Below are 64403 nucleotides of genomic sequence, written 5' to 3'. Positions count from 1 at the left end.
AGCTGTTAGATGTTCTGGGTTGGGGTGAAGACAATTGTTCTGCAAAAAGAAGTCCTTCTGGTAGGGTATTTTCCAGAATTCGCCTTGAGACAGGGCTAGAAGTAGAGAAAATTATGACCTTCTGGGCCAGAAGGCAATGATTGCAATGACCATTGTTTTCTCTGGCAGCAAATTCAGCCACAGATAAATCCAAGTTCTGAAGATATTTCAGGGTCCAATTTATAAATTGCCCTAAATCTAGCCTCCGGATCTGTCTGGCCGACATAAGGCGACCTTTCAAATTTGAGTGGTCTGAAAGCTTTTTTTCCTTAGGGAAATAATAAAATGTGCCGTCTGCTCCACAAGGGGTCCGACAGCGGTATGTGGGACCCCATCAGACCCCTCGTTTTTGTGATCTCATCACTGAGACTCCCACTGATAGCGAGTAAGGCCCTAACATGAAATCATGTGACAACCTTAGATAAACAAAGCCATATACGCTTATGGTACCATTGGATCCTTCATCTGGGCTGAATCTTCACGGGGGAGGTCTGTTTCAGGACGACTTTGTCTATCAGGACATCAATCTTAGGGCTGTTATGTAAACTTTTGTCTCCTCCCTGTCAAATATCAGTCAATTTTTAAACTCCTTAGGTAGCTGAAAACGTCTCTCAGGGTCTTTCCACTCCAGCACTAGTTCTGTGAGATTATCGATAATTGGAAAAACTCCACTCTTCTTTTTTTGCATCCTAAGTCTCCAATTAAATCATCTTGGATAGATTTTCCCTACACCACATCCTCAATTTCTTACGTATCGTGCAACGCTTTTATTAGAGGTTCTACTCCTCTGAAGGAAAGGGATATTTGGTACCGATTTTTTATTTTTTTGGGGGATGTTCTACAACATTCAGTATTGGGGGGGGGGGGGAAATGGGGAGAGTACAGAAGATGAGGGGTACAATCTTCATGGTTCAATAAAAGAGGGGTACAATCTTTAGACCCTACATTCCAAAATTTTACACAGCTCACCTTCTGCAGCAAAATCCAGATTTGAATCAGAATTTTTAGGAGGGGTCCCAATCCTGATGATGTCTGAACCTCTTGCCTTGTTAGAGCCCTAACATGAGCCATGAAGGAAGATCTTTCTTCCCTCAGGATTTTTTGACAGACAGTCTATGCACTTTGCTTTTTTTATAGTTATCTGGAAGTTTAGCACTGCAAGAATAGCATTTTTCAGCTTTAGACTTTTCCCTTTCTCCACGATATTTCTAGCAAAAACTAAGAGAGCATACTTAGAATCGCACAGAGATTATAGTGTGATTATCTGTGTTGTTACTCACAATACACAGAACATGAAAGGGTCCGAAGTCTGCCTCATCTGCCATGGTGAGGGAGACCACTGCCGATCTCCCGGACACCTCCCTCCGAGCAGTACGGACATGACCCGCTTTTATTTCACCTGTCCTGTCTTCGGCCGCGTACAAGTGTACAACTTGCGGTCGTATGTGGTCCACCAATGTCACTTCTGGCGCGTCTGAGGCACATCACATGCTGGAAGATGCCAACGTCTGGGAGTCCCGGCTTCCATGGGTGCCACAGGATCGTAAGGCAGTTGAGTGGACCTGATCCCCAGACCCCACGAACCCCAGAAAAGTTGGAACGGGGCCGCCTTAATCGAGGGATGGACCGACGAATAGCACAGCGAATGGTACGAATCCAGGCGTACCCCCCCCCCCCTCCCAACTGGAGGGAGAGAGGATGCCTCTCACCCTCTGCCCCGTAGGGATAGTAAGACAATACTGGGAGGTCAGGGGAGGGGCCTTTTAACCTCATGCTCTTCCTGTCCCTACAGGTGAAAGGGACAACTTCCGGACAGGTTCTAAATAGAGATGAGCAAGCACTAAAATGTTCGGGTACTCGTTATTCGAGACAAACTTTTCCCGATGCTCGAGTGCTCGTCTCGAATAACGAGCCCCATTGAAGTCAATGGGAGACTCGAGCATTTTTCAAGGGGACCAAGGCTCTGCACAGGGAAGCTTGGCCAAACACCTGGGAAACTCAGAAAAGGATGGAAACACCACGGAAATGGACAGGAAACAGCAGGGGCACCATGCATGGATGCCTCTGAGGCTGCTTAATCGCACCATTATGCCAGAATTATGGGCAACAGCATGGCCATGACAGAGTGATCGAATGAGGCTAGATAGCATCTAAAACATCCAATAATTGACCCTGACACTATAGGGGACGGCATGCAGAGGCAGCGGCAGCAGTGGCAGGCTAGAGAGTCTCATGGCGACATACCCTAAATGGACTCAGGTTTCACCAAAGGAGGTGAAATGATTTCCTATGTGAACAAAAGGTTGACGGTATATTTAGTCGATAACACAGCATGGTGGCGACATAGTGACCAAGTTCCATAACGTATCTGGTGAAACACCTGAAAAATGAGCCTGACATAGCTCTTTTAATAAGGGGACGACATGTGGAGGCAGCCATGGAGACGACTTCCATGATTAAGAGCGACAGTATGGGGCATTCATATTGCGCTGCTATGATTGCAACTTCAGGACTCCAGCATGGCGGCGACAGATGGGCCGAGTTCCACTATGTATCTGGTGAAACACCTGAAAATTCTGCCTGACACAGCTCGTTTGATAAGGGGATGATGTGCTGCATATCCTCTCGTGCTCCAGCGTCTGGGGTATAGAGAGTTGAAATGAGACATTGGTGGACGCTGTGGAGGATCGTGGAGGCAAAATGGACAGGAAACAGCAGGGGCAGCATGCATGGATGCCTCTGAGGCTGCCTAATCTTGGGATGGAGCTGGCGGTCCACTGCCAGGCGAGCTTTCGCCTGTCCAAGCCCCTGTCTCTCGGCTCCTCCCCACCCAAAATGGGCCTGGGGGCCAGAAGCGTTTACTTTGAAAAAATTATAATTTTCAAATCAGGCCGGGTCGTTTGAATATTTCACCTAGGAATAATGGAATAGCATAGTGGTTCTATTTTTAATTGTTTTTACGGAAATGGTTCCATGATTAAGAGCGACAGTATGGGGCATCCATATGGCGCTGCTATGATTGCAACTTCAGGTCTCCAGCATGGCGGCGACAGATGGGCCGAGTTCCACTATGTATCTGGTGAAACACCTGAAAATTCTGCCTGACACAGCTCGTTTGATAAGGGGACGATGTATGGAGGCAGTGAACTAGTAGTAGATTAAAGGTGCTGCAGTTAAAACTATTTTAGTTGGATCTTGAGATGGAGCTGGCGCTCCGCTGCCAGGCGAGCTTTCGCCAATCCAAGCCCCTGTCTCTAGGCTACTCCCCAAACAGCACTTCTAAGAACCTTTTGTATAAGATCAAGTGTAGTAGCGTTCTTATAAGTTTAGGATATGGAGGGTGAGGGGAATGTAAACAGATGCGCAAGAAGCGCTGAAATAATATTGGTAAATGATAAAAGTTTGCCAGTATATTTTGTGGATTACACAGCAGGGTGGCGACAAAGTTAACAAGTTTGATGTGGAATCCATGAAAACAACCCAAAATTCTGCCCGACACAGCTCGTTTGATAAGAGGACGATGTATGGAGGCAGTGAACTAGTAGTAGATTAAAGGTGCTGCAGTTAAAACTATGTTAGTTGGATCTTGAGATGGAGCTGGCGCTCCGCTGCCAGGCGAGCTTTCGCCAATCCAAGCCCCTGTCTCTAGGCTACTCCCCAAACAGCACTTCTAAGAAGCTTTTGTATAAGATCAAGTGTAGTAGCGTTCTTATAAGTTTGGGATATGGCGGGTGAGGGGAATGTAAACAGATGCGCAAGAAGCACTGAAATAATATCGGTAAATGATAAAAGTTTGCCAGTATATTTTGTGGCTTACACAGCAGGGTGGCGACAAAGTTAACAAGTTTGATGTGGAATCCATGAAAACAACCCAAAATTCTGCCTGACACAGTTCGTTTGATAAGGAGACAATGTATGGAGGCAGCTATATAAACGACTTTTGGAGGCAGCTATGGCGATGACGTGTGGAGGTAGCAATGGAGACAACGTGTGGAGCCAGCTAAAAAGACGACATGTGGAGGCTGCTATGGAGACAATTTAATTTGGATAGTGCCTGTATGTGGCAGTCCAAAAAAGTTTTCAAACCAGAGGAGCAGGTAGGTGGTCCTCCAGAAAAATTGAATAAATTGAGTGCCTGTATGTGGCAGTCCAAAAAAGTTTTCAAACCAGAGTAGCAGGTAGGTGGTCCTCCAGAAAAATTAAATAGATTGAGTGCCTGTATGTGGCACTCCCAAAAATTGCTTAAAACATAGGACCGGGTAGGTGGCCCTCCAGAAAAATTAAATACATAGAGTACTATAGCTAGAGCCAGTTGGCCCTGGCAAAAAATAGCCAGTTTCCTATGCTTTAGTGTACAAAGAGGAGGAGAAGGAGGACAATGAGGAGGAGGAGTGCATACATTATTCAGGTTGAGCTTCTTTCACCTGGTGGAGAATGAAAATCCGGAGAAATCCAGGCTTTATTCATTTTGATAAGCATCAGCCTGTCAGCGCTGTCAGTCGACAGGCGTGTACGCTTATCGGTGATGATGCCACCAGCTGCACTGAAAACCCGCTCGGACAACACGCTAGTGGCAGGGCAGGCAAGAACCTCCAAGGCGTACAGCGTCAGTTCGTGCCACATGTCCAGCTTTGAAACCCAGTAGTTGTAGGGAGCTGTGTGATCATTTAGGACGATGGTATGGTCAGCTACGTACTCCCTCACCATCTTTCTGTAAAGATCAGCCCTACTCTGCCGAGACTGGGGACAGGTGACAGTGTCTTGCTGGGGTGACATAAAACTGGCAAAGGCCTTGTAAAGCTTACCCCTGCCAGTGCTGGAAAAGCTGCCTGCTCGCCTACTCTCCCTCGCTACTTGTCCTGAAGAAGTACGCCCTCTTCCGCTAGCGCTGTCAGAAGGAAAATACTGTTTCAGCTTGTGCACCAGGGCCTGCTGGTACTCATGCATTCTCACACTCCTTTCCTCTCCAGGGATGAGAGTGGAAAGATTTTGCTTGCACCGTGGGTCCAGGAGAGTGAATACCCAGTTATCAATTCTTTGAACGCGAGGGTCACGGGATAGGCAGCCTAGCATGAAATCTGCCATATGTGCCAGAGTCCCATTGCGCAAGAATTCACTCCCCTCACTGGCCTGACTGCCCATTTCCTCCTCCTCCAACTCCTCTTCTTCTGCCCATACACGCTGAACAGTGAAGGACTGAACAATGGTCCCCTCTTCTGTCTCGCCAACATTCTCCTCCTCTTCCTCCTCATCCTCCTCCACCTCCTCCGATATGCGCTGAGAAACAGACCTAAGGGTGCTTTGGCTATCAACAAGGGAATCTTCTTCCCCCGTCTCTTGTGACGAGCGCAAAGCTTCCGACTTCATGCTGACCAGAGAGTTTTTCAACAGGCCAAGCAGCGGAATGGTGAGGCTGATGATGGCGGCATCGCCACTGACCATCTGTGTTGACTCCTCAAAGTTACTCAGCACCTGACAGATATCAGACATCCACGTCCACTCCTCATTGTAGACTTGAGGAAGCTGACTGACCTGACTACCAGTTCTGGTGGAAGTTGACATCTGGCAGTCTACAATCGCTCTGCGCTGCTGGTAAACCCTGGATAACATGGTGTGAGACACTGAAGGGGTTAACTGTGGATGGGCGGTATGTTTCCCCTAGGTTTTTCTATTATGCAAGGCCTTAGTGCTGAGGTTGGGTGTCCAGCACCTTGGACACAGGTGGTGGGAACAGCCCAATTAGCCTCATAAGGCCGTTCAGCAGAGCTGAAGTTGTTGTCTCTCTGGACGGAGGCTGGAGAGCACGCAGCCTTGACCTCTGTGCCTGGAGCAGCAAAAGTGTTTTTGTTAGTGGTGAGTCAGAGAACCATTGTTTAGTTAGCACCCTGACGGGTAGGATATTATTTTGTTTTTGATGCCTGAATGTAAAGGCTGTTTTATTTTTCCTGCTGAAATAAACACAGGCTAGACCTGTTTTGGACTGTACTTTGGTGTCACTGTGGTGAACTGCATCACAGCACCCTGCTACCACGGTCTCTACTGGGCCAAATCCTCCACATATGGTGCTTCGGATTGCAGGCAGTTCAAAAGACATACACCTGAAAGGCTTGCTACATCCTGCAACATTGCATGGCCTGGGTGAAAACAGTAGGCAAATTGCAGGATACAGCCAAGATGGAGGACTTTATTAAATACCTGCAAGAGGAGTCCCAGGCTAATCGGCAGCTGCAGCAAGCCATGCTCCAGCAGCAGGAGGAGAGGTCCCGCCAGCAGCAGGAAGAGTCCCGAGCCATGTTCCAGCTGATGATGGAGAAGTTTTCTGGCATTATGGCAGCACCGCAAGCGACGACTACTGAGGGGTCCCATACTGGTCTGCAAGGGTACCCGGTTGTCCAGCGTTCCGCACGGGCTGCAGTACAAAAGGCCTTACAAAAAATGGCGACGACCGACGACGTGGAGGTGTATCTCACTGTGTTCGAGCAAGTAGCTGAGCGAGAGAAGTTACCGGCTGAGCAGTGGGCAGATGTCCTGGCACCGTTCCTGACCGGCGAGTCGCAGAAGGCTTACTACGACCTGAGTGAAACGGAGGCCCGTAAGTACCCCCAGCTAAAGGCGGAGATTCTGGCTCGTCTTGGGGTCACCGTTCAAGTTCGCTCCAGCCGGGTCCACCAGTGGGCTTACTCAGAAAAATTACCCCCACGCTCCCAAATGCATGATCTGATCCATCTTGTCCGGAAGTGGCTACAACCAGAGGACTGCACCCCAGCACAGATGGAAGAGAGAGTGGTCCTCGACAAGTTCACCCGTTCTCTGCCCTCTCGGCTCCAGCGGTGGGTTGGACAGGCCGGTCCCACAAAAGCTGAGGAGCTCGTGTCCCTAGTAGAGAGGTATCGGGCTACGGAGGACCTTCTACTTACCTCTCCCACACGAAGCAGTGCCAGTGACAGGGTCACCAAACCAGCTGGTAAGACTGCTACTGCGGGGAGGGGAGACATGTCAGGTTGGGAGGGGGTTCATTGGGGGGCGTGGATACCCAGAAACCCAGTGAGGCTCGTGACAGAGGTCATGGCCGTATCCAGTGCTGGCGGTGCCATAAAATGGGCCATATTGCTGCCAACTGTCCACTGTCAGTGGAGCCAATGGACTGCAACCAGACCCGGCGAGTGTCACTGTTTGCCCGGCCGGTTCTGGCGGCCGAGTCAGTCACGGATGCAGAACCCCAAGTGTGCATGGTCACAATCGGTGGTCACACAGTGGAAGCCTTGCTAGACTTAGGTAGTCTGGTCACCCAGGTGCGGGGAACTTTCGTTGATCCTGGACTATACAGTGGGCGGAGAGTGGGAGTGTTGTGTATACATGGGGACACTCGCGAATATCCCACTGCTGTCATCAACCTACATACCCCTTGTGGTACTATTGCCCATGAAGTGGGGGTGGTGGGGACCCTGTTTCATGAGGCTATTATCGGCAGAGACTTACCAGTGTTTTGGGTCCTCTGGAGACGAAGACCCACCTCAGGTGCTGTTGCAGATAATGGACATCAGGTATGTCCGGCCTTGGCCCCTGAACCCTTTGAGGCCGATGTACCCACACCAGCAGTAGGGGTGACCCCATGTGATGAATTATCTCCCCTAGAGGTCCTAGCTGGTGAGGTCGAGGGCCACGAGGAGGTGGCCGACATGCCGGACTTTGAGATTTCCCGTGAAAATTTTGGGGCTGCACAGCTACAGTACCCTACCTTGTTTAAAGCACGGGAGAATGTTAACCCCTTCCCGACATTTGACGTAATAATACTGCATGGCGGGAGGTGCGTTCCCGCAAAATGCAGTATTATTACGTCATGCTTCTGGCGCCGGCTCCTGAACGGAGCCGGCGCCAGAAGCTGCGGGTGTCGGCTATATATTATAGCCGACACCTGCCTCTAACACCCGCGATCGGAGATTTCTCCGATCGCGGGTGTTAACCCCTAACACGCCGCGGTCGCGCTGACCGCGGCGTGTCAGAGGCATTTAAATGCAAGCTGAAGGGAATCGGACCCCCCCGCGGCGCTTACCGGGGGGGTCCGCTGCTCCGATCGCAGCCCCGGGACTGCCGGTGCCCGGGGCTGCGAGATCTTCATCCGGAAGCCGGGTCCTGCCTTCTGGCAGGACCCGGCTGTAAGACACTGGGCATGCGCAGCATGCTCAGTGTCTTACATTACACAGTGCAATACATCTGTATTGCACTGTGTAACCTGTAAAATAGCTTGAACAAGTGATCAGAAGATCACTTGTTCAAGCTTAGATGTCATTACCTGTAAAAAAAAGTTAAAACAATAAATAAAGGTTTTTAAAAATAAAAATAAATAATAAAAGAAAGTGAAAGTCCCCCCAAACACCACATTTCCCTTTACACAAGTAATAAAGTATAAAATACACTAAATCACAAAAAAACCCCACTTATTTGGTATCGCCTCGTCCGTAACAATCTGTACAATAAATCCTAATCATAATTGGACCCGCTCGGTGAACGTGGTAAAAAAAAAACCCCAAAAACTTGCCAAAAATTAAAACTTTTTATCAAATTGCTTTACAAAAAATGTTCTAAAAAGTGATCCGAAAAAGTTACAAGCGCCAAAATGATACCACTGAAAAGAACAACTTGTCACGCAAAAAATAAGCTCACAACCAGCTCTGTCAACCAAAAAATACTATAGTTATGCCGCTATAAAGATGGCAATACTAAAACAAATTCAATTTTTTCTATTCTAGTTTTCCTTCAATAAAATTGGACAAATATAAATAAAACTATATAAATGAGGTATCACCGTAATCGTAGTGATCCGTAGAATAAAGATAATATATTATTGTTATGCTACAGCGAACCCCCCCCTCAAAAATGCTAAAAATCCAAAACAAGAATTGATGATTTTATTTTCCTCCACACGAAAAAAGTTAATAAAATTGCTTCAATAAGCTAAACACCCTCTAAAATAAAGTTTTTTTTACAGTGCATCGCGTCTCGCAAAAAATAAGCCCTTATTTGTCTAAATTGCTTAAAAAATAAAGATTGTATAGCCTATTCCCAACGCGCGTTGTAATAGAACGGTGCGGCGGGTAGTGACTTGCCAACACGGTTCAGACACAGTGATCGGGGCAAGATGGCAGCTGATCCTAACAGCCATCCATCCTGCCCCATGGACCAGAAGGGTTATGTCCCCCCCACACACCCCCAGTTTATTATCGCTGCTATTGGCTCATCAATTCAGACGAGCCAATAGCAGCGAATTTACTTATGACGTCAGTAATACCGGTCACCATGTCTGTAGACACGGTGATCGGGGCAGAGTGGCGGCTGTTCCTGACAGCCACCAATTGTGCCTTGTGGTTCAGAGGGGTTTTGTTTCCCCCCTCTGTCCATGTTTGCCGCTATTGGCTGGTCGATTTGGTCCAGCTAAAAGCAGCAATATTCGTCACAATGGGCATCGCTAGGGTGAATAAGAGCAACACTTGGCGATAATTTCCCTACTAAAACGAAGATATGGTACAAAAGCGCTGGCCGTGTACATTGTACAGATTACGCTGTACAACTCTTACGAGCTGTTCCAATGTGCAGGTCCTGCCGTATCATTTCTCCGTTTTCAAGAGGAAGATATTAGGAAACTAATATTGGGACAAGAAGGACGGGGCCCCTGTACCTCTGGTTTAGATGTTCCTGTATTTTGCCAGGACAGCATTTTCCCGGTGAATTCTGCTGCTTCTAATGGTAAGACTCAATGAAGAGTCTGTTCCAAAAGAGGAGTTAGGATGGACACTATATACTAAGGATGGACACTATATACTACTAAGAGACCTGCGACAACTCCAAGTGTGACAAAAGTTTAGATGGTCCCCTGGTCTATTCTACCTCCTTATACGCAACACATTCAAAATTCACGCCCAACCTGTTGTGAATTCAGTAAAATGAATAATTGTAACAACTGGTAAGTCACGTTGCTCCCTATACCCCTCCACATTATTTCATAAGGGGCGCCACATAACGGGCACTGAACGTTCCAGAAATAATTGCAATTTCCATCTTGGACTCCATCGCACATCGTATTTGGAAACCACCTGTATGTTCAAATGCTCATTTCACCACGTGTATTACACTACACCACATATTACACCTTGCTAAATTCCCCAAGGGGTGTACATTCAACAATTAGGGTCACTTTTCGGGTTTTCCTCTGTTTTGGTACCACTACGGCTCTCCAAATGTATCCTGACACATGTGAAGGATTTCTTACAAATTTGGCCTCTAAAAGACAAACACCCCTCTTTTCCTCTACTGTGCGCCCATAAAGCATTTTATATGCACATGTGGGGTACTTCTACACTCGGGAGAAATAGTTTTACACCTTTTTCGGGGTTATTTAATATATTATCCCTTGTGGCTTACATAAATTAGGGGTAAAGTGACATTTATAGGAAAATTTTCACCTTTTTAATGTTTAGGGCCTAATTGGATCATTCACCTGTAGGGGCAAATACATATATTGCACATTGCAAAATTCTCTAAGGGGTGTGTGTTCAAAAATTAGGATCACTTTTTGGATTCTTATCTGTTTTATACCACTAGGGCTCTCCAAATGCATGTCAAACATTTCTGTCAAATTTGGCTTCTAAAAGGCAAACCTCCCCCTTTCCTTTTACTGTGCGCCCATACAACATTTTATATACACATGTGGGGTACTTCTACACTCAAGAGAAATAGGTTTACACATTTTGGGGGGTTATTACATTTTTTTTATCCCTTGTGGCTACAAAAAATTAGGGGTACAATGACCTTTATAAGAAAATGTTCACCTTTGTCCTATTTAAGCCCTAATTAAATCAAACACCTATATGGACAAATACTCATATTACACCTTACTAAATTCTCTAAGGGGTGTGCTTTCCAAAATGGTGTCACTTGTTGGGGTTCCGCTCTGTTTTGGTACCACTACGGCTCTCTAAATGCATCCTGACACAAGTAAAGGATGTTTGTCAAATTTGGCTTCTAAAAGGCCAACGCCCCTCTTTCCCTTCTGAGCTTCACTGCGTACCCATACAATATTTTATTTGCATGTGTGGGGCAATTTTATACTCGGGAGAAATGCTAGTACACATTTTTTGGGGTTGTTTCATCTTTAATGCCTTATGGGATACAAAAATTAGCCGTAAAAGTGACTTTTTTGGGAAAATGTCCATCTTTTTCCTTTTAGGGCCCTAATTAAATCAAACACCTATATGGACAAATACACATATTACACCTTGCTAAATTCTCCAAAGGGTGCACTTTCCAAAATAGTGACACTTGTTGGGGTTCCCCTCTGTTTTGGTACCACTAGGGCTCTCCAAATGCATCCTGACACATGTAATGGATGATTGTCAAATCTGGCTTCTAAAAGGCCAAAGCTCCTCCTTCCCTTCTGAGCCCCACTGTGTACCCATACAACACTTTATATGCAAAAGTGGTGCAGTTCTGTGCTTAGGAGAAATAGTTTTACACATTTATGGGAGTTGTTTCATCTTTTATCCCTTGTGGCTTACAAAAATTTGGGGTAAAAGTGACTTTTTTGAGAACATTTTCACCTTTTTTCCCTTTTGGGGCCTAATTGAATCAAACACCTGTTTGGGCAAATACACAAATTACACCTTGCTAAACTCTCCAAGGGGTGTACTTTCCAGAATGGTGTCTCTTGTTGGGGCTTTCCTCTGTTTTGGTACCATTATGGCTCTCCAAATGCATCCTGACACATGAAAACTTTTTCAGCCATATTTGCCCTGCAAAAACGAAACAACGCTCTTTCCATTCCAAGTGCCCCCCTGTGCCCGTACAGAAGGGTACAGTGACAAAATGGGTATTGGCATGCTCAGGAGGAATTTCCTTAAACATGGTAAAATGCATTTTCCTTTTTAACCCATTGTGAAGGTGCAAATTTTAGTGTTCAATGAATCTATTGTAAGATAAAATTACATTTCTGTAATTTCACTTTCATTTATCTTTCACCCTCATGAAACGCTCAAAGGGTTAACAAAATTCCCAAAGGTTGTTTTGAATATTTTGAGGGGTGTAGTTTCTAAAATGGTGTCATTTGTGGGGGTTTTCTATCATGTAGGCCTTATAAAGTCACTTCTAACTAAACTGACCCTCCAAAAGTAGGTTTTGATGATTTTCGTGAAAATCAGAAAAATTGCACCTAAAGTTATAAGCCTCCTAACATCCTAAAAAAAAGGAAAAGATGTTTGAAAAATGATGCCAAGTTAAAGCAGACATATGGAAAATGTTAGTTATCAAGTTATTTTAGTGATATGACTAACTTTCCAAAAAGTAGAAAATTTTGAATTTTGAAAACATAGTTTTTTTCAAAATTTTTGGCAAATTTCCATTTATTTCATAAATAAATACCAAACATATTGATAAAATTTCTTGACCAACATGAAGTACAATGTGTCACGAAAAAACAATCTCAAAATCAACTGGATATGTTAAAGTGTTCCAAAGTTATAACCACTTAAATAGACACATGTCAGATTTTAAAAAATGGGCCGTGTCAGGAAGGTGAAAAGTGGCTTCAGCGTTAAGGGGTTAAGGTGATAAATGGGGTACTCCAAATACCAGGGGCTGACAAAATATACCCCCCGAACGGTGATTGTTGGGGAACTGTTGTACAGGGTCGACCAGATACGGGGTGAGGAGGTTGAGCAACTGGTAGTGCCCCAATCTCACCGTAGGCTGGTGCTAGAGTTGGCACACAAACATGTGCTGGGAGGGCACTTAGGTGCTGAGAAGACCCGAGAGAGGATCCTGCAGCGATTTTTCTGGCCCGGGGTGTGGGAGGAGGTAAACCGGTATTGTAGCTCCTGCCCTGAGTGTCAACTTACTGCCCCGGTCTCCCACTTCAGGAGTCCTTTGGTCCCGCTACCAATCATAGAGGTGCCATTTGAACCGATTGCAATGGATCTGGTTGGCCCCATAGTCAAATCCTCAAGGGGGCACCAATACATCCTAGTTATCCTGGACTACGCTACGCGGTATCCCGAGGTGATTCCATTAAGGAACACCTCCTCCAAAAATATTGCTAGGGAGCTGTTCCAGGTGTTCTCACGCACAGGCCTCCCCAAGGAAATCTTGACTGACCAGGGTACCCCATTCATGTCTAGGGTAATGAAGGAGATGTGTAAGTTACTGCAGGTAAAACAGCTCCGCACCTCTGTGTATCATCCTCAGACAGATGGCCTGGTCGAGAGGTTTAACCGGTTAAGGACCGGGCCCTTTCCTGTTTTTTCATGTCCATTTTTCATTCCCCACCTTCAAAAATCTATAACTTTTTTATTTTTACACGTAAAGAGCTGTGTGACGGCTTGTTTTCTGCGTAACAAATTGCACTTTATAATGATGGTATTAAATATTCCATGCCATGTACTCGGAAGCGGGAAAAAAATTCCAAATGCAATGAAAATGGTGAAAAAACGCATTTGCGCCATTTTCTTGTGGGCTTGGATATTACGTCTTTCACTGAGCGCCCCAAATGACATGTCTACTTTATTCTTTGGGTCGGTACGATTAAGGGGATACCAAATTTGTATAGGTTTTATAATGTTTTCATACATTTACAAAAATTAAAACCTCCTGTACAAAAATAATTTTTTTTATTTTGCCAACTTCTGGCGCTAATAACTTTTTTATACTTTGGTGTACGGAGCTGTGGGTGGTGTCATTTTTTTGCGAAATTTGATAATATTTTCAATGATATCATTTTTAGGACTGTACGACCTTTTGATCACTTTTTATAGATTTTTTTAGTTTTTCCAAATGGCAAAAAAGTGCCATTTTCGACTTTGGGCGCTATTTTCCGTTACGGGGTTAAACGCATTGAAAAACCGTTATCATATTTTGATAGATCGGGCATTTTCGGACGCGTTGATACCTGATGTGTTTATGATTTTTACTGTTTATTTATATTTATGTCAGTTCTAGGGAAAGGGGGGTGATTTGAAATTTTAGGTTTTTTTATTATAATTTTTTTTTTTTAAACTTTTTTTTATTTTTATTTATACTATTTTTCAGACTCCCTAGGGTACTTTAACCCTAGGTTGTCTGATCGATCCTATCATATACTGCCATACTACAGTATGGCAGTATATGGGGATTTTCTTCCTCATTCATTACAATGTGCTATCAGCACATTGTAATGAAGGGGTTAAAACGAAATAGCCTCGGGTCTTCGGAAGACCCGAGGCTACCATGGAGACGGATCGCCGCCCCCCGATGACGTCACGGGGATCGGCGATCCCAGGTAAGATGGCGGTGCCCATGCGCCGCTATCTGTTTGAGGCTGCCGGCAGCTTTGCCGGCAGCCCACGCTGCAAAAACACCCGCGATCGGTGCTAGCACCGATCGCGGATGTTACCGGTAAGCCTTTGCTGCAATATGCAGCAAAGACTTACCGGCTATGGAGAGGGCTCAGCCCGTGAGCCCTCTCCATGCAGCGCGACCGCCGCCGGTTAATAAGACCTTGAAGGGGATGCTAAAGAGGGTGGTCAGCAAAGATGGGAAGGACTGGGATTGTTTGTTGCCCTATTTGATATTTGCCATACGTGAAGTTCCACAGTCCTCCACGGGTTTCTCACCCTTTGAGCTGTTATATGGCCGTTCCCCACGTGGGCTTTTGGATGTAGCCAAGGAGACCTGGGAACAGGAGAGGACCCCCCACCGTAGTGTGATAGAACACGTCTCCCTTATGCAGGACCGCATAGAGGCGGTAATGCCCCTTGTAAAGGAGCACATGACAAGGGCACAAGAGGCCCAGTTTAGGGTCTACAATAGGTCAACCAGACTCAGGACCTTTAACCCAGACGACAGAGTGCTAGTTCTGGTGCCCACCGTTGAGAGCAAGTTCTTGGCAAAATGGCAAGGATCATATGAGGTCATGGAGAAAGTGGGGGAGGTAACCTACATAGTATCTCAGCCGGGGAGGAGGAAACCCGAACAGATATACCACGTGAACCTCCTAAAGCCATGGAGGGAAAGAGAGTCCCTGATGGCCATGGGAGTAGAAAAAGCGTCTGTCCCCAAGAAGGGGACACCGGAGGTAGGTGTACCCGATGCCAAGGTGCCTGAAGTACGGATCTCGGAGTCCCTCTCCAGGGCCCAGATTCAGGAAGCGAAGGAGTTTGTGCTCCGAAATGTGGATGTGTTCTCTAAGTTACCGGGACGTACTTCAGTCATCAAGCATGACATCATAACCGAACCCCACATTCGGGTACACCAAAAACCCTACCGGGTCCCCGAAGCACGCCGGCTTGCCATATCCGAAGAAGTCAGGCAGATGTTAGACCTGGGGGTTATCGAGGAGTCTAAAAGTGACTGGTCGAGTCCTATTGTGTTGATTCCCAAACCTGATGGTTCCCTACGGTTCTGCAATGATTTTAGGAAGTTGAACGAGGTGTCCAAATTTGATTCTTATCCCATGCCCAGGGTTGACGAGTTGATAGAACGACTTGGACAGGCTAGGTTCTTCTCCACCCTTGACCTGACGAAAGGGTATTGGCAGGTGCCCCTTACAGACAAGGCCAAAGAGAAGACCGCTTTTGTTACTCCTGACGGGCTTTTTCAGTATGTGGTACTCCCCTTTGGGCTACATGGGGCTCCCGCCACATTCCAGAGGTTAATGGATCTCGTGCTAAAACCTCACCGGAGATATGCCTCGGCCTACCTGGATGACATCATAGTTTATAGTACCGATTGGGAGAGTCACCTGGCCAAGGTGCAAGCAGTGGTAGACTCCCTGAGGGCAGCAGGGTTGACAGCGAACCCCCAAAAATGTGCACTGGGTCTGGAAGAGGCCTGTTACCTGGGGTACCGTATTGGGCGAGGTGTCATCAAACCCCAAGTAAATAAAGTAGAGGCGATCCAGCAGTGGCCACGACCTATGAGCAAGAAGCAAGTGAGGGCTTTCCTAGGCATAGTGGGTTATTATCGCCGATTTATCCCCGATTTTGCTACCATAGCGGCACCCCTGACTGACCTAACCAAGGGTAGCAGGGCGGTGATGGTAAAGTGGAGTGAAGAGGCTGAGGGGGCATTTCAGCGACTTAAGACGGTTTTGTGCGAGGGACCGGTACTGATCACCCCTAACTTCACCAAAACCTTTATTGTGCAGACTGACGCTTCTGACGTGGGGTTAGGGGCTGTCCTGTCCCAAGTAGTGGAGGGTGAGGAACATCCCGTGACATTCCTGAGCCGCAAGCTCACACCCCCTGAGAAGAACTATAGTATAGTTGAGAGGGAGTGCTTGGCGATAAAATGGGCTCTGGAATCCCTGAGGTATTACTTAAGAGGGCGACAGTTTACACTAGTGACCGATCACTCTCCCCTCACCTGGATGAGTCAGGCCAAAGAGAGGAACGCCAGGGTCACAAGGTGGTTCCTAATGTTGCAGAATTTCAAATTCACGGTGGAACATCGAGCAGGAAAGCTGCATGGGAATGCTGATGCCCTGTCTCGTACCCACTGTCTGATGGCCAAAAGTGTTCGCCCCCACAGGGTCAAACAGAGGGGGAGGGTATGTGAGACACTGAAGGGGTTAACTGTGGATGGGCGGTATGTTTCCCCTAGGTTTTGCTATTATGCAAGGCCTTAGTGCTGAGGTTGGGTGTCCAGCACCTTGGACACAGGTGGTGGGAACAGCCCAATTAGCCTCATAAGGCCGTTCAGCAGAGCTGAAGTTGTTGTCTCTCTGGAAGGAGGCTGGAGAGCACGCAGCCTTGACCTCTGTGCCTGGAGCAGCAAAAGTGTTTTTGTTAGTGGTGAGTCAGAGAACCATTGTTTAGTTAGCACCCTGACGGGTAGGATATTATTTTGTTTTTGATGCCTGAATGTAAAGGCTGTTTTATTTTTCCTGCTGAAATAAACACAGGCTAGACCTGTTTTGGACTGTACTTTGGTGTCACTGTCGTGAACTGCATCACAGCACCCCGCTACCACGGTTTCTACTGGGCCAAATCCTCCACAATGGTTAATGTTGAATTCCACCTCGTGGGCACGTCGCACAACAGTCGGTGAGCGGGCAGTTGGAGGCGGCGCTGCGCTGCCCTGAGAGTGACAGCATCTGTGCTGGACTTCCTGAAATACGCACAGATGCGGCGCACCTTCGTGAGCAAATCAGACTTGGGGTATGTCTTGAGGAAACGCTGAACTATGAGATTTAACACATGGGCCAGGCATGGCACATGTGTCAGTCTGCCGAGTTGCAGAGCCGCCACCAGGTTACGGCCGTTGTCACACACAACCATGCCTGGCTTCAGGTTCAGCGGTGCCAGCCACAGATCAGTCTGCGCCGTGATGCCCTGTAATAGCTCTTGGGCGGTGTGCCTTTTATCGCCTAGGCTCAGCAGTTTGAGCACCGCCTGCTGTCGCTTAGCGATGGCACTGCTGCTGTGCCTAGAGCTACCGACTGATGGCGCCATGCCCACGGATGGTAATTCGGAAGAGGAGGAGGTGGAGGAGGGGTGGGAGGAGGAGGAGGCATAGTAGGCCTTTGAGACCTGGACCGAGGTAGGCCCCGCAATCCTCGGCGTCGGCAGTATATGAGCAGCCCCAGGGTCAGACACGGTCCAAGCCTCCACCAAGTTAACCCAATGTGCCGTCAGCGATATATAGTGGCCCTGCCCGGCAGCACTTGTCCACGTGTCCGTGGTCAGGTGGACCTTGTCAGAAATGGCGTTGGTCAGGGCACGGATGATGTTCTCTGACACGTGCTTGTGCAGGGCTGGGACGGCACATCGGGAAAAGTAGTGGCCGAATACCGAGGGGCGGCCGCTGCCATGAGGTTTCGAAAGGCCTCGGTCTCTACCAGCCTATAGGGCAGCATCTCCAGGCTAAGCAACTTGGAGATGTGGACGTTGAGGGCTTGGGCGTGTGGGTGGGTTGCGCTATACTTCCTTTTGCGCTCCAGCGTCTGGGGTATGGAGAGCTGAACGCTGGTGGATGCTGTGGAGGATCGTGGAGGCGAAGATGGGGTTTTCGCACGGGAGGTGTTTGGGCCGTGGTCCTGGGCAGGGGGCTGACTAGCAGATGACACAGGGGAAGGAGCAGTGGTGTGCCCGGCCGGAGGTGAACGGGCTTGGTGCCATTGAGTGGGGTGTTTAGCATTCATATGCCTGCGCATACTGGTAGTAGTTAAGCTAGTAGTGGTGGAACCCCTGCTGATCCTGGTTTGGCAAAGGTTGCACACCACAGTCCGTCGGTCATCTGGTGTTTCTTTAAAGAACCTCCAGACTTCTGAAAATCTAGCCCTCGCCACGGGAGCTTGACTACGGGCAACATTTGGCGCTGATGCACCAGCTCTGGCCCTGCCTCTCCGTCTGGCCCCACCACTGCCTCTTCCAACCTGTTCTGCTATAGGACTCGCCTCCGTCTCAGAAGCACTGTGTTCACCCGGCCTATCAACCCAGCTTGGGTCTGTCACCTCATCATCCTCCGATCCCTCAGTCTGCTCCCCCCTCGGACTTCCTGCCCTGACAACAACTTCACCACTGTCTGACAGCCGTGTCTCCTCATCGTCCGACACCTCTTTACACACTTCTTCCACTACGTCAATAATGTCATCATCACCCACAGACTGCGACTGGTGGAAAACCTGGGCATTGGAAAATTGCTCAGCAGCAACCGGACAAGTGGTTTGTGACTGTGGGAAGGGTCCAGAAAACAGTTCCTCAGAGTATGCCGGTTCAAATGCCAAATTTTGCTGGGAGGGGGCAGACTGGGGGGAAGGAGGCTGAGGTGGAGGAGCTGGAGGAGTGCTGATTTAGGTGACATGGGTGGACTGCGTGGAAGACTGACTGGTGGACAAATGGCTAGAAGCATTGTCCGCAATCCACGACATCACCTCTTCGCAGTGTTCTGGCCTCAACAGTGCTCTACCACGAGTCCCAGTAACTTGAGACATGATGAACCTAGGGAGTGTAGCTCTGCGGCGTTCCCCTGCTCCCTCATCAGCAGGTGGTGTCTCACCCCGCCCAGGACCACGGCCTCTGACACCTGCAGTAGTTGGACGCCCAGGTCCACGCCCTCTACCCCTAGCCCTCGGGTTAAACATTTTCCAAATTAAAGTGTAAACTTTTAATTTTTATTTTTTTGTGTTTATTTTTTTTTATTTTTATTTTTTTTTAACAAAACGATGCTATCCTATTGCTATGGCTAGTTTCTAACCTACACTGACAGCACACAACTGGATTTTGTGCTGTGCCTGATGACTTTGAGCTATAAAATGAAATAAAGGTAAAAAAAAAAATAAATCAGCAGCCTAATTCTAATCAAACCCCTAATAAATTGTCCCACTTCGGTGTTTGAGGTGGATATGCGTGTCACTAAGAGCTAAACACAACGGTCGCAGGTCTCCCAGCAAATTCCTCACAATATGGTACTAGCTGCACTACTAATGCCAGCAAGCCCAGCCACAAGCAAACAAAAAAAAGGAAAATATAACGCTATTGTAGGCCTAAATAAGCCGTTGGGGTTCTCCTATGGCTATTTTGTAGCCTACAGTGAAAGCACACTGCTTTGCAAGATGAGTTTGAGCTATAAAATGAAATAAAGGTAAAAAAAAAACACTTTGGTGTTTGAGGTGGATATGTGTGTCACTAAGAGCTAAACACAACGGTCCCCCTGCAAATTCCTCACAATATGGTACTAGCTGCACTACTAGTGCCAGCAAGCCCAGCCACAAGCAAAAAAAAAAAAAAAAGTATAACGTTATTGTAGCCCTAAGAAGGGCTGTTGGGTTCTTGTAGAATCACTCCTGCCTAACAGTAAGCTAATATAACACCCTAACGCTAACGCTGACCAGCAGCAGCTCTCTCCCTAGCGGCATCCAGACAGAGAATGACGCGAGCAGCGCGGGCAGGGGCTAGTCTATTCCAGGGTCACCTGATCTGGCCAGCCAACCACTGCTATCGACGTGTAAGGGTACCACGTCATGCTGGGTGGAGTGCAGAGTCTCCTGGCTTGTGATTGGCTCTGTTTCTGTCCGCCAAAAAGCAAAACGGCAGGAGATGTAATTTTCTCGAGCGGGCGAAGTATTCGTCCGAGCAACGAGCAGTTTCGAGTACGCTAATGCTCGAACAAGCATCAAGCTCGGACGAGTATGTTCGCTCATCTCTAGTTCTAAACGGACTACTGATCAGTGAAAAAACTGACGTGTGAAAAAAACCCTTAAAAAGAATGTTTCAGAAAGGCATCAGTGACAAATCACTTAGACTTTTCCACTCCAGCTCCACATGCTCCATCTAGAGAAATCAGAGATATATGTGTTTATGCATGCCACTATCTAAGGCATGGATTCTGTGGAGGTGATGACTAAGATCCCCTAGCCCTTTTTTTTATTATTTTGGGAGATTACAATGCTGCTTTCGACCACATGTTGGATATACTGCACCCACAAGTCATGTATGAAAGGACACTTTCCCTTTGGGGTAGTCTGTCTCATCATCTCACGGAGGTCTGGAGGTGTTGGTATCCCAGCTTACACTAGTACTCGTGCCACTTCCCTGCCTCTGATTTCCCTTTTCATTGATTGATCTAGCATTTGCGAGCTGCAACGTTCTCCATCAGATTTCAGGACCTGCTTACCACACATCCCTCCTGGTTACTAATCAGCCTGTTGGGCAGCCCAGTGGTACATGGCAATGAACCCAGAGTATAAAGTTAAAACTTGGGAATGCCCCTTTAATGAAAATAGCCATCTTATTCTATTTCCATAACTCAGAAAAGAAAATCTACCATCATAATGAAGAATGATAAACCAGAGCGCTTACTCCGTGACTGTAGTAATCTTCTTATATTTGTTATTCATGGTCTCCTTCCTTCTAAAAAAAAATATTCTAATGAAAAAAAAGAGCTCTGGAGATTATTACACTGTGTCACCCCCAGCACTTCCCTCTGCTTTCTGCAATAAAAGGGCAGCAAAGGATGTTTCAGCACACACTGTGAGGGGGGAAGTGCTCCTGCACGGTGTAACAGTCTGTAAGGCTCCGTGCTGAAGCTGCACAAGCTGCTACGCTGTGCATGAGCACTTCCCCCTCCCACTATGTACTGCTGCTGTGTGGGGAAAATGTTGCGGGAGCAGGAAACAGGGTAACTAGCGGAGCCTTCCAGAGCCCTTCTGGATAATTAGCATAATTTAAAAAGTTGATTTTAACTGGTTCGCGACTGCCCGCCGTGTATTCACAGCGTTGATAGCACATTGTAATGCAGTGATTTTCAACCTGTGTGCCGCGGCACACTAGTGTGCCGCGACACAAGGTTGAGTGTGCCGCGGGGGAAAGTTGCCCGAACTAGGCTGCCCCTGTGTCGAGCTGCCGCCGCGCCCCCGTATTTCTGCCCCATACTTACCTCCAAGTCCCACGTCGGCGATCCGCCCGTCTTCTGTAGCTCCTGTACCGCGCGGCCCATGTCACGTGACTGACGCGACCTGACGTCAGGTCGCGTAAGTCACGTGACCAGAGGCGCGCGGTGCAGGAGCTACAGAAGGTGAGCGGATCGCCATTAGGAGTGAAGGTACGTGGAAGAAGACATCAAGGGTAAGTATATAGGGTTATTATTTGTATAAGGAAGGTAGCTAGGGTTTTTTTTTTAATTAGTAAAGGTAGGCTAGGGCTTTTTATTTGTTAAGGGGGGCCTCTAGGGCCTTTTAATTAGTAAAGGGGGCCTCTAGGGCCTTTTAATTAGTAAAGGGGGCCTCTAGGACCTTTTAATTAGTAAAGGGGGGCTCTAGGGCCTTTTAATTAGTAAAGGGGGGCTCTAGGGCCTTTTAATTAGTAAAGGGGGGCCTCTAGGGCCTTTTAATTAGTAAAGGGGGGCCTCTAGGGCCTTTTAATTAGTAAAGGGGGGCTCTAGGACCTTTTAAATAGTAAAGGGGGGCCTCTAGGGCCTATTAATTTGTAAAGGGAGGCCGCTACGGGCTCTTAATTTGTAATGGGAGACCGCTAGGGCCTTTTTATTAGTAAAGGGAGGCCGCCAGGGGCTTTTTATTAGTAAAGGGAGGCAGCCAGGGCCTTTTTATTAGTAAAGGGAGGCAGCTAGGGGCTTTTTATTAGTAAAGGGAGGCAGCCAGGGGCTTTTTATTAGTAAAGGGAGGCAGCCAGGGCCTTTTTATTAGTAAAGGGAGGCCGCTAGGGCCTTTTTATTAGTAAAGGGAGGCAGCTAGGGCCTTTTTATTAGTAAAGGGAGGCAGCTAGGGCCTTTTTATTAGTAAAGGGAGGCAGCCAGGGGCTTTTTATTAGTAAAGGGAGGCCGCCAGGGCCTTTTTATTAGTAAAGGGAGGCAGCTAGGGCCTTTTTATTAGTAAAGGGAGGCAGCTAGGGCCTTTTTATTAGTAAAGGGAGGCAGCCAGGGGCTTTTTATTAGTAAAGGGAGGCCGCCAGGGGCTTTTTATTAGTAAAGGGAGGCCGCCAGGGGCTTTTTATTAGTAAAGGGAGGCAGCCAGGGGCTTTTTATTAGTAAAGGGAGGCAGCTAGGGCCTTTTAATTAGTAAAGGGAGGCAGCCAGGGGCTTTTTATTAGTAAAGGGAGGCAGCCAGGGCCTTTTTATTAGTAAATGGAGGCCGCTAGGGCCTTTTTATTAGTAAAGGGAGGCAGCTAGGGCCTTTTTATTAGTAAAGGGAGGCAGCCAGGGGCTTTTTATTAGTAAAGGGAGGCAGCTAGGGCCTTTTTATTAGTAAAGGGAGGCAGCCAGGGGCTTTTTATTAGTAAAGGGAGGCAGCCAGGGGCTTTTTATTAGTAAATGGAGGCCGCCAGGGGCTTTTTATTAGTAAAGGGAGGCAGCCAGGGGCTTTTTATTAGTAAAGGGAGGCAGCCAGGGGCTTTTTATTAGTAAAGGGGGGCTGCTAGGGGTTTTTTATTAGTAAAGGGAGGCCTTTTATGACTGTTTTAGTGTCATTTTGTGCTATTTTGGTTGGTGGTGTGCCCCAGGATTTTCTAAGTATAAAAAGTGTGCCGCGGCTCAAAAAAGGTTGAAAATCACTGTTGTAATGAATGAGGAGGAAAATCCCCATATACTGCCATACTGTAGTATGGCAGTATATGATAGGATAGATCAGACAACCTAGGGTTAAAGTACCTTAGGGAGTCTGAAAAATAGTAAAAATAAAAATAAAAAAAAGTTTAAAAAAAAAAATTATAATAAAAATACCTACAATTTCAAATCAACCCCCTTTCCCTAGAACTGACATAAATATAAATAAACAGTAAAAATCATAAACACTTTAGGTATCGACACGTCCGAAAATGCCCGATCTATCAAAATATGATAATGGTTTTTCGATGCGCTTAACCCCGTAATGGAAAATAGCGCCCAAAGTCGAAAATGGCACTTTTTTGCCGTTTTGAAAAAATATAAAAAAAAACTATAAAAAGTGATCAAAAGGTCGTACAGTCCTAAAAATTATATAATTGAAAATATTATCAAATTTCGCAAAAAATGACACCACCCACAGCTCCGTACACCAAAGTATAAAAAAGTTATTAGCGCCAGAATTTGGCAAAATCAAAAAAAATAATTTTTGTACAGGTTTTAATTTTTGTGAATGTATGAAAACATTATAAAACCTATACAAATTTGGTATCCCCTTAATCGTACCGACCCAAAGAATAAAGTAGACATGTCATTTGGGGCACTCAGTGAAAGACGTAATATCCAAGCCCACAAGAAAATGACGCAAATGCGTTTTTTCACCATTTTCACTGCATTTTTTTCCCCGTACAGTACATGGCATGGAATATTTAATACCATCACTATGAAGTGCAATCTGTTACGCAGAAAACAAGCCGTCACACAGCTCTTTACGTGTAAAAATAAAAAAGTTATAGATTTTTGAAGGTGGGGAGTGAAAAATGGACATGAAAAAACAGGAAAGGGCCCGGTCCTTAACCGGTTAAAGGGAAGGTTGCCATGGATAACAAATATAATCAGTGTTTCTGGTTTATCATGCTTGAATTTGATAGTAGATTTTGTTAAAATATTTGTCGATGTAAGTGGACACCCAGGCTACATGATACACACTATTACTTAAGAAACAACTATTTTATTTATTATCCTTTTCCTGCTGGGAATGTTTACTTTTTCTGGAGTTTGTGTGATTTGCCCACACCACCTCTCCAGTATTTGTCTTATACCTTTTCCTTTATGACCTTTTTCCTATGCCATATGTCCCCATATGGTGCTCAAACACAACACATCCGTGCAGATAGTTTACTTGATCTGTGAAGGTGGAGGTGGCGAAATAGCAGAAGTCTTTTCACACAATATCCCAACTGGGTGCTTAGCAGAGCTTTGGTGTGCTGTCTGCTCCAATCCTGCACCATATATGTGTCCTATGTATTAACTTCACCAATAACTTTTCTATTGGTGTCCACTATATTGGCATCAAAATCAATTTTGACAATAACAACCTAACGGTTTCCTCCTATTACAAGTCGCTGTAAGATGAACAAGTTACTTTAATTACTATTCCTACAGTATAATTACATTTGCACAAACAAAAGAGATGTGACATAAAACTGTAAATTAATACATAAAAACACAAATTCATATAAACAAATAATAAAACGACAACGAAAACCAAAACAAATAAAAAATCTAAAGCACTAGCAATATACTGGGCTAATGATAATAATTCTACACCTGCTCAGTAGCCCAGTATAATCCTCCCAATTGGGCTACCGTAAGGCTGGGTTCACAATACATATTGTGTCCTACGTTGTAAGGACACGTCAGGAGGATTCCAAGGTGCCCTCACCATGTATGAAATACTGAAAAGTACCAAGAAAATGCCCACACAATGTAGCAAAATCATACAATACCCAAAAATTGGTCCTTACAAAGGTAGATACGTGAAGGCACAGGCAGAGATAGGGGGAGGGAAACAGATCTTGGGCTACATATACAAAGAAATGAAGACATTACAGAGCAACAACATTGTAAGATGATACAATAAAAGTGAGGTCCTTACTCACAATCTATGAGGATGAAGGGGAGACACTGCCACCTATATTTACAATATATGGGGGCATTAAAGGGGTTGGCAACAATAGCTCATGTTTTTTGCAATGTGTATATACCGGCAAGTATGGGGGACAGGATATTACGGTAGGTAATTTTCCAATATACATCTATTAAAAATTCTGCAGAGCTTTCTTGATATGTAAAGTGAAGCCTCCTGTCTTTTACCTCATCAGCCAGAGATTCATGAAAATGGCCAACGATGAGGGTCATGTGATTTTATCTGTCCATGAGCAATTGCCCTGCCACGACCATATGATAGTATTAATGAATATAAGATCAAGATCCTGGCAGGGCGATTGTTCATGGACAGATAGAGATCACATGACCCTCTATCTGCGGCCATTTTATGGACAGGAATATCTGGATGATGAGGTAAAAGACAGGAGGCTTTACATATCAAGAAAACGCAGAACTTTTTATAGACGTATATTGGTAAATTACCTACATACACACACATTGCAAACAACATGAGGTAAAGTGGTCAACCCCTTTAACCCTGCAGAGTAGCTTATTTCATGGTATCAAGTGGAGAAATCTAACTGTGATATGCCTGCTTGAAGAGATGGGTTTTTAGGGCAAATCTGAAGTTTTGGTAGTTTGGTATTATAGTTCAGGTAGGCCATTCCAGAGAATTGGTTTTGCCCAGGAGAAGTCCTGGAGATGTGAATAAAAAGAAGCGGATAATCATAGGTCACTGGCAGATCTTAGGATGAGGAAGGAGAGCTAGGGAGGTGCAGAACTGTGGATGAGGAGGATTAGTTTATTCAGAGGAAGACTGACAATGACTGACATACTGGAGGCATCTTCATTGAAAGACATGACTGTCTGCCACATTAGGAATAGATTGTAGAGGACAAACTTTAGTAAGTGGAACAGAGTAGAATGTTACAGTAGTGGAGAGATAAATGAATAAGAGTAACAATTAGTCTTAGAGGTTCCTACTTTCATACCTATGGACCTTAGGCCACGTTAATTGCGATACGTTGTAATGACACGTCAGAAGGATTTTTGATGTGTCCATACAACATATGGCACAAACGTACACCACTGTATGCCAATACGGTGGATACGTCCCCCAGGGGCCCCCCACCTGCCCCTGAATGCTGGGGGGAGCGAGTGTACATTGGCAGCTGCCGGCAGTGATGTCACTGTCTTAAAGGGGTTGTCCGAGTTTTGAAAAAAAATATACGTGGCCGGGAGCGGGCTGCCTAAAACAATAAAGCTGTACTTACCTTCCGGTGCCCTCCGCTGCATTCAGCTTCCGGCCGGACCCGACAACCTTCCGGCCCCCATACACAATGCTGTGTACAAGGACGGATAGGCGTACCCGGCCACAGCCGGCAGCTGAATGCAGCGCTGCTCCGGCGCCCATGTTTGTTTACATGCCGCCCGGACCGGAGCAACAGCAGCGCTGAATACCGGAGGGCACCGGAAGGTAAGTACAGCTTTATTGTTTTAGGCAGCCCGCTCCCGGCCACATATATATATATTTTTTTTTAAACTCGGACAAACCCTTTAATATGGACGGTGATATCTCTGTGTCCTCCTTCCTGTTGAGCGACGTATGCGCTTGGCGGGGCTTTGGGGTATAGATACAATACGCTGCATCCGCTCACCATAGCCGTCCATTACCTCCACTAAACACATACGTCAGCCACAGGGTGTGTCTTCCCATGGACAGGACACAACAACTATGCCTCCGCCTGCCACCATTTGTCAATGTATACATTGGGTGATTTCCTGATGTATATGCTTAGCGTAAACATAAAACGAGTAGTGAACCCTGGGTAATATCTTTGTAGCTATTAATTTACCTGCTACCGGACTCATTTTTATTTACCTCATATTTATCCCTAATACTCACGTCCATCGAGTTGCCTTCTCTATAAAGCAATCTATGTAAGCCATATGTCTCTATAAACCTCATTCTATTAATTCACCTTACAGCTTTATCTTTAGTTAGACTGAATAGAAGCTCCAGTAATTCTCTGCAAATAACCCCACGTTCACTAACAAACAGCAGACATTCTGTGTCCCGTTACTGGAACATGCGCAGTGTAAATCTTCCAGTGGGATAGTGGGCGGGACTGGCAACCTACAACCAATGCCTAGTGCGCATGCGTCCTGCAGGATCGCCGCCGTGTCTTGTAGAATTCCGTGAGCTCCGGATCCGGAAGTGACCCCGGGACCTATCCCGACCAGAGCCCCGGAGCTGCTGCAGATTTGTGACGAGGGATGAACAACGTATGTATTGTCTCTACATCGTCTGCATACACCCTGGAGGGGCAGGAAGGGGGCATTTGTCATCACACATAGCGGCTGGGTGGGTGATGGGTCCTATTTACTACTGACCCTGCACTGTATATATTAAACATATATGTGTGACTATATGTAATGTATTATGGCACAGCCATGTTTCTATAACATGACACTGTATATATAGCTGGTTATGGACGGTATATATTATACATGTGTGTGACTATATGTAATGTATTATTGTACAGCCATGTTTCTATAACATGACACGGTATATATAGCTGGTTATGCACGGTATATATTATACATGTGTGTGACTATATGTAATGTATTATTGTACAGCCATGTTTCTATAACATGACACGGTATATATAGCTGGTTATGCACGGTATATATTATACATGTGTGTGACTATATGTAATGTATTATTGTACAGCCATGTTTCTATAACATGACACGGTATATATAGCTGGTTATGCACGGTATATATTATACATGTGTGTGACTATATGTAATGTATTATTGTACAGACATGTTTTTATAACATGACACCATATTCATATTCTATATTTCTATAACCTGGTCCTCTATATATTGCTGGTTCTACTCTAGAGCCACATACAACACGTCTTCTAGTTCTGGATGGTTACATGGGCTCCTCATACTGGAATGTACTTTGCTCTTGACTGGCAATTGGGAGATGACTCTTCCCTCTGGTGAATGTGCTGGCACCTGGGTATTGGCATATCTTAATGCCAGGCATAACTGGGGCATTTGGACTTTCAGGCTGAGTGTAGTAGTATGGTGGATCGCCTCTTTCACATGTGGAATTTCGTTTGATCAATCTGCCCCTGTCCATTCTTCTATTGGGCGTGTTGTGACAGCTGCCCACTTGCTTTTATTGCCCCTTCCTCCGCGTCCTAACTAGGGATGACTCCATGTTTCCGCTAGTCAGTGGGATAATATCAGGAGACTGCACTTCTAGAAATTTGTCTTAGGATTTAGAAGAATACTTTGTTACAACTTGTGTAGAAACATAATTGAGATTGGGGAAATATTAGTGATCTTGGGGACAGATAATTCTGTGGATTTCCTGTTGGTCTCTTCCTAGCCTGAAATCACATCTTGGCAAAGACCATAATATTACATGTACACTGAAATAGACATAATTCCCTATATTATTTCAAGGACCTCTAGCTATTTCTGATATGACTGTTGAAGTAAATATCTGCTTATTGTTTTGGACCTCCTTCATACAGGTCCATTCAGCTAGTAATATACAGAATATGCCAGCCTTAGTTACGTGTGATGCTAGTAGTCTCTGCCTCTCCAGTGCTGAAATCATATTATCTTTATGAGGCTGTATGTCTAGCATGGACTCCTAGAATGGTAGGACTATGATGATGGGAGTCCTGTCAGTGACAGAATAAAAGGAGTCCTTAGAAAAAGTAGCTCTTTCTCGTAGACCTTGTTGTATGGTGCCTCCGTTACACCTAATGGAAATCTAGGGATATACCAAAGTATTTCATGTCAGAAGAGCTAAGGCCATGTTAACACCATGATTTTTGAAGCAGAATTTTGTGTCTGAAAATCTGGGGAAAATGATCAACTTTCTGTCTTGGATTTTCACCTACCGTAAATGATTTATATATCAGTGGCAACCACCTGGAATATAGAGTTTGGTGCTTCATTTTTTCCGATTGCTTCTCTTGATAAAAAGACTTAGTGCTGTCCCTTTTTTCCATAGATTTTCCCGACGGAAAGTCCCATCATGTGTACTCACAGTTCTGCAGCTGCTCAGTTAAGCTACAGCTCAGTCTCTAGTCTCTAGTCTAATTAAAGTTGGTGTAAATGTTTTTCTACAAAGCTTGAGTGGGCATATGGGAAAAAAGTCGACTCACTCAAAAATGTATTTATAGTGCACACATGTTAACCAGATGTTTACCAAAAATAGGCGACCATCCAGAATGTATTCATGCAAGGTATCCAAAATGTGTTCTAAATTTGTTGTGGATTCTCCACATGAACTTGTGTGTACAGTATAACACAGTAACAGAATATTTCCATGTGTATGGTACACCTGCAAAGAAATTAACATGACCTGCAGATTTTAAAGGACATCTGCCACCAGGATGAAGGATTGTAAACAAAGAACCCTAGCATACTGGTGTGTGCCCCCTCTGGCAGGATAAGCTCTTCTTTTGGCTTTGTAAGCCCTTGTTTTAATGAATAAAATAGTTTTAAAATTATGCAAATGAGCCTGAGGGGCTCCGGTCTCAATAGATGTCAATGGAGCCTATAGCCCCTCTGGTGCATCATTTTAAATACTTTTATTTTTGGAAGAACAAGGAAATTATAAGCTAAAACAAGAGCATATCCTGCCAGAGGGGGCACAATTTCCAACTTTAAACCTGATGGTAGATGTCCTTTAACCTAATAAACCACTGAGATGCCACTTTGTGTACTATGCTTACCTGATGTTTGTGGATTTTTTAGTTTTCAGTGGCCCTATTTTCTTAAATAATCCAATGTTCAAAATAACTTGCCCTTTTATATCACATTATTGGGGAGTTGTGACAGTAGGGTCCCCATATGATGAGCTACTCACAGGGAATAGGATGAGTATTGTCTATTCTGAAGTGGAAAGTCAAAGGAAAACGACCGTCAGAATCCAGCATGATAAACCAGGGTCTCTTGCTCATAGATCTAGGCACTGTGACTGTGCAAAATCTCATACTGGTAATTGGGGTGGACATTTCCAGGGAATCCAGACTGGTACGGTGGTTGTTTTGAGTTTAAGGATTTTTGTACCTCCCTGAAATATCTTTTTTGGTTCCGAGATAAACCCCTTAAAGGGTTGTATTACATTACTAAGGTTACTGGAAAAATATAAGCTTATGTTAACATAATATTGTTTTGTAATGATTGTGTAAATGCTGAGTCTTGGGCAAGAAGCGAAGACAAAGAGGATCAGAATGAAATCTCATATTCATTTGCCTTTATGTAAAGGATTAAATCTTTTTCACAGTGAACTCTTCATATACTGGCTTTGTGTACCGTATTTTTTGCTCTATAGGGTGCACCGGACTATAAGGCGCATTAGTCCGATGCGCCTTATATATGTAATAATTCCATATATAAGGCGCATCGGACTATAAGGCGCGGGGTCCGGGGGCGTGGCGGAGGTCCGGGGGCGGAGCGGAGACCCGACGGGACGCGACGGGGAACGCGGGGAAGGTGAGCGGGGAAGGTGAGGGGGAGGTGGAGGAGGGCAGCGGACCATACTTACATAGGTTCCCGCTGGAGATCTGCTGTCTCCGGTAGCGGGGACCTATGTAAGTATGGTCCGCTGCCCAGCGCCATACATAGGGCGCACCGGACTATAAGGCGCACTTTGGATTTCCACGGAAATCCAATGCTTTTAAATGCGCCTTATAGTCCGGAAAATACGGTAAATTTAGCAACTGGGATGAATTAAAAAACTGGGTATTCAGGCAGTCCCCGGGTTACGTACCAGATAGGTTCTGAAGTTGAATTTGTACGTAAGTCGGAACTGTATATTTTATAATTGTAACCCCAGCCAAATTTTTTTGGTATCTGTGACAATTGGTTCTAAAAAATGTTGGATTGTCATAGGAAGCAGGATTAACAAGAAAGCTTAACTTTGATAACTGTTATAGCTGTTTATTGTAGCCTAGGGCTAAAGTACATTAAATTGCCAATTACCAGAGGTCCGTTTGTAACTAGGGGTCGTCTGTAAGTCGGTACTTCCAGTCTGTTACACATAGACCAACTGCACAAGAATGTGCTGGTTGAGTTATAATGCAAGGAGTCCCTGCTTCCTCCCACCTTCCCCAGGGAACAGCAGCTCTGAACTGCTTACAGTTTGGCACTGCTATTTTGTGGGTAAGCATCGACTACTTGCAGTGTGGTGAGTCCATGAAATCTGTTCTGTGCATGGACCGTTTTTCACAGAGTGAAAAACACCTGTCACCAGGATGAAGGATTATAAACCAAGCACACCTCTGGCAGGATCTGCTCTTCTTTAAGCTTTTTATGTCCTTGTTTTTACAAAATAAAATCCTTTTGTATTGATGCAAATGAGCCTGAGGGGCTTGCATTATTTTTAAAGTGTTAACCTTTTAGACGCTGCCAGCAGTATTTAAAAGTCGGGTGGCGTGCAGGCACATCTTGGCTGTGATTGTCGCTCCCCATGATGTCATCAGGGAGCAAATATTAGATGCCATGACAGCCTGGGGTCTTAATAAGACCCCAGAACTTGTCATTCCTGAAGACCTGTCACAATGTGCCAGTGGCACATTGCAGCAGAATTTGCAGAAACCCCATCTACTACCATACTGTAATATAGCAGTATATGGTATGATCGATTGGACAACCTAGGGTTAAAGTAGCTTAGGGAGTCTAAAAAAAAAACAACCCTAAAAGTTCATATTCTTGTCTCAGAATATGCCAAAAGTAGTTTATTAGTTTTTTTTTTTTTCTACTACTACTACATAATAAAACCTATATAAATTTGATTGTACCGACCCAAAGAATAGAGGGGAGGTGTCATTTGGAGCGCACTGTGAAAGCCGTAAAAACGGGCCCAAAAGGAAAGGGTGCAGATGTGTGGGGGTTTTTTTTTTTGTCAATTTCGCTGCATTCGGAATTTTTTTCCAGTACATGATGGAATATTAAATACTGTCACTAGGAAGTTTTTTACAACTTTTATACATATCTGTATGTGGAAAAATTAAAAAAAGTTCAGGAATTTTGAAAGTGGGTAGTGAAAAATGAAACCGCAAAATAGAAAAAAGGCTGTGTCCTTAATGGCTTAATTAATTAATAAAGGGACAGTCAGAGGGGACACACACCAGTTTGTCAGTGTCCTTGGTTTATAATCCTTCATCATAGATGTCCCTTAACTCCATAACGCTCCATGACTTACCTGTACGTTAAGGAGCTCTTAAGGATGTTAACACCCGTGATTGGTGCTAGAATAAAACCTAAAAGTCCTTAAAATGGTAGCAATGAAAACTACAGCTCCTCTTGCAAAAAATTACATCTTATACGCTTGAGAAAGTTATAAGCCTCAGAAGAAAAAAAAAACAACATTTTTTAAAATGTATTAAAACACAATGAAAGCTGTATACATTTAGCATCCCTGTGATTGTACCGACCCAAAGAATAAAGTTAGAGGTCTTATTTGGAGCGCCCTTTGAAAGTCATGAGAACCGTAGCTACAAGACAATGGTGCAAATGTTTTTGTTTTTTTTTTCATCAATTTCACCACAGTTGGAATTTTTTTCCTGTTTGGAATAATAAATACCATCGCTGCAAAGTGCAATTTGCAAAATGCCCTCATACAGGTGGGAAGTGAAAAATGAACGAAAAAGGCTGCGTCCTTTTCCCATGAAGAAAAAAAAACCCTTTAATGCGCATGATCGTTTTGCTTTATTAATCTTTATGGAGTTGACAGAAATTGCCGAGCTCTGCGCTCCCCGATCTCTGTTAGCTCCATAGAGATTAATGGAGCAGAACGGTCATGTCCGGCCGTCTGTTCCATTAGTCTGACGGACCCCTTGTCAGTACGGAGACCCCACTGATGAGCAAGTTAGGCCCTATCCCGTGGATGGGAAAACCCTTTTTAGGGTTAAAGTCACTGTGGCATTCACATGTTGCATTTACGTTGGGCTATAATTGTAACAATGTTAATGCACCATGGGAATTTTGTATTACAGTAATGCAGCCTAGTTAAAAATAGTTTAGAGTTTCCAGAGTTTGAATATATGGCTCCTTTTATCCACGTTCAGCTCCACACCTGACCATGGGTGTAAGTGGTGTCTCCCCGGTCAACCATAGCCATGATTAGGCTGTTAATAAGTCAATACTTCCATGTCTGGTGCCCGAATCGGAATGTTCGCTGCTCATCTCTAATTAGACTAAAATCTTCATTCATTTCTATACAGATGAGTCTTAGTATCAAACCATGGACAGGCATCCATGATCACAGTTTGGTGGTGCTGTTCCACACAAAGGCACTCCTTTCAATATGGTACTCTGCGCTGTGGATGGTCCATGAAATCCAGCCTTGGTATGATAGATGGGATATATTACTTGTGTTGACATGATCCTGAAATACCGGGGCACTGGGGAAGCGGCCCTTTAAATAAGCAAATAGTACAGATGAATGTGCCAGGAAAGAGGATGGTGGGATACCCCATACGGCTAATGGAGGCCATTCCTTTGTAGGCACAAGGTTCGTACGGCCTCTGTAGGTCTACTACCTGATGTTCTGTCTGTATGATGATGAGTAAATGGAATAACCCTGGAAGTGGTGGCACCCCCCAGATAAGGAAGTTTAAAGACTGGAGCATAAGGGAGCTTCCCCTATTCACTTGTAGGACTGTTTGGTTTGTTAAAAAATAAATATAATGGGGAACGCCTGTTATTCTATAAGACGTCAGCCGGAATGTCTTGTGTGAAGGTTTCTTACAGGCTGGACACAATTATTCTGTTGTTTCTTTGCAGTGTATTGCTGCCAGTGTTTTCCAGGCTCTTTGAAGTGGCTTTTGGAGAACAAACCTCCCCCTCAATATCTGATCTGCTGCACAAAACACGGAGCTGCACACTTCCTATTAACTCAATCCCCTGTGGTTACCTACAAACACGCTTAGGAAAAGCGGGTTCTCCTCCCCCACTGTGTAAAATGCAGGCAGCACATACATGTTAGGGGACAGGTCAGCGATTCCTGCATAGACTACACATTTTCAATGAAATTTATATTGTAAGGGCCAACAAAGTGTCAATGTAAACTGATGTATGGGGTGCGGGGATCAGCGCGATAAAGAAGCAGCATAATACAGCATGCGCTACCTGTGTCGTCTTGTGGGTCAAGTGATCAGGTTGTACAGACTCCGTGTTCTGCTTTACCACCTGCTGCACACAGCTCTAATACACAGGAGTGTCCCTGGATGGGTTCATGTATTGAATCCATATATTAAGAGGATCTCTATCTGTGATACGTGCCTATTTAGCCACCGCACATCTGCAGTGGATATCACTGTTTTTCTTTTTCATTTGGTTGCTGTAGTCTTCTTATGTAAATCTGAAGTATTATTTTCAGCTTTGCCCTTCACAATGGCTCTTATGGGTAGAGGTATATGGCCACATTTCTGATATCTGGTAATTGGATTGCAAGTAGTGCTACCAGCTTATACCCTAGAAATGGTCCTGCTCTCCTCTTTCAACACAATGCACCCACATTGTTAAGGGTACAAAGAGGAGCCGTAACCACTTTCAACACTTACACAGGCGGTCCCCTACTTAAGGACACCTGACTTACAGACGGCCCCTAGTTAAAGACGAACCCCTCTGCCCACTGTGACCTCTGGTGAAGCTCTCTGGATGCTTTACTATAGTCCCAGACTGCACTGATCAGCTGTAAGGTGTCTGTAATGAAGTTTTATTGATAATCATTGGTCCCATTACAGTAAAAAATATTGAAACTTCGATAGTCACTGGAACAAAAATAAATTTTGTCTGGAATTTGCATACAAATTCAACTTAAGAACAAACCCAAGGAACCTATCAGTAACCCAGGGACTGCCTGTATTCATATTAACTGGCAATTTTGCTTGTTGGTTCCAGATTATGTTGTCACACAAAACAGAATGTTACTATAAAATAATCAATTTAACCAAGTTTAATTATTTATTATTTTTAGGAATTTGGGACAATTGTTTAAAACATTTTTCCATGTCACTTTTTAGATTTTATAATAAACACTATATTCAGAAATGCACTCTCTGGCCTCTGGGTCCAATAATAGACTGACACCCAACGGCTAATTCTGTAGGCTTCTCAATGCAGCAGTCACCACATTTACATCACAGACAAGACAGACAGGATTACAGTGGAGGATAACACCTCTATAGAAAACACTATTATTATATTGACTACTAACAATGAATGTCACAGCGTATTTACTCCCCCTCACTTCACAAAGCACACCTAGAAAACTCTACTTAGACGTCAGCAAATTGGTTCCAGATTATGACCATGGCCATGAGACCATAAAGCTCAACAAGATGGTAGCATCCATATTCATGGACAGAAAAAAAGAAGAAAAAATGCAAGATCAGAATATAAATCACTATCACTTGCAGCAAAGAGGACGTACTAGGCAGGTAGAGTCTGACTTCAGTGCTGAATTCTCCGCCTCCTTGACTTTATACGACTAATTCACATCTCACTTCAAAGCCGATTTTCTGTATGATGCCAGCATACAGGACCATGAAAGAAACCTCATCTGGAAGGTGTTTAATTGCATGACAACATACTAGTAGTGGTTTATTAGGTCCATATCTGTTGACAGTACAACCGCTATAAAGGGAACCTAAGTCAATCTGTCTTTACTGTCTACCTTGTATGTGGTGCTACTCTTTTTACAATAAAGGACAGAGATGTTTTTAAGCTGCTCCTTAGAGTGCTGGATACATTTCTTTTGTTGCACATTCACTTGTGAAGCTTTAGGCCATTCCATGCACTGGAGAAGTCTTGTAAGGCCTCTTTCACACTGTCTGGTTGCCCCCGGAGAGCATACAGCTGAGAGCTGAAGAGCGCTGCTCATCCCTTCCCTCTCCATAGCAATGCATGGCGCCCGGCGATACTTAGAGGAAAAGATGGAGCATGCTCTATCTTTTTCCTGTGGACAGTACAGTGATGCACATGACAGTACAGCCAATGCACCATTGGCTTCTATGGGGACCGATATTTGTGCGGCTAGATATCAGTCCCTCACACGTTAGTGTGAAAGAGGTCTAAGGGTTGCAGTAAGCTGGAACTTTATTTTGTATTTTCCAAGTTAACAATTTATCTCCTTATCACAGAATTGTTGTGAGGGTCCATCTGATAAAAACCTAATCACAAGAACCCCCAACAGTCTTGCAAATGTGTTCTAACGCTCTATTTAATCATATGGGAGTTTCAGCTGAACGCTGTGTTCTTCCATTTCTATCTCCAATGCACCCATTTACTGTCTATGTGAGTGCCATAGATAACCGAGCGCTGTGCTCAGATATTTATGACATTCCCATTGTATTGAAAGGAGCAGCTAGGAGCTTGCTCTTTGGGATTGCTTGATGTCTCGTTCTTGTGATCAGTGGGGGGTCCCAGCAGTCGGATCCTACTCAATCAGCTTGTTATCCTCCATCCTGCTAATAGGGTATAACATGTTAACTAGACACATAGGGGCAGATTTATCAAGCAGTCTGAAAGTCAGAATATTTCCAATTGCCCATGGCAACCAATCACAGCTCCCCTTTAAAATATTCATGAGCACTGGTGAAATGAAAGCTGAGCTGTGATTGGTTGCCAGGGGCAACTGGAAATATTCTGACTTTCAGACTGATTGATAAATCTGCCCCATAGTCTTTAAATAGTGGCCATTGCTATTGTATGACACAGGACATGTTTATTAAAAGTGTTTTTCTTATGCAAAAATAATGAAGTCTACAAAAAAAAAAAAAAAATTGGTGTTGCAGTAATCATGATCTACCAAATAGTGTAACATATTCCTACTGCACAGTGAGCGCTATGAAAGAAATAAACCCCCAAAAACATACAGGTTTTTTTGCTCCTGTTCTCTGTAGATGCTTATTTAGGAGCTTTGTGTTCGCTGTTTGCATAGTGAGCTATGTATAGCAGCTTCCATGCAATACAAAAGGTGTGGGCTTGTAACCACCTGTGTGATAGAGGGTGATCGTCTTTAACTAGAAATGAGGTAGACGACTGTAGTATGTCTTACGTCAGTCACCATACATTGCAATAGGTAATCCAGATGTGCAGACTATATGTTAAGTTCTAGACAGATCCATTAGATGGGGGTAGGGCAAATATGAACATTCTCTTGTCTGTCATTTCCATGGAATTTCAAGTATTAGGAGCGTTTCATGTCTGTCAGAATCCCTGCAGTGCCTTGTGAGATGCCAAATAAGGAAGACTTGTCCCCTGTATACAAGCTGTAGTCTCTCACATCACTTGCTGGGTTCAAATCTAAATCCAGTTTTTTCGGACCCTCCTGATGCAGCGTTACTCATCTTTGGGGGAGGAAAAGAGTCGGATGCAGCGCAGCTCATTGGGTTCTGCAGATTTTTGAAAGGTACGAGGGCGGGCAGACAAAGATATAAATATCTCAGACCAGTCTAGTGTAGCCATATCAGACATAGTCCAGATCCGAACTACAACATGTGTTCTCCTAGGAGCCTCCAGCATAACAGCAGGTAACGGTTATACATGTAGGATTTGTCTCAGAAATGTATGTATGTAATGTGATCTAATAAATTACATTGCTCCGTATGCTTTTATATCTGTTTAGTCCAGTGGAATAAATGCTGTTGTGGTTGTATAACTCTCCACATGTATCTAGAATGTACTTTATTCACCACAATGAGTCCAGGGCACAGCAGCATTTGCCTTTTCTATGTTGCTGAGTTATGTTTTTATAAACCATTATTTTCTGAGGTAATAACTTCTACATAGGTGTAGTGGACATTTACTGTCATATTTCCTTGTTTTCATTTTGTGACATAGGGAAACTTTTCCTGCGTGATTCAATCCACCAAAAAAAGCACAATATTTCTGAAATACTCTACACAATATGGAGTGCCCACACCTCCATTGTTAGTGCATACAGGCACTCTCCTTGCTACTGTACATTAGCTCTGATTTGTGCACAAGGCCTAAGAAGTCTTCATCATCTGACTAGTTTTTTATCATTGAAGTGCTGTTAAAACTTGTACCTTTTTTGTGGAAGACCTTTTCTATTTGTCTCTATAATATCAGACTGTACTATAACATATTAATAATGTTACTCTTGCTTCACAGAGTCAGCTGTAAATGCATCACAAACAGGCCGCCAAGGATGAGGAAAGCAAACAGGAGCGCAGGCTCTGCCCCCAAAGTACCCGCCACCAACAAAACCCAGGGCAGTGAGAGGGCAAAGTCCGACAGCAGTGCACCTACGTTATCCAAAGTTACCCGTCCGGGATCATCTTTATCTAAGGTTAGAACAAAATGAGCCACTTAGATCCACTTTTACTTTGTTACAGCATTTATTATACATTTATTGCTGTATATATGGATAAAAAAAAAACTGATATTGGCCGTATCATTTTAGGAGACTTAAAGAGAACCCGTCATGCAAAATAACCCCCCTAAACTAAATATATTTTCATAAACTGCCATTAGAGAGCATTGCCTCTATCCCTTCATTGTCCCTCTACATGCCTGTAAACCTAAGCAATGAGGTCCTAAAGCTGTATGCAAATGACCTGTGAAATGTCCAATGAAGCATTAGCATATTCAAGCTGTCCACCTTATTCATGAGTGTGAAGTACAGCCACACCCCCAGTGCATGACTGACAGCCTGTATAATGATGTGAGGCTGTATAATGATGTGCTTCCTGGTGCTGGCGGCCACACCCCCTGCAGCATGTGTGTGTGTGTGTGTGTTTAGGAAAGATACAGCAGCTCCAGGATGCAGCCAGAACATGTCAGATACTTGTGTAGCCGATGTCTGTGTATCACACATGTGTATTAGGAGGATGCAGCATGTCAGCAGATGCAGCACACACACTAGCCATGCTTTACTATACATTACACACAGACATGAGCAGGGGGAGGAGAGGGGAGGGGTAACAGGGGTGACATCACTGCCTCTGACCATGTGACCAGCCTCATTTACATGATAAAAAATAGATGATTTTACAATGAATAATGTATGAAGTAACTAGATAAAGGCTGGGATGGGATCCATGTGAGCTACTCCAACAGGTAGTAGTGACAGGACAAGTGACACAGACCTGATGACAGGTGTCCTTTAAGGATCATGCTGTCTCTAACTACCGTATGTACTCATGTATAAACTGAGTTTTTCTGCACAAAAAATGAAAAACTTCACCTCGGCTTATATAAGAGTCAATTAAAAAAAGAAACTCGTCCTCCGGCACCCCGATGCTCGGCGAGAGAGGTCCGGGCGATCGGCCGGCGCACACTATGATTCATCGGTGTCGCCGCTGAGGATGTCATAGTTTGCGCCAGCTGGCAGAACGCGTGGACGCTTCTCTACCGTCTGTTGCAACCAAGAAATGAGAGGGGACCGGAGCATCGGGGAGTTTTTAAAAAAAATGTGTACAGTGGGGCGGCTGTATACTTAAGTGGGCTGGCGGGGGCTGCCCAACTAAGGGGCTGGCGGGGGCTGCCCAACTAAGGGGGCTGGCGGGGGCTGCCCAACTAAGGGGGCTGGCGGGGGCTGCCCAACTAAGGGGGCTGGCGGGGGCTGCCCAACTAAGGGGGCTGGCGGGGGCTGCCCAACTAAGGGGGCTGGCGGGGGCTGCCCAACTAAGGGGGCTGGCGGGGGCTGCCCAACTAAGGGGGCTGGCGGGGGCTGCCCAACTAAGGGGGCTGGCGGGGGCTGCCCAACTAAGGGGGCTGGCGGGGGCTGCCCAACTAAGGGGGCTGGCGGGGGCTGCCCAACTAAGGGGGCTGGCGGGGGCTGCCCAACTAAGGGGGCTGGCGGGGGCTGCCCAACTAAGGGGGCTGGCGGGGGCTGCCCAACTAAGGGGGCTGGCGGGGGCTGCCCAACTAAGGGGGCTGGCGGGGGCTGCCCAACTAAGGGGGCTGGCGGGGGCTGCCCAACTAAGGGGGCTGGCGGGGGCTGCCCAACTAAGGGGGCTGGCGGGGGCTGCCCAACTAAGGGGGCTGGCAGGGGGCTGCCCAACTAAGGGGGCTGGCAGGGGGCTGCCCAACTAAGGGGGCTGGCAGGGGGCTGCCCAACTAAGGGGCCTTGACTTATACTTGGGTCGGCTTAAACTCGAGTATATATGGTATGCCGCTATCTGTACAGAGTGGGCTGCATTATTCTTAATGGGCATGCATATTCCAGTTTTGTTTTGTTTATTTGAATTGCACTTGTAATTATGGCATACGTTTAATTAAAATTTTTACTTTATATTCTTCCGTCGTATGTAGGCCTTGTGTGGAAGAACAGTCTGTAATATAATTTTTCCTCGTCACCCCCTTTTCAGGCTAAAAGTAATGACGATCTCTTAGCTGGCATGGCTGGCGGGCTGCCAGCAAGTAATGGTGTGAAGGCGAAGAAAAGCAGTGGCATAACAAATCCTATTGCTGGATCAGCAATGAGTGGATCAGAGGGCAAAGCAAGGAGTAACACAGGTATGACTGTTTTCAAAGGTTTTTTTGCCTTTCTTTTAAGAATCTTGGTGGGGTGTGGGAAACCCTTTAGGCCAGGGCAGGGGGTACAAAAAATAAAGCTGACTGGCCCCTCGGCTCCTGTTTGTAGCATTGCAGCAAGTTTTGGTTTAACTGGGGCCCAATGAGGACAGTTCTGGTTAGAATTTCTTGCTCGGGTGAAAGGCTTCTTTATACATTTGGTGAGTTTCCTGGACATAAATAATAATTTTTTTGGGATGCAGTGCCCCTTTTCCTCCCAACCACTCCGCATCCAAATTTAGTGAGTTTCACTGCATCCTTGTTTTTTCCTGTTTATTTTAATTACTTTTCTCTATTTATGTACAGGAGGCATCGGTACCAAAAGAAGTGGCTCATCTGGGACAAAAGAGGCAGGATCGTCGCGAGAAAGAGTGCGTGAACGTTCCCGTTTAAACACCAGCAAAAAAACTCAGAGTACAGGGATTAGTATAGGAGATAACTCTGCCCCTACCAAACGCTCTCGTGCCCGGGCAGAGTCTGAGGTTCTCCGTATGAGCAAATCCAAATCTGACAACCAGATTAGTGATCGTGCTGCCCTTGAAGCTAAGGTCAAGGACTTGGTGAGCCTTGCCAAGAGTAAAGATGCGGAGATTTTGCTTCTGCGCACAGAGCTAAGGGACATACGGACACAATTGGGAGAAGATCTGTCTGACAAAAGTCCTGAAGAAACTCCATTAGTGCAACTGCAGGAGCAGAACGCTGTGGTACGCGAAGAGCTGCAGCAGCTAAAAAGTGAGAACCGCATGCTTAAAGATCGCTTGAATGCATTAGGTTTCTCATTAGGTCAACAGTTAGATGTTACAGACAAATTATATGGTTACCAATCCATAGATATGGCTACTGGCAGCCATAGTGACTGTGGAGGAGGTACTTTGGCTTCTTCTGTGGAGGGCTCCACACCTGGCTCAATGGAGGACCTCCTGAGTCAGGATGAGAGCACACTGACTGGAGAGAGAAGGAGTAGTTCCATGGATAATTTGGACAGTGAGTGCAGTGAAGTTTACCAGCCTCTTACATCAAGTGATGATGCTCTTGATGCTCCTTCTTCGTCCTCAGAGTCAGAGGGTCTTCCTAGCACTGAACGATCCCGTAAAGGCAGTAGTGGAAACGTAAGTGAAGTTTCTGTAGCCTGTCTGACAGAGCGTATCCACCAAATGGAAGAGAACCAGCATAGTACAGCTGAGGAGCTGCAAGCCACACTACAGGAACTGGCTGATTTACAGCAAATAACCCAAGAGCTCAACAGTGAAAATGAGCGACTAGGGGAAGAAAAGGTCATATTGATGGACTCTCTGTGCCAGCAGAGTGACAAGCTAGAGTTGTTCAGCCGTCAGTTGGAGTATGCACGAGCGCTTCTAGATGAGCACCACGTGTCATACTCTCTAGATGAAGACCTAAAAAGTAGCCGCTATCTGGAACTAGAGCAGAGATATATGGAATTGGCTGACAGTGGCCGTTTTGAGCGAGAGCAACTGTTGGGTGTTCAGCAACATTTGAGCAATACCCTGAAAATGGCAGAGCAGGATAATAAGGACGCACAGGATGTCATAAGGGCTCTTAAGGAGAGGAACCACCACATGGAGCGCATTTTGGAGGCCGAGCAACATGCCAAACAGTCACTTGCTGCAACTCTGGAGGAATACAAAGCTTCCCTAAGTGCTGAGCAGTCCGAATGCTCCCGTCTGAAAGCACAGTTGGAGCAGGAGAAGCAAAGGGTGTCAGAATTGTATTCTATACACAGCTCTGGAGATGCATCACACATACAGAATCTACTGGAAAGTGTGCGCTCTGATAAAGAGAAAGCGGAAGCCCTGGCAGGGAACCTACAAGAGGAGTTAGTGCATTTACAGAGTGACCTCAGACGAATGCAAGATGCCTTTGACAAGGTAAATTGATGGAAATGGGGTATTTTTATTTTATCGATTATTACAAACGACATTTTTATTTCATACATTGCTTTTAATGTTCCCTTTAGCTGGAAGATGAGTATAGAGCGTTCCGTGAAGAGGCACAAAAGCAGGTGTCAGAGTTGACTCTGGCACTGGATAAGGTGAGGAGTGAGTTGGAAGAAAAAGAGACAGAACGCAGTGATATGAAGGAAACCATATTTGAACTAGAGGATGAAGTTGAGCAGCACAGAGCTGTAAAGCTACATGACAACCTCATCATATCCGATTTGGAGAGTAAGTATGTGGCATTTCCCAGCAGAGGGCGGTATGACACAACCAGCACCATAGAAAATACACATAACATTCCAATGCAGTTACAGCAAAATAGTCCTGCCCTTTAAAACTTGCAGACTTAGGGCTTACTCATATGACATTGAAAAACATCCATTTGTGCTCATTGTGTTTTGTTAAAAAACAAAACATATTCAATTCTAAACCATTTTTTTACTTTTTTTTCCACAATTAATAAAAAGGTGTTTTTTTTTAATGACCCTTAACCAGCCTAGTCCTGCAAATATAGCAAACATATTGCACATAATTGATTCAACAAATGTAAATCAATCAGTTTTCTGTCCTAGTACAATACAGCAGTCCATTTTTGTAGTCCAATTGTAATCTGACTTGTCAGATTTTTTGACAGCTCTAAGATACTTTTTTTTATGCCCAGTTCACCGCTGCGTCTGGGGTTTCCATTGAACAGAAGGTGAATCAAAAGTCTCTGTTTCCCATTGACCTCAATGCACATTTTTCTTCTGTTTCAAATCCATTATGATAGTGGAAAAAAAGACACTGGCTGTGGCAAAATTTTTTCCCACTATTTCATAACGGAATGGGGAATGGAACAGGCTGAATGCAGGTGTGTGCTGTAGCTATCATGCATCAATGAAACAAAAGCCTGCACCCTGATGCTATCTAAGTGCAGTCCTTCTTTTTTGTTTCCCCTTTTGGCTTCTTTGGGACATATCTCGCAGGAGAATTGGAGCAAGACTTAATGCGTCAGTGTTTGTTCCAGATGTTGTTTCACCTAGACCAGTGCAAAACTTGGACACGAAGATTTTTCATGTGCATTGGGACTTTATCCAGATGAGAGAAAATTGGTATAATGTAGACATTTACAGTTAAAACGGCAAAATTTATAAAGTTATAATAATATAACTGACAAATATTGGATGTGGCTTTGCTAGAAGGTGTAAATATTATGGATCTATTTCGATAAATGAAATAACATGCAAAAAAAAAGATAAATTCTTGGCAATGTGAATCTGTGGCAGTCACATAGCAATGTGAGTTCCACACAAAATCCACAGCAAAAGATAAATTATATGTGGCGTTTATTACTGTGGAATATTATGGACCAATGCACTGCAGATTTTTATTCTTTTTTTATAATGGAAATCTGCCATGTAGATGTGCCATGTGCCATGCCCTCAATATAGTATTCTCTATCCTGGAGTCTTCTGTTTGTCATCAGTCAATACAGAAGTTGTCCTAATTGTAGTGTTTCATAGGCAAAGTGGCAGGACAGCTTAATGACATGGTTACCAACAGCCTTAAGGTGGCATCCTGTCCTGTACGTGCTGGTCGCCTTAAGCTTCTCTACTTTCCTGTCTCAAACAATAAGGCTGCAGCACATACCCAGAGGAGGTGTTAAGACTGTACTTTATGAAGGAAACACGTTTCGCGTGTAGTAATTATATCTAACTATTTTCTCTTTTATGCATCATGTCTACATACATCCTCAGGGTTTAACCTGTTAAAGATTATTAACTACCTCTGAGTGGTCTGGATCACGTCCTAAATTGAGTCACTAATGGATGCTCTCTGTTCATGTCTTGCTCTTACATACGGATTCTAATTTATCCTACAGACACGGTAAAAAAGCTGCAAGATCAAAAACATGACATGGAGCGTGAGATTAAAATATTAAATCGGAAGTTAAGGGTAAGGACACATTTTTATTTTTTTACTCCACCATTATTTTTGTATATTAAGATTACTACCCCTTGATGCCAAGGCAATTTTTCACCTCAATGACCAAACATATTTTTATATTTAAAAATATTTCATAGTCATCCGAAGCCCATAGAGATTTACATTTTCTGTTGCCGTTACTGTATGAGTGTTGTTTTTTTGTAGGAATAGTTTGTGTTTTTGAATGGCACTATGTTTGTAGTGCATAAAGATTTTATTCTTTATGCTTCATAAATACTTTATTCTTCCCCAAAGGGAAATCGTAGTGCCACGGCCTATTACATAAACATGGACTCCCAAAACAGCATGACCTGACATTACATAAAATGACATGACCTGACATTACATATAGCTTTTGCACGCCGTTACCGATAAAACACAATAATGCATGCCCAATTTCAATAGCCTGAAACTGACGTATTGTACAATGAAGAGTAGACACTACCTTATTTATAGTCTATTTTATAGACTAAAAAATATCTAATTTCCTGCAAGATTTCCTGTACTGCTTTTGGTGAGACCTGAACTGTTTATAGCAGTTCCTGAAAGTGCCCTTTGCCCCAATATCACGAAAAGCAGCAGTTTATCAGTGTTGCGCTTCCAGTTTAATTGCCAATTTAATTAAGATATTTATAAGTCTCTACAGCTTCTATTGTTTTATCAGCAATCACTACTGGTTCAATTTTCATATCCCACCCCCCTGTATATGCTCCTTTTAGTTTATGAGTATTCAGACACAAACTATCAGCTGTGCTCCACTTCACAAAACACTCCACCAGACCATGATTGATTGATTGATTGATGATTGATCCACACCGATTCATGTGGAGAGTCCACCATAGCGATTATGACACTCTTGTCGGTAATTTTTTTGTAAAAGAACATGTGATGAGTTGCAGATAAAGGTATACAGAACGAAAAGAAAAGGATTTTTGAATAACTATTAATAAACCAGTATGTTGGAGGACAGTGGGATCTAAATGTTGAAAAACGAGCTTCTATTTTTTTTTATTTTCTTTGAAAATAGAAACTGTACTAACTTGTTATATCTGTAATCATAATTATATAAACATTAAAGATAACAAGACCCCTTCGGGGAAAATTTTTCTTTCATTTTGCAATACATTGTATTGAAAACTGGGCCAGTAGAAAAGATACCATATCTTACAAAAACAAGCCCTCCTGAGGCTATATATATAGAAAAATAAAAAAGTTCCAATGAATGCATCTCTTCTTATGGTTGTATAGGAGGAGTCTGCTGAGTGGCGCCAGTTTCAGGCTGATTTACAAACTGCAGTTGTAATCGCTAATGATATCAAATCCGAAGCACAAGAAGAAATCGGTGATCTCAAACGACGGCTCCATGAGGCACAGGAGAAGAATGAAAAACTTGCCAAGGAACTGGAGAATGCTGCATCCCGCAAGTAAGGTCACAAATATTTCGAAGACTGGAAAAATGTAGACATGTGTATTTGTATGTAAATCCTAAGCCTCCCTATCTCTAGGCAAGAAGAAGAAAGGGGCCGGGTCTATAATTACATGAATGCAGTGGAGAGAGACCTGGCAGCGCTGAGACAAGGAATGGGTCTTAGTCGTAGGTCTTCCACCTCTTCTGAGCCTACGCCAACAGTGAAGACTCTCATCAAATCATTTGATAATGCATCATCTTCACCAGGTAAAAGCAGGGCACAAGCCATGATATATGCATTTCCTCTGTAGTGACTTGTAGTGTAACTTGCATATTATCCCCTTTTGATAGCCCCCAGTCCAGCAGTAGCAGCTGCTGCTGCAGCAGCTTCTATTCCCCGCACACCCCTCAGTCCTAGCCCAATGAAGACACCACCTGCTGCTGCTGTATCCCCCATGCAGGTAAGGAAATAATGGATTGTGGATGTGTTATCAGCTTTGTTTCCTGGATTAAACGCTTGTAGACCCATGCATTAATTTACAGTCCTCTTGTTTAGTTTGTAGATTGGATAAACTCATTAGGATGGCCAGCACACTAAAGTGATACATACGCCGCGCTGGAGAGAAGGAGCGGTGACCCCTTCCCTGTCCATAGCAGCACACGGCGCCGTAACACGGGGGAATATAGTACATATGTCCTATCTATATGTCCTGTATGTAGCCGGCCTATGGGAGTCGTATGTACGGCCACAATCTTGCGGCCGTATATACGTTCCCCTGCAGTCGTGTGATTGCAGCCTAAATGTAACAATTTTAATAGTTGTTTTAAATTTTAATTCAGATTAACTTCTGTTCAACTGATATTCAAAAGAAAAGTAATTAAAGCAGAAATTGAAAATACACTTAAGATTCCACAGGTTATCAAATAAATGTCACTAGGGATCCATCTATATTATGTTCTTCTTATGTTGCAGAGACATTCCATCAGTGGGCCGATATCTTCAACTAAATCATTACCAGGCCTGTCTGAGAAAAGACCAAGTTTTGCTGAAATACCAGTTCAAGGTATACAGAAATCCAAAGTAGCCAAATGTGATGTTATATTTAGCATTTTACATTTGGAGGCACAGCACCACCACTACAGGCCTTGCCTCTCTGCTGACAGTTTGATGCTCTGGCTCCATGTATCCCATTCGCCCAGCTTTGCTGTGAATGAGCAATGCTAGAGCTCTCACTTTTCTATTCTCTGACCATTTTTTTTTTTTTTTTTTAAATTCTATTATGTACTATTGCTCCTGGGGTATTAAGACAGCAAACATCATATGTTCACCTCATTCTAGTGCTGTATGGCTCCATCAGTCTGTTTGTATGCAGAGGCTCAGCAATGAAGATACCTGCATGCTGTAGTGGACACTCGCACTGTTGACCCCACATCACCACTGAACCTCTGCATACAGAGGATGTGCACACAATGTGCCACGCTCCACTGGAGCGAATTGAGTATACAGTCTTGCATTGCATACAGTCTTTGCATAGTATAAAAAATATATATTACCTGAAGACCACTTTGATTCTGTTTCTAATCCTTTACTCGATTGAAGAGAAAAAAAACCAAGCATTGGGTAATATGTAATCGTAGTTTCTAGAATCTTCATAGAGCAGAATGTTGTACCCACTACTTGTGTGTCATTTTAGATAACACTGGGGTTTCAGCTATAAATGGAATTAAACCTTAAATCTATTTTCTTAATAATGCCAGTACTGCCATGCCAGGGAGAAATGAGGTAGTTGACTCATCAGTCATTTACTATGGCGGTACACTGCGTTACTGTGGTTTAGGATACCAAATTCTGTAAGGTACCTGCTGATGCCTATTATGTGTATGATCAAGATCCTGTACTCCTTCATGTGGTGGTTGCAAAGTTAAGGGGAGGTTTGGTTCTTAAAGTAAATCCCTTTCATATGTATGTTCATTGGGGAATTGTATAGGGAAAACCATTTCTAGTAATTCATGATACGATATTGCTTTGTATAATATGAGTTTTTATTGTATGCAGATCATTTGCTAAGAACTGCTTCCAGTGCAAGAAGTGCATCTTCTCTGCCACGGGTCCCAGCTATGGACAGTACCAAATCTATTGCTGGTAAAGCCAAGGAACTTTCTTATATCATTTCACACAAAATGAACTGTGTGGTGAGATTACATTAGGCAGTGGGTAGGGAGGGAGGTGCTGAGAGAGCAGGGGGGTAGTGCAACAGGCTGTGAAGCCATAACACAGAGGGGCTCTGGTAACGCCCCTTCTGGCTGATTACCGTAATTTTAATCCAGACACAGTCACAGTATCTGGATCTCTGAGTATGTACCCCTGATTTATCATGCTTGATTTTAATGGCAGATTTTCTTAAACAAGCCATTTTACTATTCTCACCGGCTCTATTCATTTCTAGAAGAAATATGGCTTCAAAGGCTTACCTACTCTTAAAGGAATTGCTACTTTATAAGTAACAAATGTGGAACTCATAATGGAGAATTACCTATCCCTTTACTGTAATTGTGTCATATTCTAATATCTGTCACTTTGCACGTCCTTCTTAAGCAGTCAGGTTTTTTTTCTTTATTTACTCTATTCTTTTGTTTTTCTATTTCCTGGCCTGATATTAAGAACAATATTGGGTAGGAAGTGTCTGACCTGCACTTCCATACTGATTTCCTGGCCCTTTCCTCTCCTTGTCTGGGATACCTCTAAGAGCTGATTACAATGTAAAGGAGACTTGGGTTAATAAAATTATCACTACAGAGCAGAATTTTCTTCCATTGTTTATTCTGTACCAATTAAAACAAATAAATATGTTGCAAAAATGGTCAGCTGTTACACTTTCTGGAAGTTGGGTGAACTTCGTGGCATATCTAGCCCTGAAAGCTGTTTCCTTTTGTATTTGTGTTCTGTAATGGCTATTTCTGTCTTTCAGTATCGCGGCGCAGCAGTGAGGAACTGAAACGTGACATCACTGTGCCAGATGGGGGTTCTCCTTCTCCTTTGATGTCAATGACCTCATCCTCGCCACAACTTTCTCTGACTTCTTCCTCTCCCACAGCATCTGTGACACCAACTGCTCGCAGCCGAATCAGGTACATTAGTCTAACTATTTTATTAATTATTTTTTTTTAATGCAGATCGAATGTATTTTTTAAGGTCTGTGGTCAATGAGGAACAGTTGTAAACTGCAACAAAAGTGCTTGAGATCTGCAGAAATAAAAAACGCACTTTGCAGCTGCAGATTTTTCTGTCTGAGTTGCAGTTTATACATTTTTCTATAGATATATAAAAATGTATGAGGGGGCACACCGTGGATTTGAAAAATTGTCAAATGTTCACAGATCTTTTGCACAGCGTGTGGTTGGAGTATTGTAAAACCCCCTCGCTAGTGCCGTATAGTCTGAAACAATGATGCCGCACATGATTTTGGCCTAAACAGTACAGTCAACACTTTTTTTTTCTACGGTTTTCTATATAAATCTACATAAGAAGTTCAGATATTGTACATTACATTGAATTATTTACCTTGTACTGACCATGAGTTACAGCCTGTATTATAGACCCGAGCTGCTAATGGAAACAGTCGACAGACACACCCTAAACAGGTTAGCTGAGCTTCTAAAATGCAATACTCTGTGCTCTGCTGTGTTCTGGGAGAGGTGGCTTTTTCTGCATCAGAATACTGTACCTGGTGTGAAGACTACACTTCCCAGAATGCAAATCATTAATGCAAGTTCTAAACAGACTGCTGGGAATCACTTAATTGGACTTTTCTGCTTTTGGTTTTTGCATTTCGCTTGTTTCACGGGTGCTTTATATTTATGCTGTATGTTTAATGTGTGCTTTATTGCCTTACATTTTACATATACTGTGTACTTTTTATATAGGGAGGAAAGAAAGGACCCCTTGTCAGCCCTTTCTAGGGAATATGGTGGCTCAAAGAGGAACGCCTTGTTGAAATGGTGTCAGAAGAAGACTGAAGGATACCAGGTGAGTGTGGTGGGGTTGTAAGTAAAGCCTGGTTACCTTCGCATGTGTTGGCACTGCATGGGTTATCATGTAAATGTGGATTTTACCCTGAACACGCGTAGGCAGATTGTTAGGTTGGTTAATTAGGTCCTGGGTTATTAAGCAGCACTCTCTCTCTCCTGGGAGCGGATGAAGGATAGTTACCGGGATACATGTAGCTCCATCTGTCCAGAACCAGGAAAGAATTAGCAAATACTCTTCAAATACACAGATGTTGGTTGGATGAGCGTCACTTTTATTCCCTTCCATAGTAAAAATAGAGGCTTTTAGGGTTACCCGATTTTGGGATCTGTATACATGTTGGCCCAACACTAATGCTGCTCAGTTTTTGAATGGAAAATGTCCTCAGTTTCTGTATCCCATGTTATGCATATCACTGAAGCTAGGGGCCATAAGCTGGAGAGCGCACGTGCTCTTCCTCACACACTGCGTTGTGCACAATTTCACAGACTTCCTTATTACAATTTATTTATTACAAATTAATTATTAAGAATTCTGCCTGAAAAGCATTGCATAATATTAGTTCCCTTAGTTTTTATTTACTTAAAAAGTTATTGGAGGTCTGTGTGTATGAAGAATAAATTACTGTGATATGAACAGCTATATTCTTGGTGGAAAGGTCTTGTGACTTCCTGCCAAATAATGGCATTGTACCAAATACTATGTTTATCGTTATGGGCACAGCACTGGGGTGGAAGCATTTCTAATGTTCTGGCTACAATATCCCTGGCCAGTTTTTATATGCTGACATGTTTTCTGTAAAGTATAACCTAAAACATGTTTATTCCTATTGTGTCATAGTGTGTCTTTGGTCAGTTTATTGTTCCTCCTTCCAGACTCACAAATGTGTCAATCCTTTTCTGGGGGTTTTATTTTTAAAGGGTTTTCCTGTGCACCTTTCTAGTATTTATTTCTCAGTTGTAAAGAAATGTTGGTTTTACATAATTATAGTAAACAACACTTAAATAAACCATACGCTATCGGTTGAACCAGCAATTCTATCATACTGGGATGTTTGGGGCATTTCCATGTGTTTGTGGAATAAAGTTGATGGTGTTGAGAACAAAAAATATACAAACAGTTAAAACCAGAAGTTTACCTACACCATATAAAAAGACACATATGCATGCTTTTCTCAATATCTGACATGGTATCAGAATAAACATTTCCCGTTTAAGGATTGCCAAATGCCAGAATAATGAGAAAGAGAAACATTTTTTAAGGCATTTTATTACTATCTGCAATTTCAACAGATTACTATGCCTTTTAAGAATTTGGTACTGCCCATAGGATTATGTCATGTCTTTTTGGAAACTTCTGAGGACTAAAGACCTTTTAATTTTTGGAGACATGGCCTGTGGTCTGACAAAACGAAAACTGAAGTGTGTGGCCATAATGTCCATTCTTACGTTTAGAGGAAAAAAAGGAGACTCTTGCGAGCCTCACAACACTATCCCAACAGTGAAACACAGGGATGGCAGCATCATGTTGTGGGGTTGTTTTGCTGCAAAAGAGACTGGTACACTTCTCAAAATAGACAGCATCACAAGGAAAGAACATTTTGGCAACACTGAGGCAACATCTCTAGACATCAGTCAGGAAATCTAGAATGAAAGAAAATCTACCATGAAAATCATCATGATTAACTAGGGGCACTCATAGATCCAACCACAATGACTGTTGTAATCTTATTTGTTATCCATGGCCTCCATCCTTCTAAAATCCACTTTTAAAATAATGCCAACGAGCCAGAAAGGATATGGGTGTGTTATGAGAGCCCCTCTGTGCTGCAGATTTACAGACTGTTACATATTGAAGGAGCTTCCCCCCCCCTCCTTATAACTGTGTGGTCACTGCTGCTGAGATTACAGAACTAATTTGGGGGAGGAAGAGAGCCAGAATCAAAATCAGTTACTTATATAGACCCTCAGGAGAAGGGGCATTGGGTATACCCTTTCTGCAGGGCTATTTTCTTGCGGCCCAGATGTCCCGTATAGTAGGATGGAAGGATAGGTAAGAACCATTGAAAACTTGGATAATGGAAGACTGGAAAGCCCCTACAGTGTATGAAGCACTGGAGAGTGGGGTAGTGCAGAACAAAAAGGGGTCAAATACAAGTATAGAGACCATATATAAAGGCTGGAGTCTCATGAGGAAAATTATTCTTATGGATGGCATTATAGAAGATACTCCACTGTGGCACAATCCCCTCTTCCCAGAACTTGGTAACCTTCCAGATCCCATTTTTTGGGAAGATAGAGGGGTGCGCCTTTTCTCTCAGATACTGGATAAAGGGGTAGTGGTAAGTTTCTATTCACTTAAAACAAAAGCGGGTCTAAATAATGGGGATTTTTTGAGATACTCACAGTTAGCACATGCAGTTAAAGCAATAAGGATTCATAGAAGTATAAAATTAGTCACATCCATGACTTTATTAAAAACACTAAAAAGAAAAAGAGTTTGGTTGCTGGGGTGTATAGGCTTTTGATTAAAGGTATGTTTTTAGGGGCTAAACACAAGTCACAAGAATGCTGGGAAAATGTGATAGGACAGATAACCATCACAAAGCCCTGATCTTAATCCTATTAAAAATTTTAGGACAACACTGAAAAGGCCTAATTCCGACCATTTGTGAGAAACTTGTGAAAGGATATCCTAAACATATGACCCACATCATACAGTTTAAGGGCACCAAATACTTCTAAAATGTATGTAGACTTTTGACTCCGGCATTTAGCAAATATAAGTATATAAATAAGAGTAAGGGTTTATCCCAATTTCATGTCTGATGTGAGAAAAACATGTATATGTGTCGTTTATATAATGGAGCTGTAGGCTTCAAATGTATATAAAAGTTTATTTTTTTTAGCAGTCTGTATTTTATGTTTTCTGATGTTATCTTGCCCGATACCTGCTAGCCATGGGAGATCCCACTGCCAGAAGTCTCCATAATCGTTTGTGTTTGTTGACAGCATAACTGATTCATTTCCTGCACAATATGGGCAATTTGTTTCTATTCTTTAGCTTTTAGGGAAACATTGGGTTTTATAACTCGGTATAGTGGTGTTCCTCAATCCAATACAGTGGGTTTGCTGTCCCCTTATACTGTACCCTCTGAGGAGAGTGGCATCCACGTATAGGTCTTTCCGGTCTTCATAGAGAAAGCAGCCTTATACAGTACATGGGGATAGATGGTGCCACAGCTAGTGAATAACACTTTCATATTGGATAGATAGCAATGTGTCCTCTGCTACTTTTTTATAGATATCATGTATCATAGGTGTATCATCTGTCATATTGTAGTTTAATCTAGGTTTGATGGAGCCCCTCAGGTTAATTTACATACAATCTTTCATCCTGGTGGTAGATGTCCTTTAAGTAAGAAATGTGTCTGCTGTTTTTTTTTTTCCTAAAACAATTTGACAAAAGTTCATCTGTTCTTTATTATGTCTTTTTCCTGTGTGTCTGTAAGGATTGTTAGAGAGATATTCTCCCACTGTAATTAAGACAGGATTTATTTATAAAAGAACAAACCCAACATTGGGATTTACTAGGTGACCAATCGTATGAATATCGTTATTGGCATCTCTGAGAAGGTTTAATATTCTAGATGGTTACCCAAACTAATGGTCATTTGCCACTTGCCATAGGAGGAGTTCAGTTATTATACAGTCCTGTAAGAGGATTGCATTTCTAAATAGACTCCGTCTATTGAAGGCAAGACCTTTATTCAAAAAAATATCACTTAGACACCAGTTTTAAGAAATTCTGATCTCAAGTGGTTTAATTCTTTGTGTTGGGGAGTAGAAGTAAATCCAGGATTTTTACTCCTTCTGTGTCCTCATATCTGCTGGTTATTCAGATGCTTAGCCTGGACTCCCCGATTAAGCGGGTCATAGCTATTGTGTGTGTCTGCGCGCCTCAGCACGTACAGCTGTTCTACAGTCAGGAAATGAATTCTTTATTATTATTGGTATTATTTTAGTTTCTTCCCAGAAATGAATTTGACCCATGGACAGGCGGGGGTAGAGAAGACATGGACAGCGGGAGGGAACTTCCTGCTCTAGTGAGGAGGAGATTCCTTTGTATTATGTTACAAATACTAATCGTATTACTGAGTTTTGGCTAAACCCCCAAACACCAGGATATTGCATGTTATATATAAATGGTACCCTATTTCGCCTAAAATAGGACATCTCAAAAATAAGACCTCGTACAATTTTGTTCAAGCTTAGAGATATAAGGCCTCCCCTGAAAATAAGACCTAGCGGCAGTCGTTGCTACAGCACCCCACCTCCCCTGCCTCTACATTGGCATTAGTAGATCTTTTAGATACTCCCAAGAGGTTGTGACATGGGTGAAAAATTCATGGAATAAAATTACTTGCTGTTGCACTGCAAATGCAATACAAGCAGCTCCATGGACAAAAAGGGGTCATTTAAGGAAAGTGATACTGCTATACACGAGAGTTTGGGGCCAATGCTTCCAATACAAACGGAGTCACTATAAATTCAGCATGAAATTCAGAGTTTGGAGAGTTGTTAAAGAAGCTGATGAATGTGAATTCTTGTTCATGGAAAAATCCCCTGAAAATAGGACCTATTTAGGAACTAAAATTAATATAAAACGCTGTCTTATTTTCGGGGGAAACATAATATGTAATATGTCTTATTGGACAGCAGAAATGTTCGGCGATATAACAAATATTTTAGAAAACAGGTTTTCTGCCCATACAAGCTTGGTTAAAGAAGATGGTGGTCTGAAATAAAATGCCCACACAAGCCGCATTGCATCCCAATATGAACTGGAGACACACAAGACTATGTAACGTAGATACTTACACGGTTGTTCTGTTTTGCAGAATATTGACATCACAAATTTCAGCAGCAGTTGGAATGATGGACTTGCATTCTGCGCTTTACTGCACACCTATCTTCCTGCCCACATCCCATACCAGGAGCTGAGCAATCAGGACAAGGTAATTGTTGATGGATCGGGTTAGTAGTATGTAGAAATACCTATCCATCACCATTAAGCCAGTTATGACTCGTAAGGTATTCTTTGTTTATGTAGTGAATACTCGCAACCAGGCTTCTGATAACAGGAAGGTTCTCATTAAAACATCAGTTTTATTTTATCATATGCAAACATCCATCTTTTTTTACAGGGGTTTAAAGGGGTTGACCGATTTTTTTTTTAAATTATGGTGGCAGGCTGGGGAGGGATTTAAAAAAAAAAAACCAAAAACCTGTACTCACCACCTCCATCGCTCCTAAGGTCACATGCCACCGTGTCGCCGCGCCGTGCGCCTATTTGTTTGTAGGGACATGGAAGCTGCGCTGCACTCGTCTTCCGGCCGGCCACACCCACTCGTCCCATTTCCCAACTTTGTTTCAAGCACTAAGATATTAGGACAGGTGCGCGTGGCTGGCAAGAATCTGACCTCAAAGCAGCTTCTGTGCCCCCTGTAAACAAACGACAAGACAGCATCGCTGAATATCAGGAGCGACACAGGAGGTGAGTACAGGTTTGTATTTTGTTTTTTGAAATCCCTCCCCAGTCTGCCTCTAGGATTTTAGGAACACTCGGACAACCCCTTTAACCAACGCATTTTGGACATACCAATGTAATGGATGTTGCTGCAAACGAAATGCGTTGGTTGAACTGTAAACAGTGGATGTTTTTATTTGATGAAATAAAACTAAAGTTCCGAACGGAAGCTTGACAGGTTGTGATCGTTGATACATTTTCTCCTATGGGGCAAGTATCTGTGCTTAACATTTATTCCCCATTTTTATAGCGGAGAAATTTTACCTTGGCGTTCCAAGCAGCTGAAAGTGTGGGCATCAAATCTACTTTGGTGAGTTTTATAGAGATTTTTGTGAATACATTTTAAGGTGTGTTGTTTTTTTTTTTTGTTTTTTTGTTTTTTTGTGTGTGTTTTCACTTTTATCAGATTACTTTATTTTTTTTTTTTAATTTACCAGGACATAAATGAAATGGTACGAACCGAACGACCAGACTGGCAGTGTCTGATGACCTATGTCACGTCAATTTACAAATACTTTGAAACTTGAATTTGAATCTTCTGTTGGTCAAGACCTTCTCCAACATGTGGAATGTCTTTGAGGAATTGTGGGCACAAGATTTGCCATTCATTTGATGCGAGAATGGTAGAACTACCCAGCATCTTTAAACAGATCTCACCGATATGCCAGACATGCTATGACACACACATCCGTCTATGTGAGCTAAGGGTCATCCCGTTTTCAGATTGTAGTATCTCAGGATGCAGCTCGTGCCAAGGCAGTGGAAGCAACAAGATGAACGCAGTTGGTGATATCCGTTTCATGTCTTGCTCGTGTTCTCTTAGTGCCTTAGCAACGTGTGCTTCTTACAGATGCTCTGACCTCCATCAAGAACATTTGATGTGTTTCCAAGCCTAGTACCTAGTAAAGGGATACACACTAAAGCACATGCTGTGCAGACTTTCTAGCTGCTGCCTTTTTAATTCCAGATTGTTTTCTGTACTTCGTGCCTATAACACTAATGACAATACATGTGAATGTTTCACTACATTTAGTTCTTGGCCTTGGACTTATGAGAACTGTAAGTGACCAAACGGATTGCTGCATTTACAGACTGACCACACTTGGGAGACAGCTGCTGAGATGTTCCCAGGCTAAGTCTTGCACATACCTTGGACTCCATATCCCATGTTTCTTTAAAGAACTTTCCACAACCACATACCAGGCTCGGTACATGCTTCCTTACGCAGGTGCTTTCCCAGAAGGGTTATATTAATATTCAGAATTTTTTGTTTTATTTTCTATTGAAATGGATGCTTCTCATTCCAGTGCACAATGAAGTTCTAGAATTCCCACTACTTCATACAACTGCACAGGCTTCATCTGGACTTTATCCTGGAAAATCTAAAATTGCTAAAAGAAAATTTACAATTTATCCTCATTATTTGCAATTGTGAGCGGTAGAGCGATTCTCTCTTCTTCTTTTTATTTTTTTTTTGTCTTGTTCTAGTCATTCCACTCAGCTCTTGAGGACATGAAAAAGGATGCTACAATGGCTTCCCAGTATAGCTGGCACAGCATAAATCCTTTTCCTGGATGCTGGCAAAGATTATTTTCATATTTTGTATACTGTAGGTATAGACTATTTCAGCAAAACGCCCTGTATTCTTAAAGGCGCTAGCCGAAGTGGAGGGCCACTGCAGCCCAGGTTTATGGATTACAAAGACATGACATTTGTAATGTTTCACCAGGACCTTAAAAGACCACTTTAAGAATGATGGTCCAGAGTGCTCGTCAGGTAGAGCATGTTTAGCTGCTGCACATTCCCTGTTACATTCGCCGGTTACATACGCTGCAGCTAATACTGAATGTTCTCTACCCACTGGCTCTGAAAGTCAGCTCTTGCCTTCTGGTGGCCAGCCTTAGGTGTTATGATATGAGGTCATTTATATAGGGCATTCATTGTGAAATACCATTTGCATTTACTTAGGACTTAAGCATATTTTATAATGTATATTTTCTGGGTTAATTTATTTTGTTTTGTTACTTCATAAGTTTTCTCACATGCACAACTGTAGAAAGTAAACGTTTTGCCAAAAAAAAAAAAATTTGTACAAGGGAACCAGAATGCGTCTTTGTAACCATTATTGTATACGTTATTATTCTATGTTAAGTACAAAGTATTTAAACAGAGACTGCCTTCAGAATGATTCCTTGCAGCCACCAATGCATCGATATATAAGCTTTAACCATACCCTGGCAGCAGAGCTCTATCCATGCAGTAACCAGAAAATATCCTACATGACATCCTTTAGGTTTCTCTCTGCAAGCAAGGTGTTAATGGCAGCATTGTATTATTATTAATAACATATCTATTACATATGATACATGTAAACAAGCGTTGGCTTTGCGATGCAAAAGGGCATTTCCAAAATAAAGATATAAAGCTGCATTTTCATGTGTCTGCTGGTTATTGAGCTAACGTTACATGAAACCAGTCAGGTAAGGACTGCTAAGGGTATGATCACATGTCAGATATACACAATGTTACAATGTCTCATCCTCCATGTCTGCTCCCTTAGCACTTCCCCCCCCCCCCTCCCTCTTCCTGCTGTAATCTCAGGGCAGCAGAGGAAGTTTCAGCACACGGTGGTAGACAAGTGCTCCTGCACAGCAGAATAATTCTAAAAGTTGATTTTAAGAAGGAGGCCCATAATTGAAGAAGATTAACACAGTCATGGTACCTGGATCTATGAGAAAGTGTCCCTGATTTATCAGATGTACTATACCACAAGTTCCTGGACAAATGCTTGATGCTGACATTTGGATTTCTGCCACAAATGTACACCAAGATTAGTCTTGGCATTGTTGCTTATCTACTGATTTTCCTGCAGGAAAAAGTTGCATGCTATATTTTCTTACTAAGCTTTGTTTTTAAGGGATCTGAATGCTTTCAGTTTTAATGAAGATTCTTGAGCAGAAATTAGTGTTTCATTCAGTGTTTCATTTGTCACCATACCCTAAGGATCCAATTTGTTACTATCAATTTTTATCTATACTGTTTCCAAATCATTAAAGCTAATAAGAAAATCATGTTGTCTTCCCGCTGGCCACTGAACGTCAATAGATCGGCATGTCGGGAATCATCAATAGACGTCAATGGATCTTCTCCAGACTACAAACTTCTATGGTCTATTGTATTTGGTGTAAAACATATTCCAGAATGATGAAATAGGTTATACATTCCCATCGTGGACTTGACTGATGGCAGCTAAAGAACCCTACTTAGACGAAAACTAAATCGAGAGAAAAGTTTGTATTGTTTTGATCATTGCTTCTCTACTTATAGCATGCAGGCTTGATGTATACTTTACAGACTTTATTATACAACATTCATGCTAAAAACTCTTTACTGTGTTGATTGATGTTCTTCTAGACCAAGACTTTGCTTCTAAATCATAGGTATAGAATGCCACATCTCAAGTGTTATGACATTTCAATAATCCTTACCCTTATTATGCATGGCTGGGCACAGCCTAGAGCCTTCTGTAGACATCAGAGGAACTGGTCAGGGTCTAGAAGTTAGGCAGCAAATATTTGAGATGTGGACATAGAGTTCCTAGAGAAATTAGGTTCATGAGTATTTTTTTTTTTTTTTTTAATTCAGTTTTTAAACTGCCAATCTATTGCTTACATAAAATACGGTATATTTTTACTGGCTCAACATTGATAAAAGGTATATATTTGGGTATGGGTTAAAACAATTGCTGCTGAATTGTTATATCATAAAAGATATGGGGGGAAAATGTGGACAATGATCATTGCGCAGTGAGGGTTCCACCAACACACCAATGCAGGAATGGTTTTAGGACAGGTTTATAAACATCATTGAGTGACTCAAACGTCTCTGTTATAGTACCCTCAATCACATCATAAAATGAGGATATCTGATCTTTTCTTGTTCATGAACACACACGTAACTGCCTGTTAAAGGGGGTTTCTCACAGAACAAGTTAGGGCCAATCCACGGGATAGAACAAGGGGTCCGATGGGATCCCAGGTACCTCTGTCAGACCCCTCGCAGCTCCCCGAGACTAATGGAGCAGACAGCTGTTCCTGACCGTTCTGCTCCATTCATCTCTATGAAGCTGACGTAGATCGCCATCTGCTCCATTGATCTCGGGGAGACCCACAACAATCAGCAAGTTAGGCCTTATCCTGTGGATAGGGCCTAATATGTTTCGCCTAATATGTAAACCCCTTTAATTTTGGAACCCAGAGGAATTCATCACAGATAAGATGAGGCTGAATACTATGCATTGCATAATACTTTCCCTCTCTGTAGCCACTTTTGGTTTGGGTTTTTTTTTTAATTTAAAAAAAAAAAAAAAAACCTTTTATGAAGAAAGTAGATCATCTGGAGAGTCCTTGTAAGAAAATCTTTATAAGTACTTGTGCAAAACTCTAGCATCATAGCATTGAATACTTCAGATTGTAGTAAAAGGTTTCCTAGGTTTCAGATTTTTTTTTTTTTTTTTTTTTTTTATGCATTTCGACAAACCTTATTACACATCTGTCATGTAGAGAATACTTTGGAGACATGTAGATATAACTCTTCTTTTCAACCCATTGTATGACAGATAGAAGGCTTTGAGATAATCCCATTAATATATATACTCCACTACTGAACCACAATTTACATTATTAAAATTTACTTACTTTGTGAAATCCGTTTACAAAGACTTTACGTCACTTTGCTTCTGCCACACAAACGGCAAGTACAGTATGACCTTATGCTGTACTTTAAAGGAAACCTACCACTTAGTATGGCAGGGGTAAGCTGTAAGTACCGAGCACCAGCTCAGGGTGAGCTGGTGCCGGTACTTACTTTCGTTAGTGTTAAAACCGCGGTATCGCGGTTTTAACACTTTTTAAACTTTAGGGCAGAAGCTGCTTCGGCGCTGCGCGCGACCGTGCGCGCGCAACATCTCCGCTATTTCCTATGGAGGCGCGCGCACGATCGTGCGCACGCAGCGCCGAAGTGTCTTCTGCCCTAAAGTTTAAAAAGTGTTAAAACCGCGATACCGCGGTTTTAACACTAACGAAAGTAAGTACCGGCACCAGCTCACCCTGAGCTGGTGCTCGGTACTTACAGCTTACCCCTGCCATACTAAGTGGTAGGTTTCCTTTAATAGCAATTCTTTTCTTATTCTTTTATGTGGCCCCATTCTTCCAAAATGAACTTTTCTTTCTCTCCCTTCGCTAAGATAAAGTCATGGAGGCTCAGGGTCAATGCCAAAATCATCTAAGGGGCATTTTTCAAGGTGAAAGGTTTTCTTTAAGGAGCACGTGTCACGACCTGTCACTTCTCCGGGCCATGTATTAGTAAATACTTTTCTATTTCAAGACAAACCGTTCTGGAGCATTGTTCCATTCTTCTGTCACTCCTTCTAGAAATATATGAATAAATCAACTGGATGTTACTACTTGGGGATGTGTCCTTACACATTCTAACATTGTAAGCTCTGCTTAAACATGATACCATATAACAGTGTTGGCGAACCTTTTAGAGATCGAGTGCACAAACTACAACTAAAACCCACTTATTTACCCTGATGTGCCAACGTGGCATTTTAAGCAGTAAGTTAATGCTACCTGTTCTTCCACTTCTTTCAATTGTATCGGCCACTTGAGGCCACCAATACAGTTGAAAGAAGGAAGGCAAATTAAGACTATTAGGCCCGTTCCACACTTGCGAGTGTGATGCGAAGAACTCGCATCACACTCGCAACGCATGCTGCCGGGAACACACGGCCCGAACGCTGCACCGCGGGAGTGAACTCAGCATGTCAGTTCAGCGGTGTCGGTGCAGCGTTCGGGCCGTGCGTTCCCGTCAGCATATGTTGCGAGTGTGATGCGAGTTCATCGCATCACACTCGCAAGTGTGGAACGGGCCTTATTGTAGCTTCTTTCCAGGGTCTCTCTGTTCAGGAAGAATGGTGGGTCCAGCAGCATGACCTCCAAAAATATTGCTCTTCTTTCAACACTTTCTCCCTTTTTAAGCAGTTCCAAACAGCCAATGAAGTGTCGCTGTAAAATAGCGCTGAGAGCAGCATCTCTTAAGCTGCCTAGGACTGCAGGAAGATTTAATGGATTTGGTCCTGTTTGGTGAACTCTGTCCTGGGGTGATGGCCTGAGTGCCCACAGAAAGGGCTCTGAGTGCCACCTCTGGCACCCGTGCCATAGGTTCACCATGACTGCCATATAACAACACAGCCAGTTGAATGGTATAACCCAGTTATAGACATGTTTAGATAGGAACTACTGGAGAGAACAAGTAAATAATGTACATATCTGAAAAATGTAATCATCCGCACCAAGATTACATAATGAAGAGTCTGGAAAAATAACTGCTTAGGGGAAAGCTCACACTATTAAAATAGTATCATTCCCCTTTGACACTGACTGATATTTAGTTATTAAAGGAAATTACCATCAAAACCCATCATGATAAACCAGGGACACTTACTCATAGATCCAGGCACAGTGATGTGGTAATCTTCTTATATTTGTTATCCATGGCCTCCTTCCTGAGGGGCTGTGGTGTTTTCAGAGCCCCTCAGTGATGTCTTCAATGGTTGTTTAAATAGGCAAAACAGGTCTCCCCTCCCCCTTCACTTGGGGGCCCTGGAAACAACAACCAGAGCCCATCGGGTTCATTAGCATAATTTAAAAAGTTTATTTTAGAATGAAGGAGGCCGTGGATAACAAATATAAGAAGATTACCACAGTCACAGAGAATACATGTTCTCCTTGCTTCTAAAATCATCTTTTACATGCTAATGAGTCTGGAGGGAACTGGGGGCATTACCAGAGCCCCTCCTTACTCTAGATGCACTGCCTGTTACAATGTCTCATCCTCTATGTCTGCTCCCTTAGCGCTCCCCCACCCCCTGCCTGTTGTTATCTCAAGAGAGAAGAGGAAAGTGCTCCTGCAAAGTAGCATCATTTTTTAAGTTGATTTTTAGAAAGAAGGAGGCCATGGATAACAAAGATTAACACAGTCACAGTGTCTGGCTATGGGGCAGTGTTCCTGGTTTACCAATACTTGAGTTTGATGGTAGATTTCCTTTAAGGAAAAGGGTTATAGCATGAAAGCAGTTATAGCAGCAAGTGACATGACTAGGGAGAACATGAGTTTGTAACAAAAAGTTGTCAGCATGGACTGAAGAGACATGCAATAGACAAACAAGTGAGTTTATAAAGGATATGGTCTTTTACTAAGCCATAGAGATCTGTATGAAACTTCCAGGCAACCTCTTTAAATAACATACAGGATCCAGTCACTAATTGTAAACTAGTTTCATTCCAAAGAGCAAGGTTTTGGTTCCATGAATTGTTACTTACTGTAATACTGACATATATTTGACGTTATATCTGCCTCGCTTCTTCTCACATGTGGTTTATAGATATTAATGAATATCTTCTATTCTGGGTGTTCAGCTAACGTGTTGCCTTTTTTAGTCATATTCCAGTATTGTCTGGTGCGGCACGCATTTCAGTCTTATAAAGTGTGTTTACCATTCGCTTGTATTTTCATCCAAAATAGAAGAAATGGAACTTCCCAGTGATGCATCTTGACTTTAATGTTTATTTTCTTTTTGTTGAGTAATTATGCCACTTATAATTCTTTCTATTAAAGAGTTATTTAACTTTTTCAGTAAAAAAATTCATCAGACCTCTACCGGTTTATAATGAAGTTTGAGAGACTTCTTATGGATGAACAATAGTGAGAGGCATTGGAGCCCCCATTCCATATTAAGACTCAATTATACAGGCAGTCCTCAGGTTATGTACACAATTGGTTCTGTAGGTCTGTTCTTAAGTTGAATTTGTATGCAAGTCCGAATAAGTGTAACCCCAGCCATAATTTTTTTGGTCTCTGTGACAATTGGATTTTAAAAATGTTGGGTTGTCATAAGAATCAGGATTAACAAATAAGCGTAATTGCAGACAACTTTGATAATTCTTACAGCTGATCATTGTAGCCTGGGGCTAAAGTACAGGAAATTACCAACATCCATACGTCTATTTGTAACTAGGGGTCGTCTGTAAGTTGTGGTGTTCCTAAGTAGGCAACCGACTATATACACTTGGTCAATGTTATTGTCCCTCTGGTGACTATTTGAGAAGGAAAGGTGTCCTCACTTCAGATGCCCGAAGAGGAATGCAGATTTTTGGTGATACACCTTTTGAAACACCAGCGATATATAAATATCATTGTGTGTTATATAATAATATAATTTATATGTTTTTTAAATAGAGTAAGAGATTAAACCGGAAGCATGATATTTTCCAACATGTGCAATTTTATTATAGGTATTTTCAATCCTATGCATACAATTATGCAACTGAATATGATATCAATTCTAGAGGCTGGTTCTTTGTTTAACACACATGTATAAATGCTTGTTGTGCTTGTTAGCCTTGACTAAGGACGAGTATACCGTCTGAAACGCGTTGGCCAGATGCACACCGCTGTGGCCATGTTCATTGTGTATATTACAATAAAATGAAGATTCATATCTACAATTTGGCTGGACCGTAAAATCATTTTTGTATCACACCATACTGACCCAAGCAGAAGGGTGGACCATGCTTACTGGATACGTTCGGGGATGTGAGCTGGTCTTCACAAATTGATTCCATGCAGATTTTGGGTACCTTATAAGGGATTCTGCCCCTACTATATTATATTATATTATATTAGAAAGGGTCTAATCTCCTGTGAGATGACGTAGTGGTTGTAGTTAGCGCACAGGCGT

The 64403-nt window shown here is 43.2% G+C and overlaps 1 protein-coding gene across 2 annotated transcripts; it reads left to right on the top strand.

Annotated features, from left to right (window-relative positions):
• The first annotated feature begins 27207 nt into the window (after positions 1-27207).
• SPECC1L (sperm antigen with calponin homology and coiled-coil domains 1 like) lies at positions 27208-58030 on the top strand. Of its 2 annotated transcripts, XM_072145490.1 has the most exons (17): positions 27208-27351; positions 38251-38428; positions 40452-40599; positions 40963-42542; positions 42632-42839; positions 44473-44546; positions 45825-46000; positions 46082-46251; positions 46336-46445; positions 46958-47048; positions 48041-48127; positions 48954-49113; positions 49570-49626; positions 49909-50011; positions 54912-55028; positions 55851-55910; positions 56038-58030. In XM_072145490.1, the coding sequence occupies exons 2-17, from the start codon at positions 38288-38290 to the stop codon at positions 56125-56127; spliced, it is 3372 nt and encodes a 1123-aa protein (XP_072001591.1). In that variant the 5' UTR covers positions 27208-27351; positions 38251-38287; the 3' UTR covers positions 56128-58030. The 2 variants fall into 2 exon arrangements, with proteins under 2 accessions (XP_072001591.1, XP_072001600.1); XM_072145499.1 differs by lacking the exon at positions 49570-49626.
• The last annotated feature ends 6373 nt before the right edge of the window (positions 58031-64403 follow it).

The sequence above is a fragment of the Engystomops pustulosus genome, chromosome 1, assembly GCF_040894005.1.
Source record: "Engystomops pustulosus chromosome 1, aEngPut4.maternal, whole genome shotgun sequence".
In the NCBI taxonomy this organism is placed as follows: Eukaryota; Metazoa; Chordata; class Amphibia; order Anura; family Leptodactylidae; genus Engystomops; species Engystomops pustulosus.
The sequence above is the reverse complement of the archived record's forward strand: the minus strand, read 5'-3'. Positions and strand labels throughout refer to the sequence as shown.

What these genes read in the sequence shown, in the direction of transcription:
- SPECC1L (XM_072145490.1), top strand. Translation starts at nt 38,288, where the DNA reads ATGAGGAAAGCAAACAGGAGCGCAGGCTCTGCCCCCAAAGTACCCGCC. An exon ending in AGAAGACTGAAGGATACCAG is followed by an intron (nt 50,012 to 54,911) that starts GTGAGTGTGGTG and finishes TCTGTTTTGCAG; the next exon opens with AATATTGACATCACAAATTT. An exon ending in TGGGCATCAAATCTACTTTG is followed by an intron (nt 55,911 to 56,037) that starts GTGAGTTTTATA and finishes TTAATTTACCAG; the next exon opens with GACATAAATGAAATGGTACG.